Source organism: Echeneis naucrates, chromosome 17 (assembly GCF_900963305.1).
Source record: "Echeneis naucrates chromosome 17, fEcheNa1.1, whole genome shotgun sequence".
Taxonomy (NCBI): Eukaryota; Metazoa; Chordata; class Actinopteri; order Carangiformes; family Echeneidae; genus Echeneis; species Echeneis naucrates.
In genome coordinates this window covers 749,982-810,929 of record NC_042527.1, presented here as the reverse complement: position 1 = coordinate 810,929, position 60,948 = coordinate 749,982, and the positions used below count along the sequence as shown (strand labels likewise).

At 40.3% G+C, this 60,948-nt stretch overlaps 5 protein-coding genes across 7 annotated transcripts; 2 read left to right on the top strand and 3 right to left on the bottom strand.

Moving 5' to 3' along the window:
- Window positions 1-1,102: 1,102 nt before the first annotated feature.
- cryz (crystallin, zeta (quinone reductase)) lies at window positions 1,103-10,544 on the bottom strand. 2 transcript variants are annotated; one of them, XM_029524941.1, is made up of 8 exons: window positions 10,166-10,538; window positions 7,393-7,545; window positions 6,670-6,833; window positions 6,097-6,148; window positions 4,754-4,903; window positions 3,598-3,699; window positions 2,443-2,538; window positions 1,103-1,771 (listed from the first exon to the last, which is right to left on the bottom strand). In XM_029524941.1, the coding sequence occupies exons 1-8, from the start codon at window positions 10,268-10,270 to the stop codon at window positions 1,610-1,612; spliced, it is 984 nt and encodes a 327-aa protein (XP_029380801.1). In that variant the 5' UTR covers window positions 10,271-10,538; the 3' UTR covers window positions 1,103-1,609. The 2 variants fall into 2 exon arrangements, with proteins under 2 accessions (XP_029380801.1, XP_029380802.1); XM_029524942.1 differs by lacking the exon at window positions 3,598-3,699 and having other exon boundaries at window positions 10,166-10,544.
- On the top strand, window positions 10,371-21,108 carry dars2 (aspartyl-tRNA synthetase 2, mitochondrial). Its single transcript, XM_029524940.1, has 18 exons — window positions 10,371-10,603; window positions 10,642-10,892; window positions 12,050-12,149; window positions 12,255-12,321; window positions 12,480-12,581; window positions 12,870-12,965; window positions 13,065-13,188; window positions 14,147-14,193; window positions 14,469-14,575; window positions 15,350-15,419; window positions 15,808-15,987; window positions 18,282-18,386; window positions 18,498-18,560; window positions 18,819-18,971; window positions 19,184-19,402; window positions 19,844-19,954; window positions 20,054-20,129; window positions 20,508-21,108. The coding sequence occupies exons 2-18, from the start codon at window positions 10,748-10,750 to the stop codon at window positions 20,690-20,692; spliced, it is 1,950 nt and encodes a 649-aa protein (XP_029380800.1). The 5' UTR covers window positions 10,371-10,603; window positions 10,642-10,747; the 3' UTR covers window positions 20,693-21,108.
- Window positions 21,109-21,849: 741 nt separating this feature from the next.
- Window positions 21,850-34,528, top strand: bpnt2 (3'(2'), 5'-bisphosphate nucleotidase 2). Its single transcript, XM_029524851.1, has 8 exons — window positions 21,850-22,315; window positions 23,542-23,614; window positions 24,189-24,335; window positions 25,100-25,259; window positions 26,315-26,410; window positions 28,627-28,788; window positions 29,104-29,238; window positions 29,552-34,528. Exons 1-8 carry the CDS (start codon window positions 22,197-22,199, stop codon window positions 29,692-29,694), a joined length of 1,035 nt encoding a protein of 344 aa, XP_029380711.1. The 5' UTR covers window positions 21,850-22,196; the 3' UTR covers window positions 29,695-34,528.
- tmem70 (transmembrane protein 70) lies at window positions 34,387-38,761 on the bottom strand. The gene is made up of 3 exons (XM_029524852.1): window positions 38,551-38,761; window positions 35,847-35,946; window positions 34,387-35,004 (listed from the first exon to the last, which is right to left on the bottom strand). The coding sequence occupies exons 1-3, from the start codon at window positions 38,707-38,709 to the stop codon at window positions 34,559-34,561; spliced, it is 705 nt and encodes a 234-aa protein (XP_029380712.1). The 5' UTR covers window positions 38,710-38,761; the 3' UTR covers window positions 34,387-34,558.
- Window positions 38,762-47,017: 8,256 nt separating this feature from the next.
- On the bottom strand, window positions 47,018-56,942 carry cyp7a1 (cytochrome P450, family 7, subfamily A, polypeptide 1). Of its 2 annotated transcripts, none has more exons than XM_029525090.1 (8): window positions 56,821-56,942; window positions 54,479-54,719; window positions 54,135-54,344; window positions 53,751-53,945; window positions 53,403-53,602; window positions 48,585-48,715; window positions 48,235-48,413; window positions 47,018-48,117 (listed from the first exon to the last, which is right to left on the bottom strand). In XM_029525090.1, exons 1-8 carry the CDS (start codon window positions 56,847-56,849, stop codon window positions 47,815-47,817), a joined length of 1,488 nt encoding a protein of 495 aa, XP_029380950.1. In that variant the 5' UTR covers window positions 56,850-56,942; the 3' UTR covers window positions 47,018-47,814. The 2 variants fall into 2 exon arrangements, with proteins under 2 accessions (XP_029380950.1, XP_029380949.1); XM_029525089.1 differs by lacking the exon at window positions 56,821-56,942 and adding an exon at window positions 55,950-56,309.
- Window positions 56,943-60,948: the final 4,006 nt, after the last annotated feature.

Here is a 60,948-nt window from a genome sequence, read left to right as displayed (position 1 = left end):
GTTAAAGGAAGTTGGAGATCCTAGAGGGAACCAACACCTGCACAGGGAGAACATGTAAATTCCTTCTCAGAGAGGCCCCAGACTCGGGGATCAAACCCAGGACCTTGTAGCCATTTAATCCTCAGCACTTTGGATACCACTCCAGAGTCAGAGAACATGTCTACAGTTAGGAGATGATTCAACTGTGGTGCCAGTCCCTGTAAGTGAGTGTTCAATGACACACAGACCATCAGCTCCTAGGACCACTGACTAAGTAACTGCCCTTTTTATAACACACAGTCCTTCAAGTTATTTTTTCAGTTAACTGATGGTATCATTCATCTCCCCCCATCACTAAGATTGTGCTGAAGACAATTCAATTATTACAGCTGGAGAGAAAACAATACACAGCTGGCTATCAATCGCCTGATAAATCAATCTCCAATTTACTGTGAATTATTAGCCATTGTCAAATGAAAAACTGTTGCTCTGGCAGCCTTTTCTGGAGTGCGCACACACACACACACACACACACACACACACACACCCAAATGTGGTAATCTGTCAACTACTTTCCTTCCGTAAACATGGAACTATGCCAAAGGGAGCACTGAACTTAAGAGGAAGACTTTCCAGACATGCTGCTGAATTGTAGCTCTGCTGTAGTTTGTGAATATTCACACACCAAACAGTTTGATCATGATCATAACAAACATTAATCTAAGTGCTTACCTGTTGGTCAGGGACAAAAGCTCCACCCCCACTGAGGACCTGCTTCATTCACATATTAGTCCATGAATAACCCATCTGCTGTTGGGGAATTAGGAAAGCCAGCTCCATCATTGGCTTGATGCTTCAGCAGTGTAGCAGGTTCTGTGTAGACGTGTATGTCCAGCTTAGGTTGCCTGGCCTGGTTTGAGCATGCTCAGTGGAGCTGACTGTCACCCGAGAGGCACAGATGTCACATCTGACTCACTTCCCAGAAACAGGCCTTCACCTTTATTCCTCTCTCTCAGTTTGTTTCCTATGAAATAAAGTTTACCACATCTTGGTGGCTGTGAGCAGTTACTTATGTGTGAAACAAAATACATAAAGAATACATTTTTAGATGAATTTGATTTATTTCTTTAAGCCACAGAAAGAAGAGATATCAAATTCCGGGAGATTATGATTATATTGAGCCACCGAGGCACTGATCTTATAAAAACATAGCTGTGAGACATGCACAATGATAGTCAGTGATCAACTGACTCATCTTTAACACTGACTGAAAGCTGCAGTAACTAAAACTTTATCTGGTAAATTCGCCCTTTGACTGTAGGAGATCATTTATAGTAATGTCAAAGCCACAGTCTTCACCAACCTTGGCTACACAGAGAGATTTAGCATCTTGTTTAGCAACAATGAGCTGAAACAAATAAACCTGTGAATCTGCTGAAAACAAATGATTAAATGAAAGCATTGTTTCTGTTGGGTGTGCATCAACTTTACTGCTGTGCTCAATTTAAGAAATCAGGTTGAACATAATCGTGATACATTTTTTCCAGCAACACAAGCAATCCATTTAACCAAGAGTCCTCTCAGATGGAGCCCTGCTTGATGACCCATTACTTGTGATATGGGCATGGGATCACATAGTCAAGACTATTTTCCCAGCAGCCCCAGGGGACTCAATAATGTCATGGTGAGCCTGGGCAGCCTTGTCCAGGGGATACTGGGAGCCAACAGCTGGACGGAGCCAACCAGTCTCCATCCCTGTGTAGAGAAATGCAGCACACTCCCGTTTCTCCTCCTAACAGAGAAAGAATGAGGGGAGAGATTGATACAACCAGGATCAGTTTACCTTGTTTGTCAGTAGAATTATGTTATAATTATGTTGGTATATTTACTGTAAGCCTCAATATATTTTATTTACACCTTAATCTGTACTTGTTTCGTATCCGGCTCAACCCTAATGGATACCCTGACAAGTCGGTAGCTACAAAGCCTCATACAGACAGTGTAGTCAGTGTGATGCTCTGTGCATTCTGACACCTTTCTATCATAACCAGCATGATCTTCTTCAGCAATTTGAGCTCTAGTAGCTCTTCTGCTGCATCAGACCTCATGGCTCAGTCTTCACCTCCCATAACCATCAATGAACCATGATCCTATCTGTGGTTAAATGGTTTTGCCCTCCTTGGACAACTTTTGGTAGGTCCTGGTCTCTGTAGACCAGGATCATCCAACAGAATGTTGGAGATGCTTTGATTCAACCTCAACTTCACCTGCTGCCTAATATATCCCACCACTGACATGTGCCATGGTAACCTGGTGATAGTGTTTACTTCACCTGTAAGTGATCATGCTATGGCTAATCAGTGTGTGTCAGCTGTCACATCTTCATCCAGTGTGTGTAAACTAAATCAAATAAAATCATAAAGTGTGTGTAAAATATTTTTGTGTGATCTCACTGCTTCATACCGGTGTGGCAAAGAAAAGAACCACTCCTATGACGCTGCTCTCTTTAGCCATGACGTCTCTGGGGTTGATCTCTATCTGCCCCCGAGAGCCAACAGCCTACAGTGGAGCAGGAGGAACATTTGAGGTGAGGGAGAACCTGTTAAATGTTCAGAAATGATATACCTGCTACAGATATAACAATGTCACTAACGATGTAACTAAAATACTGTGGCAGTGACCCAGCTGAGATGCTATTACCAAATATCTATGAAAGTCAATCCATCCAATTTACACGGAATAAACAGGTAGTGAAAAGAATTTGGGTAACAGCAGTGCACTTCAATACTGTTTTAAAATGTTAAATCTCCATCATCACTCTAAGTGCTGTGGAAGCCTACAAAGCCTGGAGACATGAAAACATGATGCTGCAAGGACTGCATGGACTCAGTAAAGTAGCTGTGATATGTTTATATTCCCATATTTGGCAGAAACCGAGTATCTTCTCTTTCATTCACAAGATAATTTTTTATTTTTCCCCACATAGAAATACCTTGCTGTGGACTTGATACCAAGGTATTACCCTACTATGAGATTTTCATGCTGTTACACCGCTGATTAGTACTTACTACTAGCACTGTTTTTCCATTGTACATTTATAAATGATTCATTACTAGAGAGAATAATTACTAAAGAGAATTTTTCAATATGTGTCAATAAGTGTCATCCACAGTCCATAGCGCAATATTTTTATTCACACCATTGTGTAATTTGTGTAATTCTCAGTACAAATGTTCTTACTGGCTCCTCTTGTGAATATATTCTATACACTATTTCTTTTTACTTTATCTTTATTAAGCTATAATTGTATTTGCACTACAGAGTTGTCTCTAAATTTCGTTGTATATTGTGTGTATGATGACAATAAAAGCATTCTAATTCTAATTATGGCTAGCTTTATTGAATTTCATGAAATAAAGAAAGCAGAAGCACATTTTAAACTTAAAATACTGACAAATTTTGCAAAACAGAATGTAGCTATACATACATAAAATTGTTTTACTTGTGTGTCATAGTCAGCCTCGTGCCAGATAGCTGCTAAACACAGAGCTGGGAGCCAGCATAGTGACTCAACAGCAGTGTTAGAGCCACAGATCTGAAGACTGGAGACATACTGACCATAAGACGTCCTCCATAGGTCAACATCTGGAGGTCTTTACTCAGGTTGACATTTGACAGCATCTCCACAATCAAATCTACGCCTTTGCCACCTGTTGCATTCTGGAACAAACGCACACACACACAGTCCACATTTCTGTAGCAACCACTGCTCACTAGGTGTGCAAAGTAACATGGATAGATTATTCAAATATGCACCAATTATATGTCTTGGGCAGATGTGAAAAAGATTAGCATTTTTGCAGTAACATTCTTCCCAGGCAGCATGTAGATGTGCCAAAACGTAAACAAAAACATGCACCCAAATGCTCAAAACACCAGGTGAAGGTTTTACATATACATTTCCAACTTATGCTGACGATCTGAATGATTGTTTCAATATGTAATATTGTAATAATATTAATATGTAATATTGTATGTGGCTGATATATGATACGATACGTTTAAGATAACCCCTTATCATTTAAAGCCCATCCATGATGATATCTGGCAGACTTACCCTAATCCTAACCTAGAATTGTTGCTGCATACCCCCCCAACACTGTGTACATGCACCCCTGGCCTGAAGATAGATAGATAGATACTTTATTTATCCCAGACTGGGAAATTGCAGTGTAACAGCAGCATTACACATAGGGAATAAAATATATAACATGAATGCATCTGGGTGTTCAGTCAGTAGTTTGGCAGCAGTGGAGCTGATGACTTCACAGGCTACCGCTGCATCAGCTGACGGGGGAATGTAAAAAGTGATAACAATGGTGGACGTGAACTTCTGAATTGACCTAAACTGATTATTAATAGTTATCAAAACCTGTCCTGCTAGAGATAATGTGGCCTTAATAGTTTGACCATTATTCAATGCCTATCAGTATACTGTCAGGTCAGAGATCTCATGATGTCAGCACAGGAGACACAAATCAACATGTTTAAAACTGAGATGAATACACAGAAATTGTCAGACTTCTCTAACCCACTTGGGGGAAAGAACTTTGTCTCTACTCAGACTGGCTAAGTTGAACATGTTTATTCTTTGCACCAGGATATTCCATGAATTTCCACCACACCCTGTGGGCAGCATTTTCGCGATCAAGATTAAAAATTAGTACTTGTGTGTGTAAGTGTTTGTACAGGGTGTTGAACTGTGAATACCAACCATGATTTTATCTGTGTAGCCGTCCTCTCTGTGATTAAAGGCCATGTGAGCACCGTTGTTGAGAGCGAGGTTCATACCCCCTGGAGTCCCTGCTGTTCCAAAGACCCTGAGACCCAGAGCACGAGACAGTTGGCATGCTGCCACGCCAACCTACACATGCATGCATGCTTAAAAATTTTAGTATGGTAGTATAGTTTATATACAATCAAATAAAATAAATTTGTGGCATTTTTTTTGTGGAAAACAGAATAGGTTGCAATGCAAAAAAAAAAAAAAAATGTTGTGAGGGCATATTTCTTGAACTTTAACCAAAGATATTTGTAAAAATAAAAATTTATGATTGATGACCTTTTGGTTATAAATCATCCCTCTTTCCTTTAAAGTTTAAAACTTCTGCTTGCAAAGCCTTAGACACACCAGTGGGTCAAAAATTATCTGGTGAGGCAAATTTATATACACATATATACACACACATACATACATATATATATATATATATATATATATATAGTTTTTTTTTTTTTTTTTTTTTTTTTACATTCCCCCCCCCCCCACATCTCTGTAGCCGCTCACACCCCGGACACAACCTGTTTGAACCTCTCCCCTCTGGCAGGCGTTACAGAACACTGTACACCAAAAAAATCCAGACACAAGAACAGTTTCTTCCCAAAGGCCATCACAAAGCGTCAGTAACCGCCTGACCACAAAACAAATCACTCACTTGCACTTTATTTGTCTCACAATGTCATATTATGCCTGTACATATTTTTTTTCCATTCCTTAACTTATTGCTCTTGTTGTGTTATTGTTGTGTTCATAGTTCAAAGTTTCAAAGGGCAATAGACTATCAACTTACCTCCCAGTATCTCATAATTGAGGGTTTAATGGGCAGTGTAAACTGCTCTAGAGCCACGTCAAGCCCACCAATAGAAACTTTTCTCTCATCCATCAGCAAAGGCCCTGCCCATTAAGTGTAGTTGAACTTTTTACCTTGCAAACAGAGAGGACTGATTTATAAGCAAAATGATCATACATTTTTACTTGCAAACATTATTTTTGAATGAGGTTCAAGAAACCTGCTCTCAAAAAAGTTTTTTAATCTTTTTTTGGATTGCAACCTATTCTCTTTTGCTCTCATATCTCTTTATTGGTTGCAACCCTATTCTATTTGATTGAATAATAAAGATACAAACGTGACTCCATATTTTAGAGCTGAAACAAAAGTGATTTGCCTTTCTCTGGATAACCTGATTTATTCTTTGGCTTCTTTCAAATTCTTTTCTAGGAAGATATTAACTATGGAAACATTTGGATTATTTTTGGAGAATAAAACCAACTCTCACCCCCCCACTGGCTCCATGTATGAGGACTGTCTCGCCAGGCTTGGAGTGGCCTCTGCAAATTACAATCAGAGCAGATTAACATGTTTTCATATTGTTGGCCATTCAATAAATTGCCTATCTTTTGTGAAATGACTTTCTTATTTCACTGTTTCACGTGTTGTTGTAGCCCTTAGCAAATTTTTTTTGTATTTCTCTTCCCCTAATTGATCTACATAATTGATTATGGGCAAAACTGCAATTCTTTGCTAATTTCTAACAAAAAAAAAAAAAAAAAAACCCAAAACAAGACACATCATAAGACTTGAGTGCCTTTGCTGTTACTCTTGAATGGAGGGCACATTGATTTCCTTATCACGATAGTAAAAACCCTCCATGCTCAAATTGGGCGTGTCTTAAAAAGAACTAAAACCTAATATTCTCCTGAACATTATGAATATAATATAACAAAAAATAAAATAAATCAAAAGGAAGACTACATTTGTCAATAAATCTTAGTGTGGTCGTGTACGCTTATGCAGTTATTGAACTTGTACAGTAGAAGAGTTCACTTGAGTTCATGAGGCAAGGTCTCACTTGTGAACCAGAGCTCTGTAGGCAGTGAAGTACGGAATCCCGATGGCTGCCCCCTGTGTGAAATCTAAAGTATCAGGTAGCTTGTAGACACAGTCCTCAGCTGCTATGGTGTACTCAGCATAACCTCCAGACTCTATTCCTGTGGTGAAAACACGGTCCCCCGCCTGGAAAACACACGAAATGTTTACATCTCAGCTGGTGACAACAAGTTGACAATGAAATTTAAAATGTATAAAAATTACGTTTATTTGGTGGCCGGGGAGTCTGTGTTGCATCACAACACAAAACAATGACTTTACAGTAAAATTCATTTGTACACAGTCCAGGGGCCTAATTTATAACGATCGGATTGTTACTAAAAGTGTATGTACACCCAAAAGCCATGGGTCACTGTCATGATGAATTTATGTAGTCATTCCAATTTTTCTACCTATGAAGCTTCTTTGGTTGCTTTGGATTTCTATTGAGGATCATTTTGCTTGTCAGGTTGCTTAGAGGTGAACACATTGTGCCGTCAAACCTGTTTTTTGTAGATCACTTTTGTGTGGAAAGTGACGTAAGGCCCATTTTGTGCATACGCCACATTTATAAATGAGGCTCCAGCTTTTTATGTCCTCCTGTTGAGTCACAGGACATCTGCTTTACAAACCAAAACCAAAGTAGAATGTATCCACCATTCTTCCTGTTTTAATGTGCACACTATTGCATCCACTGTGCTTTTACCTTGACAGCCGTAACCCCTTCTCCAACAGTCTCAACCACACCGGCTACATCAGTGCCTGGAGTATAGGGTAGGGTGGGTTTACGTGCGTAGGTACCAGCACGGATGTAAGTCTCCACTGGGTTCACTCCACAGGCATGGACACGGATTAACACCTACAATGCAGATACATCATGAGGAGCCACAACATTATAGACAGATAATGTTATGTATGCATTATTTGTATGGTGATTTCACAAAGAGCAGAACAAATACAGATTTTATGACACTTTCCTACATGATCTCCCACATTTATTCAATAGAACTTAATACTCACACCAAGGCCTTTACTGCACTGAAGCTTTACTGACGTCCCTCACTTCAAAAGAGCTTTAGAGAAAAGTCCCTGATAAATGAGTAGATGTATATTCTTGTTTCTGTCACAATACTGGAAATTGCTGTTTTTCAAATACTTAAAAAGTAGACCATTTGTATCAGTTTCTTTTGATATTCCCTTGAGGTTCTATGGTGTCTTTTTTGTCTCAACTCTGGTGTATTATATCACAGCATCTTGTGCCAGACGATGATTATACACTGTGAAATGGTCATAATTACACAAAATCTTTATACCTATAGCCAGACATGTTAGAGACATTCATTCATTTAATTGTGTTCTACAGAAGAGGGAGAAGCTGCGAACCGGAGATTCCCTATGACCTCTTGTGTCAGTCTAAGTACAACACCTGACATTGTTTACTGTGCACTAATATGGCCGACATAACCTGTTCGAAAAGCATCAACATCCTGAATATGTTGAGTGTACTAAATCGGAGAAACAGGGCAAATAATTTTACACTTTTTAGATAAAGTGAGTGCCTCTCAGGGAACCATCACCTTATCGTGTTGAAGAGGGGCCAGACAAAGAATGGTTCAAAAGACCCAATGAAAGCTAGAGGAGGGAGGAATGTTACCATGCTTTGAGGAAGCCCAGAGCCTGGATGAACGGCCCGCCAGCGTGCGCCTGGGGGCCAGGTCTGCCATGGGGCCCGGTCGGGCTGAGTGCTGCTGTGTTGGAGTTTACCCCAGTGGACCAAAGGGTCACCCACCTACGCTTGAAGGCAGGAGGGTAAACTTTTACTTTGTCTGTGCATATGCACAGAAGAGCAGTTTGAAGAGAGTATTCAGCCTTCTTGGAGGACCTGGCTGCAACTACCACCACCAAAGGAGTGCTTCCTGCATCCCTGTGGTGGCTGGGGGCATTGAACCTGAATGGTCGGGAAACAAAGACCATCCAAGGTTGTGAACAGCAAGCATGGAATACTGTTGACTGAGGAGGTGATAACATGGTAGAAAGAGCACTTTGGGGAACTTTTGAAGCCAACTTATTCACCCTCTGCAATGGAGACAGGGCTGGAAGATGATGGGGAATCATTGTCAGTTTCCCTGGGTGAAGTCACTGAGGTAGTTAACTCCACAGTGGCAAAGCCCCAGGGGTTGATGAAATACCCACTGAAATTCTGAAGGCTCTGGGTGTTGAGGGGGCAGTGATGAAGGAGTTGCAGACTGGGGCGATGGCCCCTCTCTTCAAGAAGGGGAGCCAAAGGCTGTGTGCCAATTACAGCGGCAACACACTATTCAGCCTCCCTGGAAGTCTTTTCTAAGGTGCTGGAAAGGATGGTCTGTCCAACTGTTGAACCCCAGATTGAAGAAGAGCAATGCAAATGCCATCCTGGTTTTGGAACACCAGACCAGCTCTTTACTCTTGCAGGGATCCTTGAGGCGCCCTGGAAAAACAATCTCCCAGTCCTCATTTGAGGGCCATTGGATCCCAAAAAAAAAAGCTGTGTGCAGATACTTGGCAGTAAGTCGGACTTGTTTCCGGCGGGTGCAGGCCTCTGCTAAGGCTGTATCTTATCTCCATTTCTGTTATTAGAGTCATGGCTAAGTATGAAGGGGCAGGGCTGAGGATCTGCACCTCTAAATCTGAGGCCATGGTTCTCAGGAAGAAACCAATGGATTGCCAACTCCTGGTGGGTAATGAGTCCTTGCCCTGAGTGAAGGGGTTCAAGTATCTTGGGGTCTTGTTAGCAATTGAGGGAACTCTGGAGTGCAAGACTGACTGGGAAGCGGGTGTGTTGCTGCATTCCCTGTACCATACTGTAAAGTTGTCATGAAAAGGGAGCTGAGTCAGAAGGAAAAGCTCTCAATCTTTGTCCTGACCCTCACCTATGGTCATGAGTGATGGGTCATGAGTGACCGAAAGAACAAGATTGTGGAAACAAGTGGCCGAAATAGGGTTTCTCCACAGGGTGGCTGGGGTGTCCTCTAAGGGACACTGAGGATCTCAATCATTTGGGAGAGACTCGGAGTAGAGCCGCTGCTGCTCCTTTGTGTGTAAAGGAGCCAGTTGAGGTTGTTCAGGCATCTGATAAGGATGCCACCAGGGGCATCTATGGAGATGCTCCTTGGGGCAGACCCAGGACCAGGACTATGTCTGCTCACTGGCCTGGGAGCATCAAAAAGGTTAGGGTTAGGGCCTAACTAAATATTTCTGCCCCCAGTCCCCTCAGTCAGTTAATGTTGCCCTGCACAGAGAAAAATGGCTGATCTCAGGGGAGGAACAGATGGCCCGGTCTGCTACTGCTGTTGAATCATACCACTTGACCGACGCAGCAGAACAGTTTGGACTGTACATAACAACACAATAGGACAGATTTCTGTCTAAGATTGTACTGGAAGTTTACTCTCCGGTCCTCACAACACAGTAACTTCACGTGCTGCGATAATCTGTCTCACCTGTTTGTGTCGGGGCTGAGGGACAATCATGTCCGAGCAGAGCCTGAGGACCGACGGGCCCCCGAACTCCGTCACGCTGATGGCTCTCATCATCCTAGCCGCCATGTCTACAGGTTGTCGTCGTTTTAAAAGAATCGGAAATCCCCTTTTCAGACTTCCCCTGGACCAGGAAAAGTGCCCGCTCCGTCAGCGGCCATACCACGACCGGCCAGTGGGGGCGAGAAGCGCCGCAGGACTCGGATGTAGAGTCGGACCCGGATCCACTCCGTAGACAAACTCCGAAACGAAGCATTTATTAATGTGGAGAATCATTTCATCTGGTCTTGAAGGCGCCACCACAGAGCCTTAGCCCAGTCAAATCGATTGTGCAGCAGATCGATTACTTTGAACAACATGGCGGTACATCCGCTTCCGCCTCGTCAACTCTGACAAGAGTGGATGGCAGCGACCTGCGGAACCGAGGACCAGAAAAAGAGCCCCGGTCTTGGTCCCCGTCACGTTGAATGAAGGTGTCAGCGTGTGAGAGGAATCCCGCTGCCGTGAGCCACTTGACTGCAGGCCGGGTCTCGCCGCGGAGGAAGGATGGCAACAGCAGGCAGGCTTCTGCAGAACCTGGTCACCGGACTGAGGACTCACGTTGCGTCCTCCCGGAGCTCACTTCTTAACTCAACACAAGGACCTCGTCGGAGATACCTGAGCTTCCACAGGTCTGATGCGCCCCTCGCAGGTACTGATCAGGACTGTCTGTAAAGTCTGTAAAGTGTAAAGTTGGACATCATCATGCCTGAAACCAGGAGTGGTAGTTACATTTAGCAGGCTCAAACTGCTGAATGAAAGCTCATCGAAAGGTTCGCCTAGTCCAGAGGTTTTAAAATTGTGGATCGTGTAAAGGTGAGGGAAAATTCTCGTTCCTAACTGGATGACGATTGATTTGGCACAGTTACCTAAATATTATTTCCAGTATTTGACCCAATATATTTTGACCACCGAAAACCCTGCAGCTTTTGCTGTTGCTCACCTCCACAGCAGACTTCAGCCTTTACATCCATCACTACTTGCAATGAATTCATATCATAGTAATAATAATGATGGGGTCTAGAAAGTGTTAATACTCAACATTATGCAGAACCTTTAGATCCAGTGGGACTTGAAAGCCAATTACTGACTTGGCAAACATGTCCAGTTGCTAGTTTTATGTTTACACACCTTATATCACATATTATTATTACAGAGAGTTGCTGTTTGACTGCTTTACTGTTAACACCTTATTTAAATGTGCCACCTTGTCTTTTAAACACTAGAGACCAATCCTCAGTTAACCCCAGTGACTTCGCCGTCATTGGCTTCAGAAAACAATTGTGTGGGGGCCACATATTGTGGCCAATGAGATTACGAGCCTTGCAAGCCTTAATTCAGCCTGTTGCCCTGCCTCCACTTATATAATCCATGCTTATATCACTTTATACCTTTTATTCAATATTTTATACTGTCATAATAATAGATATTTATATCATGTCAATTTTAAAGTGAAATATCATTTTATTTTCAACAAAACCAGTTAAAGTTGTCTGTACAGATCTCAGGGTTTAAAATAATGAAATAGATTTGAACTAAGTTCAATTGGGAAGATGCTTTATTTGGTTTTAATGAATTTAGCAGGAATTAACACACATGTTTAAATTTTCTGAAACAATGAGAGCGTTTTCTTTCTGTTTCCAATTAATTAAATGGAATAGCTACAGGCCGAGTTTTCTGTAGTGTCTGGGTAGTTGGCTTTACCCTTTCTCACAGTCTTCTTGTTTATTTCTTCATCATTGTATACTAGTATATTTGTTTTCTGTGTTTCTACAAGTTTAAAGTATCTTTACTTTGCTTTGTTATCAGGTCCCAGCAGTTTTTCACTCAGGAGTCACACCTGTGGAGAACTGAGGTCACATCATGTAGGACACAGGGTCATTCTGTGTGGTTGGGCCCAGTACCTCAGGTATTATTAATGATGGACAACTTGCCACTGTCGTTGCTGGTTGTTTGACTTCCATTAAGTATCATGCAATTGTCTTTTTTAACAATATATTTTTGCTCCCAACAGACAAGATCTATTTGTCATCTTGCGAGATTTCAGTGGCTTGACACAAGTTTTAATTCCACAAGAGGAAGTAAGAGTGAACCACCCCATAAAGTAGTATCTGTATTTTACATATAAATGTATGTACATACTGTTTTGTTTTTTTTTTTTACAAAGAAAAAATAAGAAATAAACTATAACTTTATGTGATAAATTCAAATTATACCTTTTTTTTTTTTTCTGTTCCAGTCTGCAAGTCATTTGAAAGCGGTGCTGTCTGAACTCACAGCTGAGTCTGTTATTAAGGTCACAGGAACTGTCAGACGACGCCCAGCAGGACAAGAGAACAAGGTATGTTTTTATCTATAATTGTACATAAATATCAGATGCTCATACTGCTATGAGGATAGCCAGCACTGTTAAATAATAGAAAGGCATTTTTTGTATGGGAATAAAGGGAAATGCTGTGATTTATATGCTCAGAGGTTTCAATATTATCTTCAGAAAACACCTTTAATCATTTGAAGTATTCAAATTATTTTCTGCAGCGATGTTAGTTTATCATCTGACATTAAGTGGTTAGTACAGCAAAAGTCATCTATGAGTTCTCTTAATTTCTCATTCTGCTGCTTTTAACAGGAGATGCCAACAGGAGAAATAGAAGTCATCACTGAAGATGTGGAGGTTTTCAATGTGTGCTGCAAATTGCCTTTTGAGATTAAAGACTTTGTCAAAGTAAGTGGTTTATTTTTCATACATGGGCACCATTTGACAAATGCTGTGAAAAAATTACTCTCATCATGAGAAATTATGTTTATGTTTATGATTATATAGAAGTCTGAATCATTGCGGATGCAGTATCGTTACCTGGACCTGAGGTCCTCTCAGATGCAGAAGAACCTCAGACTCAGATCTCAGCTAGTGATGAAGATGAGAGAATACCTGTGCAATGTACAAGGTATGGAGAATATTATATTCATAAATATGTATATATTCACATCCACCACTAGCCTGCCTTGGGTAAAAAGTATCTATAGACTATATTGAAATATTGCAGATGTATAAAACCAGGATTTTATGCGCATTGTCTTTGTACATCCCAGTCAACTGGAAATTGAACACTCAAGATTTTGTATGTATTCTGTATTTTATTAGAAGGGGGAACGTTCAGCTTCCTGATAGCTAGGTGAATGAATTTATCTCTGAGTCTGCTGGTCCTGGCCCAGACACACTGAAGTCTCCTCCCTGATGGCAGCAGAGTGAGGAAGCTGTGTGATGGGTGGGTGGGATCACTCGCTATGTAGAGTGCTTTGCGGGTGAAATGTGTGTTGTAAATATCTTGGAGGGGTAGGGGGGGCACCAATGATCTTCCACGCAGTTTTTACTATGCGCTGGAGGGTCTTGTGGTAGGATGTGGTGCAGGCTCCATACCACACAGTGATGTTGCTGGTAAGGATGCTCTCATTGGTGCCTCTGTAGAAGGTGCACATGATGGGGGCTGGGGCTCCAGCTCTCATCAATTTTCAAGGAAAGTGGAAGGACTGTTGAGTGTTCTTGGCCAGTGATGCAGTGTTAGTAGACCTGGAGAAGTCCCCTGTGATGACGAACCAGAAGAAATGAAATGTGGATTAATCTAAGCCATTATGCAGCTAACCACTTTGATAATATCAGGGAAGTTGGAATATAATATCTGGCTTGATGCAAACAAATAAGATAAGGCAGTGATTATCATGGGCCAAAAATAAGCTTACTCTCTAAATCCTCATTCTCTTCTAAGTTTGGAATTAGCTGTGTTCTGTAATCAGCCTGAGTTTCTACTTTTTCATTATGATCCATTGAAGATTACATACACAAGATTATAGCATCAGCAACACAATCCAGTCCATCCATTTTCACAATGTATGCTTTCTTTGCAGGTTTTGTTGATGTGGAAACTCCCACTTTGTTCAAAAGAACACCAGGGGTAAGACTCAAGATCATTTGCAGTGGAAATATAGAAAGAAATAGCTTCTAACATGTATTCAAAACAAATAATCTTTCCTGACTTTTTCAGACTATCTAGTCTGAGACATTTTGTCAATGATCTTGGTTAGCTGCAGCCAGACCCAATGTGGTACTAATGTTGTGCTGTAAATCTTATTGTGAGATAAGGTGTATGTTTTTCAATTTTAAACAAAACACATAATAAGGTCCAATGTTTAACTGAGGTCCAGATTTTGTTCACTGTTTTTTGTCTAGGGAGCCAAAGAGTTTGTTGTTCCCTCCAGAGAACCTGGCCTGTTCTTTTCTTTGCCCCAGAGTCCACAGCAGTTTAAACAGCTACTCATGGTGGCTGGTATAGACAGGTCAGTACACAGATTTGCATGTTTTTCCACTAGTTGTCTGACTGATGAGTGCACTTTTACAGAAAGGCCTCAGCTCTTGAGGCAGCAGGGCAGCAGGTTATCAATAGGAACTGTACAAATGCAATCCATTTACCATTCACTGTATTGAACAACATAGGTTGCACATTGATGCCTGTGAGAGTTCCAATGTAGAAATTGATTACACAATGCATATGGTCACTTGAAGGCAGCATCACATGATGTCACATTATCTACAATGGGAATAAAGCAAATGGTAGCAACAACTGAATCACACAAAGTGACCAGAGTCAAATCAGACGAAAAAAATGTGAATGAATGTAAAAGAAAAAATTCTTTGGCTTGTCAACAACAGGGCTGCAGTCCCACTAATCAAAGGGGTTGAAGGAGAATACATTTTTTTATACTCATTGCTGTGCTGATATGTTAGCCTCAACTCAGATGGCAACATTTCTTAACAGGATAGGGTAAAAAAAAAACAAAAACCAGTGCCATTATTTATCAAAGGTAAGGTGTGAGAATTTTAAGAATAAACACTATTCGTCCCATGTCCCTGCTGGCATATACTTTCTAACTTGATTTGCAGTTCATCTTAGTAGCCACTGAACAAGTGCGAACAACTATCATACACTTCAAAAACACATTTCAGACTTTTGATGAAAGTTATGTCACTAGCTGCACTACTTGTACCATGGTCAGTGTTTTGATGCTTGTATTCACAAAGCATGTGTTTCTCCTCTGTTATGTCTGTTAAAGGTACTTCCAGGTGGCTCGGTGCTACAGAGATGAAGGCTCCAAACCAGATCGGCAGCCCGAGTTCACTCAGGTGAGACAGGGAAGGGATGGAATAGGACAGAATGACATTTTGAAATACTTCCTGTTATAAAATATTCCTTTTTTGAGGTTAAAGCTGTAGTGTTCAAATCCCATACATGGGTCCACAAATAAAAGTCTAAGTCTAAACCCTAACCACTGGATCACATTGAAAAACATAGATTACCAGAACTAAATCTTGAGACAAGTTTTTTGTTTTGTACTATATATTTTGTTCACCCAATTCACCACATTCATTAGCTACATGTAGGGATACATAGAGAAGGAGGGACTTTTTCTTTTGGTCTACATGCTGTTTACATCTGGTTTGTCCATCATTCAGGTGCTGGTTTACAGACTTCATCAGTATCATCTATGTGGTCTCCTCATTCTATCTACAGGTGGACATTGAGATGTCTTTTGTGGACCAAACAGGTATCATGTCCTTAGTGGAGGGTATGTTACAGCACTCCTGGCCTGCAGAGAAGGGCTCCATTAAGGTTCCTTTCCAAACCATGACATATGAGGTGGCCATGAGGGACTATGGCGTTGACAAACCAGACCTTAGGTTCAATATGAAGGTTGGTGATTGCGGTTTGTTGGGTTTTTTTCTGCTCAATGTCAGACAGGTGACTGTATATCAGATCATCTCTTGTGCATTCATGGGGCTCAGACAAACTGAGGTAGACTGTTGTATCTTGAATATAGGACTGTTCCCACTTGACATGAACTTTTTGAATTTCTTTTATTCTTTCCTAACATTTAGCTTGAACACAGTTACACATCCATCCATCCATCCATTCATTCATTAGTCTTCTACTGCTTATCCCTTTCTGGGTCGGGGGGGGGGGGCTGCTGGAGCCGATCCCAGCTCACATTGGGCGGGTGTGGGGTACACCCTGGACAGGTTGCCAGTCCATTGCAGGGCCAACACACAGAGACAAAGACAAAGAACCACTCTCACTCATACCTTTGACCAATTAACCTAAACATGAATGTCTTTGGGCAATGGGGGGAAATCCACGCAGGCTAACATGGTAAGGGCCCAGGAACCAAACCTGCCCCTGTGGAGCAACAGCACTAACCACTATGCCGCCATGCTACCCATCTCTAGATATTGTCACATTGTTAACATGCTCTGTAGTTCAGAGCAGATTGTTTTATATATTCTTTAAATTTTAATTTTGGGGCATTTTATTCCTTTATTTTAGTTAGTATTTAGGAGAGGCCAACAAGAAACAGAGAGGGGGGAGAGGACGACATACAGCAAAGGTCCATCTATCCATCTTCATCTGCTTATCCAGAGTCTGGTTGCGGGTACAACAAAGGTCTCTAGAGTCAAACCTGGGATACCCAGAACCACCAGAGAAATTCAGAATGGAATTCCAAATCTATCTAATGTACAAAAGCCATCTGCCTCGACCGATTGGGTTGAGAGTGGGAGAGAGAGAGCAGTGGGTGGTGGGGGGGGGTATAGGCAGGAACATGTTGCTGCATGAAGTTCATGGAGTTGAGCTGTAGTACAGAATTCATGAAGATATGGGACCAGCAGGTGTTGCAGGAACATGGGATGGCGATGAGTCACCACCTGCAGGATGAGGACAGGGAGAGAGAGGAGAGGAACTGGGAGAGACAGAGACTTTGGCAGAACATGGTTAGGAAATGCAGTATAAATGCTTAGAACTGGGTGAAACTGTGTTTTTTAAGAAGGATGGTTCTTATCAGCCCATGCAAGGGGGGAGGAAAGGAGAGCGAACGAGAGGGAGGGAGAGAGAAAGAGGGAGAGGGGGAGAGAGGGTGACAGGGAGAGACAGACAGACAGAGAGAGAGAGAGAGAGAAGCTCAGTCCTTCCCCCAGCAGCATAGCTAAAGAGTAGAGGACTTTAACTTTTTAACTATAAGCTCTGTCATACAGGAAAGTTTTAAGCCTGGTCTTGAAAATTGCTAAAGAGTCCGCCCCCCGGACCGATACTGGAAGTTGGTTCCATAGAAGAGGAGCCTGATAACTGAACGATCTGTCTCCAGATTTACTCTTGGAGACCCTTTCCCATTGTAATTTCTTCTGTTTAAAAAAAAAACCCTACTTCACCTAATTCTAATATTTAATAGTACACATAGGTTGCAATCACTGTATGTTTTCTGTATGATTTTCTTGCATCTCTCCCCCCTTGCTCACTCTCTCTGTATCTCTTTTTCTGCTTCTGCCTCTCTCTTTGCCCCCCCTTGCCTCGCTCAACCCAACCAGTTGGGGCAGATGGCTGCCCTCCCTGAGCCTGGCTCTGCCTGAGGTTTCTGCCTTTGAAAAGAAAGTTTTTTTTCCTTGCCACTATTGCCAAGTGCTTGCTCGTGGGGGGATCCTTTGGGTCTCTTTAACAACTCAAAGAGTTTGGTCTAGACCTGCCCTACGTGTAAAAAGCCTTGCTGTTCATTTGTTATGATTTGGCACTATATAAATACATTTGATTTGATCTAATGGTAAACAAAGTGTTACATAATGAACATTTTACTGTTTCTGCAGAAAAGAAAATTAGCTTTAGTTAATGTCTGATATGGTCTGTTTGTCTAAAATATTTACTATGAGCTAATTGTTGTTCTTGGATCAGTCTGAGCTGGAATTTTGGAGAGTCAAAACACCAATCACCAGCAACAATGGTGCTGCCAGAATGAAATACATTCAGTATTAAAGAGGCTAATGCCACTGTTAGTGTTATTCATTTCCATTTAGTAAGTGAAAGCTTGGAACCACCAATTGATTCTTCAAACTGATTAAAATATTCATTGGTAATTGTCATTTGTCACTTTATTGTGCAGATGTATGGTGATATTTTTTCAACAGTGTCTGAATCCCTGTATTTTTTCTTCTCTCTCTGTTCAGTTGATCGACATCACTGAGATTTTCACTGTGGAAGTTGAATTCCTTAGATCAGCACTCAGCCAACCAGGAGGCTCCATTCAAGCCATTTGTGTCCCCAGTGGAGCGGTGAGAGAAAACACTTCCTGTGGCTGAAAATGTTTCACACTGAACAGAAAGTGGATTGCTTGTTAAAATTAGGATATGTCATATTTATGATTTTATTCTGTTTGATGACAGAAACTTTTTACCAGGAAAGATTTGGAAGAACTCAAACAAACAGCCAATACTCAGTTTGGACAGGTAGACCTCTTTCCTCTTTCTTTCATTCCAGTCATGTAGATGTTGAGATATTTAAGTCTGATGTAAAATGATCAATCCATACCATGCTGCTACAACCTGCTAAAATTGGTAATGCACATGAAAGTGATGTGTGCACGCTGTGGAGAAGAAGCTATGCTATACAACTTTTGAAGCTTTACATTTTACAGGTGCAATAATATTGTGTCCATCCCCGGTGTCTCCCCATTGGTTTCTTTTCTTCTTCTGCTTTGTCCCAAGGAGTTGAGCGTGATCCTGTTCAAAGAAGATGGGACTTTGAAATCTGCCCTGAAAAAGCTGCTGTGTTCCTCTTCTGCAGAGGAGCTGCTTAACAGAACACAAGCCAAACCTGGTGACCTGCTGCTGATGGCCGCTGGTCCCCTCCACACTGTGGTAACAGAATCCACATCTAACTTAGAGAGGGATAAGCAGAAAAAGATGGACCTGGAAATAAACCCAAGGAGAAAATATTCTAGGAAGTTAATATGCCACCTGTGCCAGTGCTGCTCAGTTAATGAGCTTTTTGTCAACCAACATAATATACATCTCTCTTCCCATGTCTGTCATGCTTCTTCTGTGTTCCTACACCTCTATACTGCTCTCAGCGCCCATTGCTGGGTAAACTTCGCCTGCGCTGTGCAGAGCTCCTGGAGTCTTGTGGTGTTTCATTAAGAGACCCATCAGCCTTCCACTTCTTGTGGGTGGTGGACTTCCCCCTCTTCTTGCCAAAAGAAGATGAGCCTGAGCAGCTGGAGTCAGCCCATCATCCATTTACTGCTGCACTGCTAGAGGATGCACATTTACTCTACACAGAGCCACACAAGGTAGTCATGGAGATTCTCTCTCAAGCTGCCTTAATGTCTTTTGAATCGCTACTCACTGACAACAGCCAGAGCAGTATCCAAAATGTTTTTGAGATATCTATGACAGATAGCACAATAACGCTGTAAGGGAATTTCTGCAGATATAGCACAATCATTTGGACACAAGAATGAACTAATTTGATTTTTGTGGTCAAAGGATAAGTGCACTGTAACAATGTGTTCTGATTGGTTGATTTGTAGCTGTAGTTTAATTTAATAGTTTTGAAATTGTTTATTTATTTGCTGTATTCTGATTGGTCAGTTTTAACTTGTTTTTTACTAATTTGGTGTGCTGCAAAGAGTCATAAAACTGCAAAACTGTAATTCTATTTAAATTGAATGTACTAATTATTGTTCATGTTGCTCTTGTAAGGACTCAAGCTGTGTATTTTTTTTCCCCAGGTGAGGGGTCAGCACTATGACCTGGTGTTGAATGGCTGTGAGATTGGAGGAGGGTCCATCCGCATCCACAAAGCCTCAGAGCAGCTTCATGTCCTGAAGAATATCCTCAAGGTAAGCCATTTTACATCCTGACAGTATTCAGTTCACCTTTGAAAGTGGTTTGAATCAGTTGCTGATCACTCATAACTAATTTTAATGTCTCTACTGTAGGAGGATCCCAGTCTGCTCTCCCACCTACTGGAGGCTCTGGACTCAGGGGCACCACCACATGGAGGCATTGCTTTGGGTAACTCAAATAAAAAAAACACTCAGCTGAATTCTCACAGCCTGTAGAGCTTAATGTCTGTGTCAGCATTATCTTTGCAGCGGTTCAGAGTTTTCCACTGTTGCTAGGCAGAGTAACTCGTACCTATCAAAAATGCCATATGGATAAAAAAAAAATGGAAATGGAAACCAAGGATGAGTGTGAAAATACTACACATTCTACAACCTATACAGTTTGCTGGATCTGGATAATGTCAACCAACAATGTGGCTGTAACAAATCATAAAAATGAAACAAATCTTATTCATATCTCTATCTCTCTTATATGTCATTCACTCAAAAAAAGACATCAATGAAAAAAACAGTACACTGAGCAGAGCAAACACTTTTTCTTTTCTAGGTTTGGACCGGCTTACATCCATCATTGTTGGGGCTGACAGCATTCGTGATGTCATTGCCTTCCCCAAATCATTCCGGGGTCGTGACATCATGAGCCGGGCCCCCGACACGGTATCTGAGGAGGAGCTGAAGCCTTACCACATCTCTGTCAGATGGCCGACAGAGGGAGGAGAAGAGGGGAAGTGAAGATTTTAATAATGAGGAGAATTGCAGATGTCTTCCCAAATCAATTCAATCCCGAGAACAGAGCAAAGAGGGTGGTGCGGAGACAGAGGTGAGCAGTCTACTGGCAATCTGTGAAAACTGAAATGGCCAGAGACAAGGAAGGGGAAAACAAGGAGGTCATGTGGCTGATTTCCTTGCGGGTTCTTTGAAATAGAACGCAAAACAGAACATGTTGGACCACCAACAAGACAAACACTTCATATAACTGTTCAAAATGTTTCCTTGAACAGGCAGACTCCAATAACTCCAATTACTGTAAAAAAAAAAACAACAAAAAAAAAACAAAAAAAAAACTTGATTTTGTTTTGCTTTATTTAATATGCAGATGTACATGTTTCAGAGCATATTTAATAAGAAATAAACATTGTGGAAACGCAGGTGTGTATGATATTTATTGAGCCCAAAAACCAAGTGTCAGTCCTCTGTGGTGTCATCGATTGGTTTGGGGCTGCGGTTTTGAAGCATTCGGTTTGGAGATCAGCATCTTGGTTTTATGAAACCAGAATAAACTATATTTGGAGGAGAAGGTGGAGCTGAGGAGGAGTGAGGGCTGGGTATAACATGAATGGTTCTGTCTGTCAATCAGTAGACACATCCTTATTCATACTCTATGGTCTATGTTCCTTCATATGGGACCAGAGTGAAAAAGTGTTTTCAGGAAAATTTATAGTAAATTTTATGCAACAACTTATGATGTTCAGTTGAGCATTAGTGTCCACAAATACTGTTAGAACCCCTCTACTATAATTTTTATGTATTTAAAAAAGAAAATATCAAAGAAATTCATATATGTCAGGTACAATACAATTTCTGAAGAAACAGCAGTGCTTTTTTCACAACTTATTACTGCCTTGCTTTTATTATTATTATTATTATTATTATTATTATTATTATATGAAGAGACAGTGGAAGGAATGTAAACTGTAGTGGAAATCTTAAAAACAGAGGAAGGGAGATTTATATGTATGTGTCTCAGTCTATTTATCGTGTGTGTGTGTTAAATAAGGTGGGGGGGGGGGGGGGGGAATACAAAGGCAAGCGTGAAGCCAAACAGTTTCTGACGTCACTGATGATGACCCGGAAGAAGAGGCAGCAGCCTGTGACCTCTGTGCCGTGTACGTAGGGAGGAAAGATGTCGGAACAGAGGTTTGATTGTTCTACTTTCCTTCGGCAGTAGTTCAAACATCTTGACAACTTCAGGTGTGACCGAGCCGGAAACGGAATGTCTTTACCGACAAAACGACAGTGTTTTAGTGGTTGAAGTCGTCGGTGTGGTTTGTGACATAAAACTGGCTCCTTTCAGCTCTTCGCTGTGTCACAGCAGAAAATTTATCAGAAAACCAAGCGCCAGGTGTGAAGCAGCCAGCTAGCTGGTGTCGGTGTCAGCCACGTCAGCTAGCGCACATTCTTACAGGCACCAGGTTTTGTCTTCTCAGTGTCCAGCCTCAAGGACTTTTCTCCGGCCATGGCTCCGATGGGTATTCGGCTGTCACCGCTCGGTGTGGCGGTGTTTTGCCTTCTGGGACTCGGCGTCATCTACCATCTGTATGCCGGGGTCATCTCCAGTCGCCTGACGGCTTTCAGGTCAGACTTCAGGCGTCACCTTACACGTTGTAACTCATCATCTGTGCTTGCAGACGACGCTTCTGAAAACAAGCTAAAGTGCTGACTATACATCTGGTTCCCTGCATGGCCCTTCTGATGGTGCTGTCTGTTGTTTCACTGCTCTAAAACAGGTCAGGATCGATCGATAATGCAGATATCAAATTGTATCCATGTGAAGCTGTTTCTTATAAACCAGCTATTTACCAGCTGATATTGGTTTATTTAAGGTGTCTCCCTGACTGAGCTTAATTTCTGTGCCTCGAGGTCCCAGTTCAGATGTTGTCTTGAAAAGTGAATACCTGGTGATTCTTACCTGAAACAATTTTAAGTAAATAATATTTATCATCTGATGAGCATGGCATATGTCAGTGGTGGGATATATTTGGCCGCAGGTGGACATTTAGTACTGAAGTTGATGCTGAAGCTGGAAAAATGGTCAAATGTGAAAAAGTGAGAGATTTTTACGAGAACCAAACTATGATGGGGAGGGACGGAACAAGTTTTGACAGTCTCTGAGAAAACTTTCTCTTTTAAGGGATCCCCTAAGAATCCAGTCCAGACTCCATGGGGCCATCCTCAGGCTATGATGCCATTTTCTGAGAGACTTGATTGGCCAGAGGGTGGTGGAGCTTTCATAATCAGTGTTCTCAATCTGCAACATAACCTGCTCTGGATCAGGTTAACCTTTCAGCAGAAGTTGCTGCATTCATATATCTAGATAAGAAGTGATACAAAAATCCAGGATTTTATCTGAACTCACCTTCAGTAAGTCCTCTATCTTCCTCTTGACTTAAAAAATGCTACCTACTGTCACCATGGGAACTGGGATTTTGGAATGTCATAAAAAGCATTTTGTGATCATAGCGTATATCTGTCCAAGGATCAAAGTGTCAGTAAAATTGCCTGGTTGCATTTGTGGTACTTACTATTTTGTTTTGTTGTGATCATTCTAGATGAAACTGAAATGTTTTTTTTTTTTTTTTAAATCTCTCTGTTAAAATATCTAAGATTCCCATTGTGTGTGTTAAAAGTGGTCTGTGTGGAGGCATTGAATGTCTGATATGACAATGGTTTGATTGTAAAAGCATAAACACAGGATACATGCTTGTGGGGCAGTTTCAAAAGCTTGCCTTGTCATTAACCTTGTTACAATCAGGACTGTCTTTAGTCTAACACATTTCTTTTGTTCCTCTTTATCCATGCAGACAGAGAAGGAAAGTGGATCTGAGGGACTTACTGGCTGTCTCAGTGGAGGCTGCTGTTCTCGGTGGCAGAGAGGTAAAAACATTGTGTATCTTTTACTGCTCAATGATCACGGATTAAGAAAACTCTCTCAATATGACAGTGACCTTTGAAACCATTCTTGCAAAAAAAAAAAAAAAGTTTACCCAGTGGGCATCTACCTTCTTTCTCACACATAATCCTAGATGAGAACATCCAGGATGTATTCATTTACATTTTTAGGTGTGACTTGTGAATATTCAAGACTGTAAAGTTTAAAATGACCCACTGCTTTAGATTTTTTTTTCCTCCTTCCCATCCTCTCCAACAGCTAGACATGTACCGTAATTTACAGATTATAAGACGCTACTTCTTTCACACACGTTGTCAATAGATCTGGTGTAAAGGCAAAATCTTTCTGTGTAAAATAATTCCTGCCATATGCCCTTTTCTCCCATGTTTCCAACACCTGCAGCTTATAAATAAGTGCAGGCTATATATGTACAAAACAGTTTTTCTCTCTAAATTTAGCAGGTGCAGCTTGTATTCAGGTGCGCTGTATAGTCTGGAAATTACTGTAGGTGTCATTCAACTGAATCTACAGCATGTGGATTGTGGTTTTTCTCCACAGGTGAAGAAGGTGCATGATGAAGATAATTTGAAGGAGCGATCAAAGGGAAAGACAAAGGAGGGAGCCAATGAACTTCTGACTCAGGGAGACCTGCAGTCTCACAGAAAGATGTATAACCTCATCAAGAACTCCTTCCCCAATGTTTTGGTGAGCACAACCACTCTGTATATTATGTTTCTGGTATTCTCCGCATAGAATATCACAGAATACAGGTTTTCCCAGTGCAAATGTAACTCCCCAATACCCTCTCCAGTGAGCCCAGGTGTTAGACTTTAATGTGTCAATGTGACGTTTTTTATGAGGCAATACATCACTAAAGAAATAACCAATTATTAATGTCATTAATGCCATGGCTGCATATTTTTACCTTGGAACTCATTGGTCACCATATAAAATGGGTTTACATATAAAATTATATGGACTGCTACTCATCCCAGACTGCTGAATCACAAACAAAGCGTTAGAGTCCTGCCTGGGTTCAATTTTGGAACTCTGAAAGGTGCACATGTTGATTCAGGATTCAATTTCAGTTTGGATTTTTGGGCTGGGGAAAATTCCAGGATGTAGCAAGGCGCTGCACAACTCAAGTAGTTTGTGAATTAGACTTGTGTTACATCCATTCAGAGATGTTGCAATACAAGCAGAGATCAAACTATGCACACAGGCTCAGCTATGAAACATAGCAGACTGGGCGCAAACTAATTTTGGGTCCTTGCTAACCTTTAGAGTATGTGTTACTGCTGCTGTGCTCATCTTGTTCCACATAACATGCCTATCCATTTTTAACTGGACTTTTTGGTCTGTAACTGGCTTTCATTATCAATTGCACAAAAATGTGACTGAATGTGGATATCTTTGTGTCATTAGGAAATCTGTTGTTGTACGTGTACATGTTGTGTCTTTGTTTTCAGGTAAACAGTGAGGAACATGACAACATGGTGGATAAGGCAGCAACCTGGAGCAGAGACATCCCAGCTGACATACTTGAGAAGATAGAGGGGGGCAAGGATGTTCCTGTTGAGAGTGTCACAGTGTGGATTGATCCTCTAGATGCAACACAGGAATATACAGGTGTGTGTATCTCTAAAGAGTCACATTCTTAAATATTTTAATATGTCTGTGTTTCAAACAGAGCTGTCAAACTGTTTTATTGCGAAGTTTCCATAGTTAATCTAATGTTTAAAATTCTATTATTTAGCATTTCTCAACTGTTTTTAAATCCATATTAATAATTTAAAATAGTTGTCAGAAATTAAATTAATGCAAAGAAAATTTTTTCATGAACTTGCCTTTTAGATTTATTTAAAATCAAAACAAATGTAATGAGCCTGAATTACTGCGTGGTCTTGAGGTAGAAGACATAAATTTTTTGCAACGAGTCTGGGCCATTTTTTGTCGCACAAGTTTCTTGTGTTTTTTCTAAATGAACTTTCCACATTGAGTACTATGCAGAAGGGCATACACAAAATGTACAGCACATTATAAAGTGCATATAAAAAAAAAAAAAAAAAAAAAAATATATATATATATATATATATATATATATATATATATATATATATATATATATATATATATATATATATATATTATATAACGTGAACCATTCAGAAGCCTATGGATCGCCTAGTATGCACCCTTAAGAAGCAGGAGGCTGATGACAGCTAGATAACATTTGAAGGCAGTGTTGATGGGACAGAACAGCATCAAGCGATTAATGCAATATAAAAAATGATGTTAATCGTAGCCTTTTAATCAATCAAAAGTGCATTAATGTTCAGATCCCTAGTTTTAAACTCTCGAATAGACAAACCCAGCAGTTGGAAGATAGAGTAATTTGATAGAGTAATTTTATAATGTATTATTAAGTTTGACTTTTGTAAATAATTTTCAGTTTGATATTTTATCCTATCTGATAATCCCATCTTTTATATGAAGTTAGTAGTGTAATTAACTTTTGTCCGTAACAACTAATATAACCCTGCAGTTTTAATTTTAATTGCTAAGTAAATCACCACTGAATTCAATTGAGAAGTTGATACCTGAATATTCTGCATTCAGCTTTGCTTAAAGGAGCAGGACACCAGCCAGCACCCCCTTCACTCATCTCCTCTCTTTCTCCACAGAAAACCTTATAAAGTTTGTGACCACCATGGTATGTGTGGCTGTTGATGGTAAACCAATCATTGGGGTCATACACCAGCCTTTCACTGAGTTCACTGGTGAGTATGTGGGCCTTTTTTTTTTTTTACTGCTTTGACTTTTATATATTAAAAAAAATAAGCATTCACTTTACATGGGTAGTTTGTGGCTTTTTTTGAATTTTGAATAGAAAAAAACACAAAAAGACATTGGTGACTTCTTAATATTGTAAGATCGAATTTATTTTCCGCCTCATAATTTTAAAACTAGAAAATTCCAGGGAAAATTTGAAATGCTATGGGGGCCTGTCGCCCGGACGAGCAACCCACGTACCATCTTTCTGCTTTCAAAAGTCACCCCGATCGCATTTCGGTTTGGAGAACTGATTGCATCAGATTCAATTGTTTGCCAGATAAGACTATGACCTTGAGGAATGAGAATATGTCTGTGTGCGTCTGTATATCAGTCTGTGTGTGCGTCTGTATATCAGTCTGTGTGTGTCCTGCAGTCTAACACAAATGTCAGTAGTAACAGCTGATCAGCAATCTGATGACATCACTGACTGCAGCTGTGTGTCTGAACTTGGATTGCATCATCCTTCTGAGAAAGCCCATTAGAAAACAGGTTCATTTCTGTCAGCGAGCCTCTCACTTTGAGACTATTTGTGACAAAATGGTAATTCCTATCAGAAAACCGAGCAGACGCTGAGTGCCACAACAAGTGTCTGAAGCTGTGTGTTTATTTTGGTGTTTCTAGGATGTAAAATGTGGACACGGGAGCAATTTAAAAACACATGAAAATGTGAACTCCTCTCCCTCCAGGCAGAGAAAAATACATGGGGAGTAATAGGAGAGAGGAGGGGTGAGCATGTCTTTTAGAGGGGCACAGTTCAAATTTGGTTTGTCTGACAGTTTCAAGAGAGGACAAGAATCTCTACTACTTTGGAGAAAATGAGGCGTATACCTTAAACTATGTGCCCGTGAGGGCAATTTAAAAATAGATTTTTAGAGAACCCTCAGCTCACTGACACACTCTAACTTAAGTGTCCTCCACTGTAAGCCACCAACATTCCGTGCAATACACACATATGGGAAACTAAAACTTTCAGCAGAAATGAGGTGAGAGGAGCATGACACTTGATCTGTGATTGTGTAGTCAGCGTAGTAGCTATCATAAAGCCTGTTGTCACCAACAGAGTTCAAAGTGTTGTGACTCGTTTAAACTTTGAATGGAGTTTCTGTGACAAAGTATGACTAAGCAGTGAGGCTCCAAAGAGGGGTGGGTTTGATCCACAGCAACAGCTGCATACAGACCTGCGCTGAGAGAGCTGCGGTTGCCACGGTGATTTGAGAATTCGCTCTGCTCAGAGCTCAGACTCCCCAAAAGTCTCCGAAAAGTGGCTTTTGACCACGTCCCGCTCTACTGAAATTGTGAGCAAACCGTAGCTTCGGTCTGAAAAGCGAAAACACCGTGAGAGACAGAAGAGCCTGCAGATTCCGACAGTCTTTATTTGAATCAACGCACAGTACGAAGACAAAGTGAGATTGTTTGCACCGAGATTGAGGAAAAGGTTAATTTACATTATGTTCAATTGGGGCAGAAACAGGGGTTGCTGTCGATCTGGGCCCCCCCGTTTAAATTTGGTGAGGAGCCCACCTCTCAAAATTAAATCAAAGTCACCTCTCTTTGAGGAAAAAGTTATTCGGACTGCTCATTTGAGCGCTTGTAGTTTGAAAAGTGTACTGTTTAGGAGAAAATGGTTTGATATTCTGGGAAAAGCACAAGATTTTCTCCGTTTTAAAGTTTGAATGACATTTCTACGTGCAGGTATGAGAGAGCTAGGTGACTGAGAAAATAGGTGAATTTTTGTGGGGATTTTTTTTTGGTTCCAATGCATTTCCTTTCGGCCAGTTTTCTGGGAATAACTTTGGGAAAAATCTGAATCGCGACACTAAAAGACTTAGCACACTATTCCCGATCGATCCACATGTTTTGATATATACATTTTTGGGCTTTTTTCAATGCTGCGGGCCGCATTAATTGCCAAAAAATGATGGAATAATAAATAAATATATAATAAGTATGGAGAAGATTGGAGAAGTAGTGCCTCTGTGCTGAAGCCTGTGGCACTAAATAAATAGATCATAAATTCTGCTTACTGTGCATTTATTTTATTCTTATTAAAGCTTATTTTATTCTTATTATTAGTTCAAATTCTGATGATACAAAAATTATATTAAAACAGTATGCATTGAAGATGAACTAACCCCCCCTTTCTTTTGTCTCTCTTCCCCAGCCTGGGCATTTGTAGATCAGGGCTCAAATATGCGTCCACGGTCATCCTATAATGTTAATCCTCCAAATGTAATTGTGTCGCGTTCACACTCTGGAAAAGTTAAAAGTTATATTCATGGAGCCTTTGGAAACAGCACATCGATCACAGAGGCAGGTGGAGCAGGTGAGTAGAGAATCTGTGTTAATGTATGTTTTAAACATTAAATTAATACCAGTCTTCCTTTAGTAAAATTCAGCTGTTCAAAGAAAAGGGGCCCATTGTATCATAGTTTTTTTTACAGTTGTTGCTTATAAGCAGCAAACCTACAAAAATGTTTATGTGAAATGTAATTTTACTTGTCCCAAAATAGAGGAGGTCAGATGCCTTTGTATTTTTAATTTTAAAGCAAGTCTCAATTGTAATTAAAGAAAGTTAAGGTATGAAAGTGCTCAATCCACAGAGAATGAATCCACCCCCCCACCCCCCAATCTCTCTCAGGGTATAAGGTTCTTTCACTTTTGGAGATGCCTACACGTGAGGCAGGCTCTATAGACCAGGCAGATGTTTACGTCCACATCACCTACATTAAGAAATGGGACATCTGTGCTGGTGCAGCTGTACTAAATGCGCTAGGTAATGTAACAGCTTCTTTTTTTTTTCTTTTTTTTTTTCACCATTTGTTGAACATTTCAGTTTCATATTCTGATTAGATTTTTGTGTTTATTAAATTTCCATTTATAGGCAAACTCAGCTGTGAGAGTTTCACTATTTAAAAAGCTTATCATGAAATTCTACATTAAATTTTTGTAGTCTGATCTTCTGTTCAAACTAAAGTAGTGTTAATGTTGCACCTCCTCACTCAGTAAACAACATAGTGAGAAGCTGATAGGGAAAATGTGACTGTGCAGTGCATTGTACTAATGACAGGTAATCGTTATGATTGTAGGAGGCCATTTGACGACCCTAAAGGGAGAGGACATCGATTTTAGTGGGATGCCAGTTAACAAAGGAGGACTGGTGGCCAGTGTGGGTGTGGATCATAAGGCCATACTGGAGAAACTAGCAAGTTGGGACCCTGAAAAGCACTGAAAGACACAAACACAGAGCCAGTGGTCAGGTTGTGAGAGGACAACATATGGTGTTCCTTTTCTGCAACTAAGAGTGGTTTCTCAACTTCACCAAATCTGCACAATTTAATCATTGCAAGACACCAAACATCTACCTTGAGGTTGGAATTGAGCCACTGTCACTGTCAAGTTCCACTGGGCAAGACTGGAACCAATATCGCTGCAATTGGAAACTTCTGTGGCTGATTTAATGGCTCTAACTACCCACTCCCCAACACGCATGCTTATTTGCAGCTGAAGAAATGACATCCTCCTCTTCTTGTGCATATACACAGAAACATGCTAACAGTGAACACTGGACAATAGTTGTCATCCCTTCCTTCATTATCAGAGGACAACACGATGACTCAAATGTGAAATGTTAAAGGAGCACAGTACTGAACATCACAACAAGTGATGTAACAATATTTTCTTTTATAATTTTAAGAGCCTACTTTTATCAACAAAGCATAGGCCATTTGGTCCAGTGATAACCTCTCGTTATTTAGGACTAGAAAGAAACCTTACCTCACATAGAACCAGGTGGAAAACAGTTATTGTTATGAAGTTTTGGCCCCTATGAACCCAGTGTTAATTAGCACCAGTTCACTACACACTGTCCTTAAATCATCTGTTCTTCTGAGGTAGCACTGAGACAGAGCATCTTAGCTTTGGATTTAGAAAGTAAATAGAAACAATGGCAAACTTAGTCTTGTTCACCTTGTAGATTCAAGTGAAATGCTGGACCATGTCTGGAGTACTATATTTTAAAAGAGCTATGGCCACATTGCAATTGCTTATATATTGCCTTCTCTCTAAAAATTAAAAGAAAAAAAATTGTGGTAGTGTTTTTAAGAAGGTGAACTGCTATAGTTAGAAGTTAGTATTTCCCAAATCATGAAGAAAAAACAGGGTAGATCAGGTTTACTAAGTTACAAATTTTGCTTAAATTTGTTGTAAGCAAACAGCCTTATGCAAAAAACTGCTTTATTACTAATTAATAATGATTCAATGGGAAAATGATTTTTTTAGGGGAAGGAAATGTTCAAAGAAAAGCTGTGATAAAAGGATTTTGTTTTTTTTTTTTTTTGTTTTTTTTTTCTGACCGTCTCCCCCTTTCCTTTCCCTAGCACTTGTTTGGTTGAATGTGTAAAAATATCACCATGCAGTGAACATTAATATTCTAGGCCTGTTCCTCATAGTGACAGAAAATATATTTAAAAAAAATTATTAAAAGCAACATGATTGGTTAATCAGTTTAGAAGCCTGAAATTAGGAACACATTTATTAATGTCTTAAAGACCTGGGTTTACTGCTGAAAACTGACATGGACTTCTACAACATGAACTTCATTTTATGATTTTAATAGTTCCCCCTCATAATGTACACGGTCATTGTACTATCGCTGCTGCAGGGTCTGGATGTATGTGAGCAAAATGCAGTTGGCCCTTTTAAAACTTTGTCCTGATTGTTTTAAAGCCTCTGCGCTTGATGACAGAAAAAGACCGTAGCATGGTTAAGTTTGTGGAAGATGAGTATAAAATGATTGTAAGGGAGTTTGGTTTTGTGGCAGTTTTTTCCATGTATCCTCTACCAATGTAATGTCTGGCATGGAGAAGGGTGCTCATGTTAGTTGTGTAGCTGTTATGTGGCCCATTGTTGTCTTGTCAGCATCTCAACTTATTCATTCAACCATGCTCTACAGGAAAACTGAAATACTGCAGGTCACTGCAGGTGGAGCATATTCTCTGCACTAGCTCCCACTGCACCATCTTTAATTAATGTAGCTCCTGTCTTATTTACAGTTAAGGTGATTGTAACCTCTGCGTTACAAAGTATGGATTAGGAGAGGAATAACCTGTATGCTTGAGTATGGACTTTTCTGTGCACAAAACAAATCTAGCTGATGGAGATCACAAAATACTTATTTGACTAAGTCATAAACCTGTGCTGTTGGACAGACTTGGTAAACCCAAAAAAATGCAGTGGAGGGGGAAGTGCAAATATCTGATGGAGTCTTCTGGGTAGGTCGGGCGTATTGGGGGAGTCCGAGTGGACCATCCATGTCGAGATTGGGAGTTGGGGCCTTAAAGTCACCTCTACAGTGGCCTGTAGATGTTGGATGATGGGAGATCAGGATGCTGTTTTTCATAGTTTTGTTCCAATAGTCAGTACACACAGCTCAGGATGGAGGAAGTTCAACCTCAGGAGTTCTTATGCTCCCTCTGGATAGTGGGTGAGTTACTGAAGTAGCTGAGGCATCCTGTTCATGAGTGAGGTTCAATTCAATTCAGTCCTTTATTGTCATTGTCATAATGACTATTAACCTGATCCTAGTGAGTTATAAATAGCACGATCCTGTTCATTAATGAGTTTAAAAAGTAATTAGAAGTTAATAGACAATCTGGTGAATGGGGTAGTTGGAAAAGCACCAAATGTACCAGCCACTCGCTATCCCATTCCTGATCTATGGGGAGGGTCAGAAAGATTGACTGGAGTAGGCTGTTCCTATACATCCAAAGGAGGAAGTTGAGGTGGTGAGGATGCCTCCTGGGCATGTCTGAATGGGAAGAGAGCTCTTAAGCAACTACATATCCTACCTGGTATTGAAGCGTCTTGGGAATGTAATAGCAAGTGTTGCTGGAGAGAGGGATGTTTAAAATTCCTTGCTTAACCTGCTGCCACCTTGAGCCAACCCCAGATATGCAGAGAAGAAGCATGGATAAATGGAATTCATTGAGTTGTGACACAATGTTGGGCTGATCAAAACACATTGTCTGGTACAGTGTAAGTGATGTTTTGCAGATTCTCATTATGCCATTATGCAAACATTGCATTGCGTGATAACTTCTATGAGGACTAGAAACAGCAAGGTGAAAGAAAGGCTGCATGGCTGACGATGCTTAAGTCTTAGCTCAACTTGAATTTTGAGATATTTAATCAGCCTGAATATCACCATTCGGATTTTCTTTGTTGTCCTTCTAAAACTTAGAAATCCTCTAAATTTTGATTCATTAGCTTGGCTTCTCAGTGAGTTAAAAGCAGACAATTGCATTTTTATACTTTTTAAAGTGGATGACAGTGTTGCCTCACAACAGACCACAGTAAAACAGTCAATTGTATTTCAGTGGTATTTTGTCACAAGTGAATTAAAACCACATCTCGGGAAATAGGTCATGGCTCATGTTGGCAACTCTGTGGAGTTAAACTCACTAAACATTTGTGCTACTGACTCATTCATTGTGCATTCATTACAAGTGGTAAAATGTATTTGTGCAAAAATAACCCCATGGTGCTATTCCTAGACTGTGCTCTGTGTTAAGGTAAATGTGTGCCTGCATGGTTTGCAAAATTTCTCATTCACAGAAAAATGTCACTGTAGGACCACTGTACTGCTTGTCATAAGTTTGTCAGTGTGTTTTAAATGTTTCAGCCAATATTTGAATGATCTTGTTAAATATGAAGTTACCCCCATATCCATAATGTTGTATGTAATCTACTATAGATGGAAATGTCAAATTAAGAGTTAAATGCTCGTACAACACTTCCTGCTGCAGACTGAAGCCATCAGTGGGTTAAAGGTTCATCTGTATAATGTGTTGACTTTAATTTTAAAACAGATCAATTCAAAGAAGCATGAGAGAACAGTGATCACTCTCAAAGATGCAGCTTTTCCACTTGTTCCTATTTGAGCTTGGACTTGGGTTGGCAGGTTTGAGTGTCTTTAACAATATTGATGGATGACAGTGTTGGCCAGAACACTACACTGAACTGACCCTGTTACTCTGTTGGTAGTGTCATATATGAAAGGCCTTTTACATTAATTTAAGAAAAAGACCAATGTCCATTGGAGCTGAATCTGTGCACAGAACCTGTTCTATCAGCTTTCTTGCTAGTTGACCAGCTCCCTGCAGTTCTAAGACAACTTTGTCCAGGACGCTGTCAGCACTTAGCTAGAATGTAGTTTGCAGTTTTATTCCTTTTTGTGCTTGGATATGCTACTTACATGCCTTGAGCTTTTCAGTCAAGCAACGCTTTGGTTAATTTAAGTTCAATCTAGAGATACTAAGTTTGAAGTAATTAAATTGCGTTAGTTGTCATCTTAATGTCATCTCTTGGTCTCTCTTTGTATGTGGAGACTTCTGATGGTCCAATTTACAGAGATTAACAGTTTTTAATCAAAATCGCCCAATGAGGCAAAATTGGCAATTTCCTGAGAAGAAAACCCAAAGAATCGAATCCATCCCAACAGCTGGCTAAGAGTAGAAATAACTAAGGATCAGTTCTGTGTTACCCTGTCTGTCAGTTGGCCTGATAGCAGTGTTTTAACTAGCTGATTTGCCTCTTATCCTCCTTCAGCTGTGAATTTCCATTTAAACATCAGTGTGCATAATGTTGAAGGCTGTCTATTTTTTTTTTTCTTTTAAAGCAAGCAAGTGAAATTAGTTGACAAGTCAAATGAAAGTAAACAATTTAGAACATCAGAAAGGTAGAGTAATTTAGGAATGAAGAACTATGTTTGTGTTCAGTTTGTCTACAAATTTGGTACAAGCTTTCACAGGTGAATTGATTTGATTTTGGTGGTCAATCGTCAACAAGGTCACTGTGACCTCAAAACACAATTTCAGCCTCTTGAACACAATCCATGAAGAATGCTTTGACACCAACAACCACGTGGCCACCAAAACGAAACTAAGTCATAATTTATTTTCCTGATGCATCTAATAAACATTCACAAAAACAAATGTTGAGAATTTTTTTCATTTGCAAAGTGTTCTGTTGTTTAGTGCTGTTCTGAATTGTGGATAGAATTAATATGCCAACACCATATTCATCCTGTTAGTCTTTCAGCTCTTAGTGGGACTGTCCAAGTCATCTGTGCTGAAGCTAAAGGGTTTATCGTAGCCCATGAGATGATTGTAGTCCTGAGGGACTGTGAACAGGTCTGGGTTTACCAGCAGACCCATGTTGTTGACGTAGAAGGTGGTGAACATCTTGCTGATTGCTGGGATCTTGACCTGGCTCTGGTGGAACACGTTCCTTTTTTCCATGAGGAAGACATTGCAGGTGACAGCAGTGTAGGTGTCGCTGTCTGGGTTGTGATACAGACGGATGACGTAGCCTTTGGTGATGAGGTGAAGGAGGACGGGGGTCAGGAAGGTGAAGAAGCCAATGACACCACAAAAAGCTGCTTGCATGGCAAAGCTGTGGACTCCTAGTCCTGTCTTCAGCAGTATCTGTGGCATGAGGAAGAGGCTCGCCCCGCTGGTGCTGTATGAGAACATCTTCACCCCTTAAAGGAAAGATTTAGAAAACAGTTTTGTGTGTTATTGAGGCTAACATTGTTAGATTAAATAACTGAGAAAGAACCTAAAAAAAAAAAAATTAAATATAGACTAAAATAAAACAAAATACAAGAAGCATAAATAATGATTTGCATTAAAAATCATTAGAACATAAAGTGCAAATGAAAGATGAACATTTCAAGTGCTTTGAAAAAGCTCAATCATAAGTGCGTTGGTAGTTTGTTCCAGTTGTGTGGAGCATTATACCTAAATGCTGCTTCAAGGGTTAAATTTTATTTCTTTTATTTATTTTATTTAAAATAAAATTAGAATTAAGAGCCATTTCTGTACTGTGGTGAAGTCGGAGGCAGGATTGAAATTTGTCAAAAATTCTCTAAAATAAGTTCACTCCAGATAACTGATATATGTTCAGAGAAATGTAAAAATGATTTGCCTGAGCATCTTGGAGGTCTCTAAATTATCAGCCCCCCCCCAAAAAAAAAAAAAATAAAATAAATAATGAAAAAAAAAAAAAAAAAGTCACCTTTCTTGGCAGATCGACCCTTGGTCATAAAACCGAATTTGGTTGATGCTGTCTCATTGAAAATAATTACTACATTTGGTCAGCCATGTTTCACAGAGAAGAAGTAAAAAGTAGTAAAAAAAACAAATCTAGGCCACTGGTCATAATATTGTCATTAACTAACAGTGATTTGTTGGCTAGTAATCTGATATTGGCGTGTTATAGTCAGTAACTAATTGAACCCTTTTTATTTCTCACTAGTTTAACCATTTTATGTTACCTGTCATTATAGGGACTGAGAAACCAAAAAAAAAAAAAAGGACTCACCTCTGACAGCAGTTCCCAGGCTGCCGGTGTAAATGAGGTTCCCATCCTCAGAGTGCGTCTGTGCTGAGAGGAAACGGGACAATGGACAAGGGGACTGGATCTACTCAAAGAAACAAAATAACTCACAATGAAGCTGGCTTTGGTAGCTCCCTGTTAGACACATCTGATGCTGTGTGTGCGTTTTCTCAAACCAGATTGGCAACTCCAGCACGCACACACAAGCTGTGTGTTAGCTGCTGCCAGTTTACCTTCCTGTATAGAGGTTGCAGGATATCTGAATGTTTTATCTCTTCAGTTCAAATGACTAGATGGTCTTTAGATTTACTGCAGTTACTGCACTGATTTGACTTCACAAACCTTGGGCCTGCATCACGAAGCTGGATTAACATGCCTGGGATCTCTTTTCACTATCTGGCTCCACTTTGAATAAGGCAATCCTGATAAACGGTTATGAACTTGCTAACTGAATGCAGGGTTTTCTATCAAGATCAGTGCACATTCACAAAAAAGGGGCAGGGTTTGCTGCATATGACCAATGGGATCAAGGAGAAGACATTGAACTGCATATTTCACAATGAAGGAGCAAAGTAAATTAAAAAAAATATGAAGACATCAATAATTAATGCAAATAGTAACCGATGCATCTGCCAAAAGCCACAGACCTGTGATGGCACAGAGACTGCGTATTGTATCAACATGCGTCCACTGATAGAGAATCATCTCCAGACAGGGTCCAAAACTAACACTCACCACTTACAGGCAGATTTTGACTCTGATTGGTAAATTTTTAAGACCACTCGCCACTTTGGCTCAGTTTTTTTTTTTTTTTTAACCAGTGAAAAATGTATTTTTTGTCACTGGAGAACAATGTTGATATTGGCTGCTTCTCTGGCAGAGTAATGTACATGTCAGGCCAAGACGATCTTTGGTCACGTAAGTGCGTCAGTCATGCCGTCATTCACATCACGTGGGTGTGTATAGTGAGGAGTTACTTTACCATGTGTGATTTCATATTGGAATCAATTTGTGGGAAATACTGCACAGAACAAGGCCTGGCTTCTACCTAATCAATACTTGGTTACAAAATAAGTTAAAGAAATCTCTTAAACTCATTCACAAGTTCTATTCAGCTAAAAACTATATCAAAAAAGACTTAAAAAGGAAATCAATGAGAATTGTAGTTTCTGTGATGAACACCCTGAAACCGTTGTTCACTTATTTTGGTATTGTCCTGTTGTTAAAAGATTCTGACAGAGCTTATGTGATTTTTGTTTGTGATTATATTGATACTGACTTTGTTTTCCCTTGTTTGGTCACTTAAAAATGATAATGCACAGGGACAAAAAAAACAAAAAACAAAAAACACACCCACATACATGATTCATTTTGTTCTTATAATGGCCAAATGTAATATTCATCAATGTAAGTTCACAAATAGAACTGACTGCTTACACTATGTTAAATATATTTTTGTAGCTGTCGTTACACTGTGTATCCCCAGCAATGTCCCGTACTGTTCATGAAATAGTACTTTCTTCACAAAAAAAAAAAAAAAGCCTGTTGTTGTTCCTGTACCCACTCGTTCCTCGTAGAATAAGTAGTAAGAAGAAAAAGAAGAACGTAGAAAGAATTATTCTGTAATGATGCTTGCCAGAAATTGCAAACACTAAACCAAAAGAATCTGCTAAGGCTGATAGGCTGATATCTTAACGACCGAGGTTAACATTGCTACTGCTACTATGTATTAAAATATTGATCAAGAATCGCATAGACCCAAATTAAATATTAAATAATGCTGATAGAAAATGACAAATAAGAGTGAAAGAGTTAGTTATAGACCCTGTCTCCAAAATAGTGTAGATAATAAAAACGGAGAAGAAAAGCCCTTCATGATGAAGCACTCTGTTATTCTTAATGCCAATGTTCGCTGAAGACTAGCTAAACCGTTACCGAGATGCTGTGTTTCTTCTTTTTTTTTTTTTTTTGTACACATCCCTTGGCATTACCATCGTCCTGCCATTTTGATTTTGATGGCCTTTTGGGGTGCTTTAACATACCACACAACTCATGAAATATAGAATGCATGTGAAGACTGCATGAAATTTAGATATTTCACTGGTTACAGAAATGCACGTTAAAAAGGGATCGATGAAATGCACAAAAATTGAGCCCCTCTCTCAGGATTGACGTACAACAGCAAAAACTGGTACATGTGTATCATGATGAGCTCCAACAGGAGGTCAGCCATTTTGAAATGTCCACACCTCTTCTACTATAAGAAATTCCACCTACAGTTTTCATGACTTCATATTCACTCAGTATATCTCAAGACCATGAAGATGTGAAACTATCAAAATCTTTTTTGTGCTTTGTACCTGATTATAAAATGTTGCTATAAAAAGGGAACTCTTCATAGTCCAATCAGGCCTAAATTCACCACACATGATCAGAATCTTGCCCTGAACACACCTATGTATCAATATGTTGTTAGACAGAGCGCCACCAACTGGACACAATAAGTCACTGAAGGATCACGCCTCAAAGATGAACGAGCTTAAGGACGGAAGTCTTTTTTGTCCATTGTCCCTGCAGGGTGTTTTCTCCACAAAACAAAATACACTGGGCAGAAACAGAGCTAATAAACATGTTATTTTACAGAAATGATGAGGCGGTGTGTGTCTGTCGTGAGTCCGGGGTCACGTACCTTGTAATGCGGGTGGAGGGTCGACCTTCTGACGAGCTGCGGCTGTTTGACACACAGGCCGGGGAGCCGACCGCTGTGATGCGCTGCTGTAATGTGGATTGAAAGAAAGGGCTGGAAAACAGCACAGGGTCGTAATCTCGAAAGATTTACAGTAAACATTGCTGGCGACCGCAAAGGACTCGCTGATTTAACGTAACACACGATACTTCCGCTTCCGCCGCTTCTTCTTCTTCTTCGAGGTTCAGTCAGCGCATTACTGCCTCCAAGTGCCAGTCCGTCTGACCACCGCTGAACGAACAAATATGGCATGAACTCCAGAATTAACCAGTTTTCACATCTGCATACTTTCTAATGTTAAAACATAAGTAAAGGACATGCATAAAATCAAAGTAATAAAATCACATAAAATCATGAAGTTTATATGATTAAAAGAATATTCAGCAGCCTGAGTAAGTTTCATGCATAAGTGTATGATAATGCTGTATGCTGCTTTAACTTCCACTGGCAGTTTGTTCCACTTGTTAGCACCATAAAAGCCAAATCCTGCTTCTCTGTGTTTAGTCAGGACTCTGGTCTGGACTAGCTGACCTGAGTCCATGGATCTAAAAGTTCTGCTAGGTTCATATTCTCTAACCATATCAAACATGTATTCTGGTCCCAAACCGTTCTGTGACTGTAAACTATCAGTAGGGTTTGAAAATCTATTATGTGAATAACTAGGAAGTGTAGGAGGAGTAGGAGGAAGTGTAAACATTTTAAAACTGGTGTAATGTGCTCTGATATCTTTTTTCTGCTTAAAACTGTAGCAGCAGTGTTCTGGAAGAGCTGCAGCTGTTTAATATTCTTTTTGGGGAATCTGGTCAGAAGACCATTACAGTAATTGAGGGTATTGGAGGGGCAGCACGGCAGTGTAGTGGTTGCGGGTTTGGTTCCCAGCCTGGGTCCTTTCTGTGCGGAGATGAGTGAGTGAGCGAGTCTATTGGAGATGAACAAATGGATGAGCTTCTCCTGATTTTTTATCTTTAAAGTTTTCATTCTGTTGATGTTTTTGAGTTAGTAGTCCAGCCTATATCTACAGCTGCCCATTGTGATCACGACACAAGTGGGGATTAAATCTTAAATGGTCACAAGTTTGCATCAGTGCAACAAATTGTACAATTTGGGCTTAACAGAGTTTCTCCCACTTATCACAACTACAGGTGAAACTCAAAATATTAGAATATCGTGCAAAAGCTCATTCAAGTCAGCAATTCAACTTCAAATGTGAAACTAACATGTGATATAAACTCAGTCTATGCAAAGTGAGATATGTCAAGGCTTTATTTGTTATAATCTTCATGATCATGGCTTACAATTTTAGAAAACCCTAAATTCCAAATCTCAGAAAATTTGAATATTTGGAAAAGGTTCAAGACTATAGGCTCAAAGTGTCACACGCTCATCAGCTAATTGATCCAAAATACCTGTGAAGGGTACCTGAGTCTTTAAATGGCTTCTCAGTCTGGTTGAATAGAATTCACAATCATGGGGAAGACTGCTGACCTGACAGTTGTGCAGAAAAAAACCACTGAAACCCTCCACAACTAACCCTAACCGAGGCTGCAGTTAGTACATCAAGAGCCACCACACAGACCGATCCTGCAAATGGGCTTCAAATGTCGTATTCCTCTTATCAATCCACTCCTGAACAAACAACGTCAGAAGCATTTTACCTGGGCTAAAGACAAAAAGAACTGGTCTGTTGCTCAGTGGTCCAAAGTCCTCTTTTCCAATGAGAGCAAATTTTGCATCTCATTTGGAAACCAAGGTCCCAGAGTCTGGAGGAAAAATGGAGATGCACACAATCCAAGATGCATGAAGTTCAGTGTGAAGTTTCCTCAGTCTGTGTTGGTTTGGGGAGCCATGTCATCTACTGGTGTTGGTCCACTGTGCTTTATTGAGTCCAGAGTCAACGCAGCTGTCTATCAGGAGATTTTAGAACACTTCATGGTTCCTTCAGAAGACAAGCTTTATGGAGATGCTGACTTCATGTTCCAACAGGATATGGCACCAGCCCACACTGTCAAAAGTACCAAAACCTGGTTAAATAACCATCAGATAACGGTGCTTGATTGGCCAGCAAAGTCGCCAGACCTAAATCCCATAGAGAATTTATGGGGCATTGACAAGAGAAAGATGAGAGACATGAGACCGAACAGTGTAGCAGAGCTGAAGGCTGCTATCAAAGCATCCTGGTCTTCCATAACACCTGAGCAGTGCCACAGGCTGATAGCATCCATGCCACGCCGCACTGAGGCAGTAATTCATGCAAAAGGGGCCCAAACCAAGTACTAAGTACATATGCAAGATTCCACCTTTCAGAGGGCCAATAATTCTCTGTTTAAAATCCCCTTTCTATTAATTGTATGTGATATTCTAATTTTTTGAGGTTTTCATAAGTTGTAAGCCATAATCATCAAAATTATATCAAATGAAGGCTTGAAATGTCTTGAGTTGCATGTTATGAACCTACGTCATTACATTAATTTCACCTTGTAAATCTAATTGCTGGAATTAACAAATCTTTGCACGATATAATTAATTTTTTTGTTTCACCTGTATGACTGTAGCCCTGGTTTGGCCATGCTGTCAGAGAGAAGAGGCTGCAGATCCAGTCATCCAGCAGAGGGCAGCACAGGACTGTAAAAATTAGATTAAACTTTATTGTCATTGTGCAGAGTACAGGTACGCCTACGTAAACCTATGAAATGCAGTTAGCATCTAACCAGAAGTGCAAAAGAATAGTATTATTTACATAGAAGTGCAGGTATAAGTGCATACAACATTATATGATGTATATGCATATGCTGTATTTTACAATGTGTACAATATTGTTGACAGTGAGGTGTGTGTGTGTGTTCAACTTTATAATAAATACATTCTTTTAGATTAATTATTTTCTACATGTAGTTGAGGTTGACGGAGTAGAAGGCAGAGTGTATATGTAGGTGCTGTATCGTGAGTATGTACAAAAGGCTGTATGTACATTATAAATAAATAAATAATAGTAATGGGCAGCGGGAGAGAAAGAGTCAGTGCAAAATAAACAGTGCAAACACTGATATAAAAGTACAGGAACAGTGCAGTGATGAGTGCAATAATGCTTAGAACTGTGGTGTGGAGTTCAGCAGGGTCACAGCCTTATGAAAGAAGTTGCTCCTGAGCCTGCTCATGTGACAGTGGAGGCTCCTGTAACGCCTGCTGGATGAGAGGAGGGTAAAGAGTCTATAGCTGGGGTGTGATGCATCCTTGATGATGCTTTTTGTCCTGCCCACACAGCAATTCTTGTAGATGTTCTCTGTTCTCCGTTCTTTGTACCTGAAGTCCACGATCATCTCCTTGGTCTTCTGGGTATTAAAGCCCAAGATATTGTTGGCACACTAAGCAGCCAGCTGCTGGACCTTGTCCCTGCAGGCCATCTTGTCATCTCCTCTGATCAGGCCTACCACCGTGGTGTCATCTGCAAACTTGACTATGGTGTTGGAATCATGTGCAGGAATTCAATCATGGGTGAAGAGAGAGTACAGAAGGGGGCTCAGCATACAGCCTTGGAGCACGCCAGTGCGCAGGGTGATGGTAGAAGAGAATAGGTGCTCGAACTTCACAAATTGGGGTCTGTTAGTCAGAAAGTCCAAAGTCCAATTGCTGAGCGATGTGCTAATAAGAAGCTGGCTAAGCTTGAAGATCAGCTGTTCGTAAAGACCTCAGCCAGGGGCCCTGCAAAGACTATGAACACACAGCCAGGTATTCTGTCTGGGTCAGCTGCCTTTCGTACATTCACCCTGCTCAGGGTGGCACGAATATCAGAGCTGGAAAGTGAGAGGCAGTTCACCAGGTGAGGGGTCCTGGTGAATTTCGCTTTGAGTGCAAACAAATTTTGGTCCAACAGAAAATGGGTTTTGATAACATGTGCAATGAAAGGGAATGACTGCATAGTAGTGAGCAATAATTAGAACAATATCTTAACGCTAACTTAGCTCAGCTGTTGTCTCTCCTCTTCAACACCAGTTTAAATTTTCCAGGAAGACTTAATGCAGAATCTGAAATATGGTAAGTGAGTGATGTGATGAGTTATTCCATCAAGTTCAAATGTCTACAATTTTGTCAGTTTTAACTTTTAGACAATCTTGTCTCCTAAAATGGGATATTTACATACTTTGTTTGGCCATATACATTTCAATAAAACAACAATTGCCTCTTCAGACTATGTTCAGTAAAAGATTTGTCTCCATGGAATGTTTTTTTTTTTTTTTTTTTTTTAATTTTTGTGTCACATATATGTGGTGAGCGAGTGATTACAATGGTTGGCGACTATCAGAAATCTTTATCCCAGAATGCAGTTTAATAAATCAGCCTTGACTATTTCACACTTACAACTAGACACCACAAGACAAACACTTCAATTGTGTTGTAGCAAGTGTGGACAGATGCTCAGAAGGCAAGGCCTTTTATTTTCTCTTAGATTCATTTTGGATTTTATGTATTGGGTTGGACTTGAGTTTTTTCCATTTTCTGCATTTGACCAGAAGGAACCTTTCAGCCCCTGTAGCTGAAAAGTTGTCTGTGGAGGCTTTTTCAGTTCAAACACATATTTCTGAATTGCATGTTTGCCCTCACACACTATTTATACAGAGTTTACTGCGAAGGAAGGGGGCATTGGCTGCATGTTGTCAAGTTATGTCACCTACATATACACACACATACACGCTGGCAGGAGACAAGGGTTCTATTGAAATAAAGTGCTTTATTAGCCATGACTTCCTTCCACTCCTCTGACACCTTGACCTTAATGGCACAATAACATGTTTTTGATATAACTGCTCACATTTGAGCTCATAAAGTCAGATGTGGGCAATCTGTTATTATTTTCAGCACACATCAAAGCCCCAAAAAGTTTATACAATGATGTAGCAGCAGAATTTCTATATCAAAGAAGAGTAATTTCTGTGCTGAGTCAGATAGTTTTGGTTAACCTGGAGTAACCTCTCATCAAGTTACCTCAGGTCAGTGTCTGTATGCTATCAGTATTTATGCTTGTCATGCTTTGTTGATTGCACAGCCAAAGCTGTTAATGTGTAAAGACACACAACTTATCATGACTTTTGGTGAACTACAAGCCGATGATGTCTTTTGTGGAAGTTAAGAAATCATTCTTGTATCTATTCCACTGTTACTGAGATGTGGTTTTCCAAGTTAAGGCTGGGTTATTTTTTCTTTTTTTTTCTTTTTGTCCACTTGGGGACCAACGAAGGATCTGACTCACTGTCATAATATCCAATCCTCCAACTTTAAATTTACACAAAGACCTCGATTGACTGAATTTCATAGATATCTGGTGTATTTAGCATGCAAACCTGCTAATGTCTTGTTTCACAAGTCCAGGCTAGCTGGACTTGTGAAACAAGACAGTATGTGAGTCAGTGTTGCGTCCAGTCTGCCCTTAGTCCTAAATAACAGAATGAACGATTTCCTCTAAAGGTTGAAGTAATGCTACACCCCCAGATTTGCAGTGCAACTTTACACTCCAGTTGTTGGTCAGTAAAAAGCTAATAAGTGCTAGACTTTACTGTAATCCCGTTCTTCCATCCAAAGGAGTGGGCATAAACCCCGCTATCCTCCCCCTGTTTAAAACACCTCAATAATTCAAATAATTACTGTAACAAGTGATTGTTCTCATGCACAATGAGTCAAAATGATCTTTTTAGCAAAATTATGCATGGAAAGGAATCTTTTGTCTTTATGAGGGAAGGCTCACTATACTTGAATTTGAAACCCCCTGCTTTTTTGTGTATAAGTGGCAACTACACCATCTTTCTTACTGACCATACTATGATTTAAAAACGAGTAAATAATTGTTAGATTAATTTAATCCCTGAATTGTTAATTTGATGCACTTTGTGATTTGTGATTGGACTACATAAAAAATACAGAGACCGGTGTCATCCATTTTCCCACTTCACTGTGGTGTATGACTGCCGCCATCCCATTCACTGTGGAGACAGCAGTTTGTGCCCGGACTCTCACGGTTACTGACAGTTGTGCAAGCTGAAGACTAAATTACTCCAATGAGCGCATATTAGTTTTTCCTTGCCACTTTCACCAAGTGCTTGCTCATCGGGGATCTGTTGGGTCTCTAAATCATTTTATAAAGAGTTTGGTCTAGACCTGCTCTATATGTAAAGTGCCTTGATGTAACTGTTATGATTTGGCGCTATACAAATAAATCTGATTTGATTTTATATTGTACAACTACACTTTATATCAACTAGTAAAACACGTTTTAGGATTTACATAAATTTGCAATAAGAATGTTGTCTATGCTGACAAGGTGTTTCACCTTCTATAATAAAGAGGTAAGAGGGCACAGATAGAGGCATGCAGCCTCATTTTTTGATTCCTATACAGTTATGAGCAGCACTGGCAGAATGTTTTTCCACAGCATCATTGTGTATTCAAATCTACAATAATTGATGTATTACCAACATAAACACTAACTTTTCAACTCTTTAGAGTAGGGCACAGAGCAACACAATTAGTCTTTTGGAGTTCTGTTCTTTTTTTCTGGTTAATACTCTTCATTTGTCATAAATCACATAAGAAATACCTGGTTCTTTAACTGCTAAGTGCTCCTTCATATTCAGCAGCTGCAGCTGGTGTCAAAGTTCAAAGTCATGGTGAGCACATGTCTGGTAGTTTACCAAGAGGAGTACCAGGAATGCTGATGTCATCACAGCCATTGACCAGAATTTTGTGATAAACGTGAAAGGTCAGTGTGACAGTAAAAAAAACAAACAAAAAAGTCGGGGAGGGGGGTGCTGATCAAGCAGGGACCTGCCCTGGTATCAGCCATCAGTTTGTGTGCTCCTGTTTTGAAGCCTAGTTTTTGTCAAACCAGTAGGAACCATTTTTGGAGAAGGTGGAGCTGAGCACAGTCCATCAATCGGTTAGTAGCCATGGTCTAGTTCATCCCCTGCTTAATGATCTATTTTCCTCTAAATAGGACAATAATTTAAAAAATGAACATTGTGAGGCATTGAGGACTTGAATACAGAGACTCAGACCATACACTCGTCAGGAAAACGTTGAACTTGCTAATAAATCAAGTAAAAAGTAGAGCCATTTTCTTCAATTCAACCTGGCTTCTTTTTACCTTTTACCAGAGGACTCTCCCTAGTCATCTGATAGATTGAAGCGTTAAGATAGATAGATAGATAGATAGATAGATAGATACTTTATTTATCCCAGACTGGGAAATTGCAATTTTTGCAAATTCCTGCAGAATTCCAGATTCCAGAAATCCAAATTCCAGAAAGAGTGGAGTAGTAGACTTTAACTTTTTAACTATCAGCTCTGTCATACAGGAAAGTTTTAAGCCTGGTCTTGAAAATTACTAAAGAGTCCGCCCCCCCCGGACCGATGCTGGGAGTTGGTTCCATAGAAGAGGAGCCTGATAACTGATTTACTCCAGATTTACTCTTGGAGACTCTAGGAACCACAAGTAAACCTCCATCTAGATTAGAGTGGCCTACTAGGACAGTAAGGAACTATGAGCTCTCTGAGATATGATGGAGCTTGGCCATTAAGAGCTTTATATGTTAAAAGAAGGATTTTAAATTCTACTATATTTTACTGGCAGCCAATGAAGAGCAGCTAACACGGGAGAGATGTGATCTCTTTTCCTAGTTCCTGTTAATATTCATGCAGCAGCGTTCTGAATCAACTGAAGGCCTTTTAGAGATTTGTTTGGGCATCCAGATAGTAATGAGTTACAGTAGTCCAGCCTAGAAGTTACAAATGCATGGACTAGTTTTTCTACTACAGTTCTTTCCACAGTCCAAAGACATGCATGGCTATGTTAATTGCTTACTCTAAATCTTCTGTAGGTCTGAGTGTGAGTGCTTGTTTGACACTGTCTGTCTCTGTGTGTTGGCCCTGCGGCGGACTCGCGACCTGTCCAGAGAACCCCCACGACCCGGAAATGGAAAAGGGGTAGAACATGGATGGATGGATGTCATACCTCCAATTATCCCTTTTGTTAATGGCTCTGTTGCACCTTTCAGGCGATACATAATAACTCTATGCTCATGAATGCAATTTATGGTTTCTGGTCAGCAGGTATAGGCCATATAAAAGGCATCATAGCCAACATTCAGACGCATATTCTATGGCACTAGCATCTGGGAGAGAGACGGCCAAAGTGAGCAAAGTTCAAGGTCTATTTATCTCTACCTATCTCCTACTACAGGCTGAAGGTGAAGTCAGTGAATGATAAGGAAACCCATTGATTAAAAACGTTAGTCCTAGCTTCCCTCAGAACTTGCACCTTCAGCATAAAAGAACTGATATGAAGGCATCCAATGAGTGATGACAGAAGAGAGACCATGAGACATGTTACGTTCACATTTACTTGGAGATGCTCTTATCCAGATAGATTTACAATGATACTATGTAACAAATACAGAGATTGAAAAAGAATGCCCTTCATGGCAAATCTTTGTCAATGACAGTCAATGCTAATATTTCAAAATTGCTGTATTTCACATAAACTCAATATCTCCAGAGCTCACTGAAGAATAGTATTGTTTTTGCCTGTTTAGCACAAGTTTTTCATTCTTTGTCTGACTGATGAGATCATCTCACTTGTCAGGCTTGCATTTGGTGTTATTATATTTTGGTATAAGAATACTTTAAACATTCAATAGAGATTTTAATCATGACTACCAGGCTGAACACTGAGGTGAAATACTTTAGATCTCTATATCTATATCTATATCTATATCTATAATTTCTGCAGATTGAATTCCAGAGTCTACAATTTAGTACCATGATGTAGCAATGCATAGTGAAATCTGTTGGAGCCAAGGGCTGTCTGCAAGTTAAAAAGAATCAGTTAGCTGTGATGAAAAACATCAGGTTTTTAGTAAATAACCCAAATATGCTTTTGAATATTTGGGTTATTTGCTTCAATGGTATAAGACACAAGATAAATTTATGTGATTCATAGTTTGTGCTATATTGTAGTTTTCCACAGGAACTAAAGATGCTGTTTAGCTCTTGATGCCAGAACTGGTCTAACAGAGCTTTGACACTTCAGCAGCAAATCTAAGCAACAAAAATTTATAGTTTATTCTATTTACATATGCAGCAAGGTATCATCATTTACACTGTTAAATATGTACTATGTACAGTATGTACTTGAATCAGTCTGTCTGACAGAGACAGAGCTTAGATGCCTGCTTTTAGTTTGTACCTAAAATCCACATCATAGGTAGGCTGGAGGATTCCTAATCCAGCACGTGACTGGTCAAGAGGTGGAACTTTGATAGCGGGGTCCAGTAGCTCCATATCAAAGTAGGACAGTACCAGACTGAGGAATTGCTTGATCTCATACACTGCAAAAAATCTGCCAGGACATTTGGTGACCCCAGAACCAAAGGGCATGTAGAAATAACGTAAGCGTCGTCCGTTGTGGTAAAAGGTGCTTTTTTCCTGACCCATCTCATCCAGGAAACGGTCATACTTATACTCCTATAGGGAGAAGTAGAAGAGATGGGGAGAATAAAGACTGTCAGTTTTCCAAAGAGCAACACAGGTTGTTTCTGAAAGAAAATGTTTCTCAGTCATTAAATATTCAAGGTGTCTTACAAAGGGATCCTCATAGATCTCTGGGTCGTAGTGTAGCATTGGTGGGTACAGAGCAATGACATCATCTTTCCTGATACGGTAAGCTTCTTGGTTGTCAAGGTGAAGCAGGAAGTCTTCCTTGGCAACACGCACATTCATGGAAGCACTGGAAAGGCGCATGGCTTCTTTTATGATGCTGTCTATAAACAGAAAGGCAAAAAAAAAAAAAAAAACCCCAACCCCAAAAGGTTAATTTCTTTGCTATTTTTAAAGGAATCATACATACCCATATTCCGAGCTGCTTGGTGTTGTCTGCACCAAGGCATCGAGGCAGGACTAGATAACAATTGTTGTGAAACTGGATTTCTTACCTAAAACGGGCATGTTGTCCAGCTGTTCTCTGCTGAGTTTAAGGGTGGGGTCATTGGCATCGACAATCAGACCTGAATCTTTCACAATTTTTTGCACTTCTTCATGAGCTGCTTTCAGAGCATCTGGACTCCTAAACACAAATACAGGAGCCTGTTAGTCACATTATTTGCATAAAGATGAAGGATCTGTTTTCATTTCAACATGCAGTAACAGAAACTCTAATTTCATTGCTGCAATTTAACCTGTCTTTGGTAGTTTGTGTTGGGGGTTGTCAAACTGAACATGCCTCCTTAAACTACAGGAGAGTGCAGGTGGCTGAAGTGATATCAGGTCTTAATTATTATAAATTAACAAAAAAATTAAAGTTGCTTGAGCTGCAAAACAATATTTTTCATGTATTTAAAATTAAAATTATAAATTCTACCCCTCATTATAGCAAAGAAAAATAAATTAAAATAACAATGTTTATTATGTGGTTGTAAATCCTCTGCATTTCATTACTAACTGAAACAGGTCTGTGACACAAACCTTTTACAGATAGTAAAGCTCTGTGTTTGCTCTTTAAATTCCTTCAATGTTTCAGTTCAATAACGCAGACTGCAATTGCCAGTCTATGACTCACAGAACAGACTCATTGCCATAAATCTTAGGAGCTGAATCATTCATGCATTCATTCATTCATCTTGTACTGCTTTATCTGTTTCCAGATAAAGCGGTAGGTAGCAGGGCCAATCCCAGCTCACACTGAGTGAGGGTGGCGTACACACTGGAGAGGTTGCCAGTCCATCACAGGGCCAACACACAGAGACAGACATAGACCAACAACCACTCACACTCTCACTCATATCTAGGGGTAATTTAGATTCACCATTTAACCTAAACATGATTGTCTTTGTGTTTGGACGGTGGGAGGAAACCGGAGTACCCGTGGGAAACCCACACAGACATGGGGAGAACATGCAAACTCTGCACAGAAAGATCCCAGGCCAGGAACCGAACCTGCGACCTTCTTGTTGTGGGGCAACATTGTTATTAATGAATGAGGCTCGAGCCTCATTCATTAACAACGGAAAGGAAGTGATCAAGTTATTCAGATGGATGTTGAGCCACTTAAAGAGAAACATTGTTCTGTGTAGAATGCAAAGAAGTAGAAGGAAAAAGAGAGAGTTCAGATGTTGCTGACTTGTATTCTGATTGTGTTCCTGTCTTAAATAAAACTCCAGTTTTACTAGCCAATTGTCTCTCCTCATTGAGTCTTGCCACAACAGTAAATTTGGGACAGGAAAAAAAAAGCCTGTTTGAGTAATATCTTGATATAAAGTTCCAAATCTAATTAAAAATTGTTTTGAAAAGTAAATAATTAGCAGCCCTTTTTGCTTAAAATTGAAACGTTTGAACTTAGCTTTACAAAAACAAAAACCACCTGACTTCTGTTACAACCCTCAGCTTTTTAGCTAAAGACATGAAATGTCAAATTTTCTGACTTATGGCTAGTTGGCAGCAGCTGGAAGCACTCGTGCATGTAGTTGCTCTTTACATATCATCTGTGAAAGCTACGAAGACTTAGCAGCTGGTAAACCGGTATCTCAGTATTTATTTATTTATTTATTTTTAGATCTAAACTATAGTCAGAGTTATATGATCCTAGTAGAAGATCAATGAAAAGAAGAGAAAATGGAAAGACTAGTAAGCTTTTACATTAGGAATTGGCTCGGTGTTCCGAGATGTTTAAGCACTGTAGCACTGTATGGGAAAAGCATACTTTAGCTCCCAGTATCTAGTCTAGTGGAGGAGTTTAAATGTACTAAGGTTAGGACAGAGCTCCTGTTATCTGGGAGTAAAGATGTGGTAGTTAGTACGATGGTTCCAAACCCAACCAAGGGGAGAAATTGAATCCAACAATGGCAGTGCAGGAAGAGAAAACAACTCTTAGGCATACAGAGATTGTGGATAATGTACAGATAGGCCGGGGAGGCTTGGGGTTTGGCCCAGGCAAACCGGTGTGGAGTAGAGCAGGTCCCAAAGAGAAGAGGAAGCTAGTTGTGGAGCAGGTTTGCAGACAGGAGGAAATATCAAGGCGTGCGAGGGCAGTGGCTCAGGCTAAGCAGGGACAGTGGTTGAACTGGGAAGGTGTAGAGAAGAAAAAGCTTAGTTGGAAAGAGCTGTGGAGTATGGAGGAGAGTAGTATTAGGTTTTTGATAGGGGCAACATATGATGTATTGCCAACTCCCCAGAACCTAAAACTCTGGGTAAATGGAGACCTGGTATGTTTGTTGTATTCAGGTGCTGCAACTCTAAAGCACATCTTGTCCGGTTGTAAGGTTAGTCTCTCACAAGGCTGATATACGTGGCGACATAACCAGGTTTTAAAAAGCTTAGCTGCAGTCATTGAAGATATACGGAGGCAGGCAATTCTAGGAGGATCTAAGACAAAGAGAGTGGCAATTCAGTTTGTTCAGGAAGGAGGGAAAGTTAATAAGATAACAAGGAGGCAAGGCAGCTTAGAGGATGCCAGTGACCGGGAGATGCAGGTGGATTTAGGAGGAAAGCTTGTTGTTCCTCAGGAAATAGCCTGCACAAAGCTAAGGCCTGATATAATTTTGTGGTCGAGGAGTAGAATGAGAGTATATTTCATAGAGCTGACTGTGCCGTGGGATGATTCAGTTGAAGAAGCATATGAAAGGAAAAAGCTCAGGTATGCAGATCTAGGTAAGGATGCTGAGCAGCGAGGATGGAAGGTTAGGATTTGTCCAGTGGAAGTAGGATGTAGAGGGTTTGTAGCCAGATCTGTTGTTGCTTTGTTGAGGGAGTTAGGAGGAAGGGGACAGAGGGTGAGGAAAATAGTCAAAGAAATGTCAGCTGAGGCCGTAAGATCCAGTCAGTGGATTTGGATTAGAAGAAGTAATAGTAGCCGGGGGTCCAGCAGGGGGAGCTCTTAACATAGACAGACTCTAGGGAGAAGCAGAGGAACAAATCCAGGAAGCGGAAGTGTATTTAAGTGGAGGGTGCGGCCTGTTTGAACCTCTTTGAGGCCATGTGGTTAGTCCAGGTGAGTTGGCCTGTATTGGTTTGATTTGGTTTGATTATAGGACTGTTCAGGTGAATTTGTGTGCTGAATCTGCTAGTGTAGCTTGTCCTCCACCTCCTGCACCCTCTATACTTTCATGCCCCCTCCCAGGCACGTCGCCAGACACTTTTTACCAGGGCACATGCCCCGGTAAACATGCTTTGTGCCCCTCTGTAAAATTCCCAATGAAATTTGTTTAATGAGTCTTTTTTTCATCACAGACTAATATCCGTACCCCTGCACTATGACTGATGCGTCTAGGAGTAGTGGACAGCTCATGTGACAGTGTCCAGCCTAATCACTTCAAAGAGTAAAGAGGTTGCGTTGCATGTGCAGGCGCTGGGTGTGTCTATGCTGTATAATCACTGAATGGAATGGGTGACACCTAGCGAGAAATTTAAATACAAACACTGCTATTGCGATGCTGTCACTGTGTGTGGACTGCACTCCTTCAGGCATGGACATAGGAAAGTTCTTAAAAAACAGGGGCCATTAGGATGGAGAAGCAACAGGGTGGAGAAAAAATGGAAATGAGATGAAGAGAGGTAGAATAAGTTGTTTTTGCTCGTGCACTGTGCCAGATGTACTCTGTCGGCTGGGAAATTTATCAGGCTGTTTTTATCTTTAGATTTAGGTATTGAGGCTTGATAATAAAGCAGGCCTACAAACAGACATACTTCCTCCTGGCTTTTAACATCAAACTGGAACAATGAACAAAATGACCTATACCAGATTATAATAAAATTATTCTGCAGTATTATACAGTATATATACCAAAATGTGAGTGAAAATAGGAATAATGTGCATTCATGGTGGTATTGGCACGAGTGAACACACAATGAAACAGGAAAACTCCCCTCAAGGGTATCGTGTGTGTGTGTGTATGTGTGTGTGTGTGTGTGTCCCATCCCTACTTTTACCTCCACTTCTTCTATTTCTCCCCCCTACCCGAACCAGGGTCTGTATCCCATCCCTACTTTCACTGGTGCAGTTGGTGAGAGGTCAGAGTAGTTGACAGTAGTGCTATTTGAGATAGTTGTCTTTGTGTTAGGAGCGGTGATGGCTGGCATTGGGGGGGTGAGTCTGGGATGCCAGTGATCACTGTTTAGCCTCCTGGAGGTGTTGTGGGTCTAACTAGATCAAACACTGCTGAAAGGAGGTTCCCACCTGATGACCCCAAAGACATGTTAGCTATCACTGCTCACTGGGCTAGTTAGATATTATCTGTAGGGCACATAGAGCAGGGGAAAGTTTGCTGTTAGGGAGTTAGTCACTGAGTCTGGTCCTTTTTATTTTTTTTTTTGGTAGCACAAGTTTCTTGTGTTTACTCTGAATTGCAGTCTGAACGTTCTCATCATTATTGTAGCCTTTACATGGACTGTGTGCGTTTACAACAGTGGCTGTAGACATTCTAGATATTAGCCTTGTTTGTACTTTTATATGTAATTACTGAATATTATGAAAAAGGGGTCACTCCTCACTACAGAGCTCCGAGCTCAATGTGACTAACTGCTTTTTGCTGCAAAATGAGTAATTAACAAAGACCAAGATGCCAAAGTCTCCTAGTGTTATTCTCACCAGAAGAGTTTTGTGGTGTTTTTTTTTTTTTTTTCCCTCTAGGCCAGTACTCAAACTTTCTCTTGGTCTCAGTACTTAGCCCAAGCTTTCCACTGAGAAAAATTAAGTATATCTCATCTCATCTTTCCAGAGACCACCTAAGATACACAATGCGATAGACCTGTCTTCATACCTGATCATGTAAAAGAGACTCCAGAACGTAGCAGGCAGGGTGTTGGCTTGTGAAGCCCAAAGCAGAGCGACATGCGTTCTTGCCTTGCTCAAGTCATTGAAAGTAGATAAGGAATCATTCAGGATCATCCTCATGGAGATCAGATCAGACATGTTCTCCCTCTTGGACAAGTTGTCAGCATGCATGGTTTTTGCCAGGTTCTATACATTTGAAAGAATGAATATAAAAAGAAATGTATACCCATTTTTGTGCAAAATGGCTTGAAATGGGAGCACAGATGTACTGTGGCATCAGGACAGGGCAGTCATTGTTGTCATCCTTTGATAGTAGTAGGAAAAGCCCACTAACCTCTCTGGCACTGTAGGCACTCTTGAAGACGTGGATGGGCAGACCAGCCACCAATGCTGGGAAGATCTTGTCAAACTCTTTGAAGTTCTCCAAAGCGTTGAAAATCAAGGCTTTCTGGGCCGCCTGCCTAGCCTGACTCTTATCTTCACCAAACTCTTTGCCAAACAGCGTCAGGTAGCCAGACTCAAACATCACCTGGAGGACAGTAGGGCAAACAAAACCTGTTAATACTTACAGGTCCAAACGTTGGACATGGAGAGTATGGAAATTCAAAACCTAAAGAGTGACTGTACATCTTGTCATGAAGATTTGAAACATCTGTACTGAACTTTAGGGCCAATAGAAACCCTCCAGTGTTTCCAACTCCATTGTCCCTTTACTGACCTTGTAGCAGAAAGCAAAGATGCCATCCACCTCCCAGTGGTCCTTGCTGGGACTGAGTGTGTCTGACCTCAGCATGACATCCTGGAGGTGGCCCATCATGGTCTCTATCAGGGAGGGCAGAGCCTCACCCTGCAGGGTCTTCAGAAAGGTTTGGTGGAGGTTCTCTGTGGTGTGGCCGTGGCGAGGGTCAAAGCTGTCATGGCCAAATGCCTGGTAATTAAAGGAAGAAGAGGTTCAGGTCCGCTGAAGGACTCGCTAATAGCATGAACTAGTAAAAAAAAAACAAACAAAAAAAAAAAACCTTGATGCAATGCAGAAAAAACTAAATCACATGTATCCCATACCTTGACAGATGTAGCAAAGTGGAACTTTCTCCAATCCAGGTGCCTCCCCTGTCTGATGACTGAATGGTATGAGAAGGGATCACACAGGAAATGAATGTACTGGCCTGCGATCTTGCAGGTAAAAATATGGCCGTACTTCTTCTGACGGCTGTGGAGGAACTGAAGGGGGTTGGCTCCGAACTGTAAGGCACAACCCAGGTACGGTATGAAGCCATTTTCAACTGCCGGCTCACCAGGTTGCCTGTGGTCAAAGTGTTTTTTTTTTATATTAGGGCTCTTTTGTTTTTGTATGGATACAGAGGATTGTAGTGAGGGTATACTGTAAACTGGTACTAGGACAATTATTTCTTAGTGAATCAAACATCATCATAGGGTTTATGATTTTATTTTTGCTCTTTACAGTTCAGTAATGTGATTGGTCAGTATTTTGGCTAATTACTCTGATGCTCTGAAGTGAACCTTTTCAAAAGCTGATTGTTTAACCAAGGTTGAACCTGAAGTTACCTCAATAATGCCAAATCTTGTTTCATCATGTGAGCCCTGGCCATAAAGGCAACAATAAACAGGCAATACAAATATCAGTGAACACAGGTCCAGCTAATAGTCAAGAACTAAGTTGATTTTAAGCAACAGTTTAGGAAGAATCACATTTACCTAGAAAATTTTGAAAATTCACTTTAACCATTTTCTCTGATAGTTCCAGCTCCTTATTCAACTCCACCATATTAGTTATCATTCCTGTTCAAGTCAGTGAACCAATGTCTGCAGCACAATATTAATACAGACCTAATATATAAAAACCAGTGGACTGACAAGATGCTTAATGGGCTGAAGCATACTGTGTGCATGAAAGATGGGGAAAAAAATCTATCTACCTTTTTTAGATATTAGTCGTGTTTATTCATAAAGAGCAGATCATTTTAATGTAATCAAAGGTCAAAGTCAAAAGGTAACCCTGTGGCCTCCTCTTCCTTTCCCCTTAATTAAACTCCCAGAATATGTTCTACTGCATTCTCTCACACCAATGAAATCAGTTCCTGTGATACTGAACCAAGTTCCTCCAAGCAAAAAAATGCACAGTTTCCAAAACAATACAAAGCACCTTACAGTCTTATTGTGGAAGTCTTGACTCACTCGTGCTGCACATTCCCATGCAAAATACCTATTCAGCTACATGTTCATTCCAAATGCACATGGCCTACGATAACTCAACACTGTCAGTCAATGTTTGTGAATCAGCAGCATTCCATCCCAATACCCTCATTGTAAATTGATGTATGCATTTGAAAAACACTCCCAGTCACAGGTTATAGAAGTTAACACATGAATAATGCAGTGGTTTTTTTTTTTTTTTGTGCCATCAACAGGAACATCTATTTCAGCCAAATCCAATTAATGCTGAACACTCTAGTCTCAGGTGAGTCACAAAGGAGGTTGAATGGTAAGAAAAGCACACTCTGTCCAGTCCTACCTGCGTCGTATCCCGACAGCAAGCCAGAGAAAGCAGCAGAATCCAACCACTACTGCCCAGATCAGTGCGATGCTGATAATCATGATGATGATATGGATGATGACGAAGACTGATCCAAAACAGCAGGAGGCTCAGTAACAGCCACTAATGTTCTTACAGGTCACACTGACAGGGCCTGTGAGTACTGCTACATTAAAGTCAACTGCTTGCACAGAGCGTGGTGCAAGGTGTGTGATGAGGTTTTCCAATGACAGGAAAGTGGCACCGCGTGTTACAGCAAGTTATACAAAAACCTGTGTGTGTGCGTGTGTGTGTGTGTGTGTGTGTGTGTGTGTGTGTGTGTGTGCGCGTGTGTGTGTATTTGTGTTTGTCAGTAAGCTGTGGTTCAACTTACTGTGATGACAGGCAGCATGTGGGAGGTTTTTATACTTGCCTCTTGCTCTAGGATGGGCCAGAGGGAGGTAATTTTTTCCTTTTATTGTGTAACAGATTGATCATTATTACCCTTGCAGCCACAAAGATATAGTGTGGTGGTTATCGGATTAGAAAGGAGGAAGGAAGAGAAGAGGATTGTTTTGTTTAGTTTTTTTTGCTTGCTGAAAATAACATTTATACAATCTGGTGGTTAATGTCTAAAACCTGCAACTAAGCTTTTTAGAACCCATCGCATTTAAAAAAAAAATGTTATTCACATAATTTCAAATTGACAAATGCATCTGTTTGAATATGCATGAACCATATAGATTTTTTTAAGAATAACAGAAAGACTTGATTCCTGTGTCTATATTAAGAAACATTTCCAAAGAATGTCATCTAAATACTGCAAATTTTACTTCAGAGCCCCAAAGACATAAAAGTTCTGTTATCTCACCAGGACTTCTCTTGGAAATAGGATTCCATTCATTCTGTGTGCGTGTGAGCAAGAGAGAGAGTCTATATGAGATGGCCTTGACTGGAGTCCATTGACAGTTCTACCTGAAGGGTATCCAGGTTGGTAAATAGATTCAAGGTCTTTGCTGTGTTACTACTGTGTATTTGTATGTGTGTGTCTGCGTGAACAGAAATGAACATTATTATTGCACAAAATGGGGCTAGTGCCACCTGTTGAGGCTTGCCCTTGTGAAGGTGGATACGAATCAAGTTCATCAAGACAGGCAACACTAAATACTTCAATGGCTTTATCGATTAGAGTGGTGATGAATCATCTACCCCTCCATTAATGAAGACTGTAACAATACGCTGGAAATATAGACAATCTAAGTCAATTGGTAACTCTAAAATGAGTGTGAATGTGAGTGGTTGTTGGTCTCTGTCTGTCTCTGTATGTTGGCCCTGTAATGGCGACCTGTCCAGGGTGTACCACCCAGTTCTCACCCAGTGTGAGCTGGGATTGGTTCCAGCATCCACTGTGAGCTGGAAACAGATAAGCGGTTGAAGATGAATGAAAGAATAAACATTGAAATTAGAAATATTAGAAATATGTATAGTGGGATGTGGTTATCAGCATTAAACACTGTGTGCTTAAAAGTCTTGCCATGAGCAATCCAGTCGCTATGCTGACTCAGAATTCCAAAGTGACAAGATAGTTTTACTTGGCTGCAGCTTACTGCTAAAGACATGTTGAAAGAGTAAATATCTAGAGGTGCTGTTGCACAACCAATTGACTTTGCCAACTCTTCTTAGTTATATATTCATATTACTATAAAATTCTATATTACATTATAGAAAGGGCTATATCTGTTGAGGCCTGGCGGCAAGTTAAGGTCAGGGTTGAAAAGTTTTCAAGGCCCACATGCAGCCGAAGACAGTGCGCTGGTACTTTTCACATGTTTTATTAAACAAGAGGCTTACAGGTGGACGAGGTAGCCAGCTGCAAATCAAAAATCCACATATGATGATAGAAACTAAAGCATATAGAAACACCAGGAGACACACAAGGAGACTTAAAAAAGCAATCTTAAATAAGTAAGGACAGATTAACAAACACAACCAGAGGTAAGTTCTACTGACACAGCAGAAACACATCATGGCGGAACACACAATTACAGTGACTGAAAAACTCCACAAAGACAGGAAGTAAAACAGATGATATACATACAGAGTACCATGTTCCAAATTATAATAGGATATACACCATTCACAGTCCAAAAAAATTCATAGCAAATGATGACAATCTTCATTAAAATAGTCATAGACAAGTTTTGCGCTTGAACTTACTATGAAGTAGGTGGATTGCACGTTGAAAGGACAATGAACAATGACATGCAGTGATAAGTTGTCAAAAGTTATCATCATATAATCCTACCTTCTACCAGTTATGAAACCTTGCATTAAAATAAAGGCTTGCATGGCACAGATGAAGGGAAATTGACTATTTGCAATAGAAAAAAGAATACCACATTTCTCCAGACAACAGCTGAAGAACTGTAACCATTGAGACCAAACAAAACAACAAAAAGTCAGTTGTCAGAGGGGGCACTGAGACAGATTCACAATTTGATTGGCTTTGATTCAACCAGCCAACAAACTTCCTTATAATTGTAATTCTTATACCTGATTGTTTTGCTTTACATAATGACTGAGATGACAGTTTCTAGTTCTAATTTTCTCTTCTTTTTGTTTGTAAGTGGCATGATATGATAAGCAAACTCTGTGACAGTGACAGACATTAATTACTCGTACTGATGACTGAGCTGAGGTCGCAGGTGTCTAGTTGCCAGGGGTCATATCTGCATGCTCATTCTTCCAGTGAATTGATGTCAGGCCTCTATCAAACCTGTTAGTTTGTATGTGCGCACAAAACCTGCTAACCTGCTGTTAGCTCTTGCCAAAAACAGTTAGAGCAGGAAGAAACAACAACCTGTCACCACGAATGGACTCAGTGGTTCTTCAGTTCATATAGTGTCAGGTGTTTTCCTTTCTGTCATATGTCTCTCATATTTGAAAGACAATAATATTGCCATCAATTTGACAAAAAATGTACTGTAAATACAAACAATTCAAGAAAAGAGATTCCAAGTGACTTTAGTGATTGACTTTTTCATCTGAGTGCCAGCTGGAGTCATCACTGTTTAGAGTTATGATTATTCTTTATTTATTTAGACTATAAAGACCAGCAAAAGTCTGGGTGTCAGACTCCAGACTACACTTTCATGGACTGGGCTTTTATGGTCTTCAAGGATGTCTCCTTATCAGTAATTGTTCTCTGTTGGAAACACTTACAGACCAGTATTTGCTGACATTGTTATCAGGTCATGGTTAATCAAAGAAAATCCTTGGAAACAAATGCGTCCACCATAAAATTTTGGCCATTGATGAATTCATGTGATGATTCATCATGCCAGATTCAAAAGACAGCAGAGAGTGCAGATTTATGTACTATTATGTTAATTAGAATCAACAAGTTGGTCCCACCTGTTGCACACCATTATTATTAATTGTACTAGTATTCATTCAATAATTAATTGTCTAGGTTAACGACAGTTACTGTCAAGAAAAAAAAAAAAAAAAGTTACCAGTGGGTGTGTATTTCACGACTTGATAAATTTTTTAGCTGTGTTATAAATGCTGATATAAGTGATATGCGTTGTCTTGAAATCCAGCTGAACTGACTGGGTCAAGGTCAAGGTTTAGGGTGATGAGAAGTTAGCATATTACTTAGTTACTTTGTTTCTTATCATATTGTACCTTTGTACCTTGTAACAGATAGAATGTAAGATACAAACCTAAGAAAATGTCATTAAGGGCAAAATTCATCTATCCATCTTCTACTGCTTTTCCATTTCCAGGGGCTGCTGGAGCCAATGCTAGCTAACATTCCGGGGCGAGGATGGGCTACACCCTGGACAGGCTGCCAGTCCATCACAGGGCCAACAGACAAAGGCAAACACTCACACTAGGACAATTTAGAGTCACCAGTCAAGCTAGACATGCATGTCATAGGATGGTGGGAGGCAACCGGAGTACCCAGAGGAAACCCAGGTAGAACATGCAAACTCTGCACAGAAAGCCCCCAGGCCAGGAACTGAACCTGCAACCTTATCATTGTGGGGTGACACCACTAACCACTTTGCTGCCCTAAGGGCAAAATTATGCTTTTTTTTTTTTTTTTTTTTAATGTTTAAAATGAAATATTGTTTAACATTTTTTGGCAGGATAAGCTTGAGATGAACATTCTCGTTTTAATGGGGTACCTGCACACAAATCCACACATAAGCAGAACACAGGACAGCCACCAAGTAGGTGTCAAATTATATACATTAATCTTCTGTTTCCGGGTAGTGGGGGGGGGGGGGGCTGGAACCAATCAATGGGGCACACCCTGGACAGGTCGTCAGTCCATCACACAGAGACAAACAACGCACAATTATCCACCAGTTAACCCAAACATGCATGTCTTTTGGAATACATTAAGTGCTGTGAAGTATTTGCCCCCTTACTTATTTTTTTTTTGCACCTTTGTCACTCTTCTTTGCAGAATTGTTTTAAATCAGCCACATTAGAGTTTTTCCGAGCATGAACCGCCTTTTTAAGGTCATACCACAGCATATCAATTGGGTTCAGGTCTGGACTTTGACTAGACCACTCCAAAACCCTCACTTTTTTTTTTTTTTTTAAAGCCATTCAGAAGTGGACTTGCTGGTGTGCTTGGGATCATTGTCCTGCTGCAGAACCCAAGTGCACTTCAGCTTGAGGTGACGACATTCTCCTTCAGGATTTGTTGGTAGAGAGCAGAGTTCATGGTTCCTTAAATCACAACAAGTCATCAAGGTCCTGAAGCAGCAAAGCAGCCCCAAACCATGACACTACCACCCGCATGTTTCACTGTTGGCATGATGTTCTTTTTAATCAAATGCTGTGTTAATTTTACACTAGATGTAACAGTATGCTCTCCTTCCAAAAAGTTTAACTTTGGTTTAAGTATTTTCCCAAAAGCTTTGGGGATCATCAAGATATTTTTTGGCAAAAGTGAGACAAACCTTAATGTTCTTTTGTCAGC

Bases quoted from the DNA above. Each gene is read 5' to 3' on its own strand.
- cryz (XM_029524941.1), bottom strand. From the start codon at position 10,270: ATGGCGGCTAGGATGATGAGAGCCATCAGCGTGACGGAGTTCGGGGGC. The intron at 4,904-6,096 runs GTGAGAGTTGGT...ATGCATGTGTAG, and splicing joins TACATGGAGCCAGTGGGGGG to GTTGGCGTGGCAGCATGCCA. The intron at 2,539-3,597 runs GTCAGTATGTCT...GCTCCACTGTAG, and splicing joins CCTATGGAGGACGTCTTATG to GCTGTTGGCTCTCGGGGGCA.
- dars2 (XM_029524940.1), top strand. From the start codon at position 10,748: ATGGCAACAGCAGGCAGGCTTCTGCAGAACCTGGTCACCGGACTGAGG. The intron at 10,893-12,049 runs GTACTGATCAGG...CTTTGTTATCAG, and splicing joins GTCTGATGCGCCCCTCGCAG to GTCCCAGCAGTTTTTCACTC. The intron at 12,322-12,479 runs GTAAGAGTGAAC...TTTCTGTTCCAG, and splicing joins TTTTAATTCCACAAGAGGAA to TCTGCAAGTCATTTGAAAGC.
- bpnt2 (XM_029524851.1), top strand. From the start codon at position 22,197: ATGGCTCCGATGGGTATTCGGCTGTCACCGCTCGGTGTGGCGGTGTTT. The intron at 26,411-28,626 runs GTGAGTATGTGG...TCTCTTCCCCAG, and splicing joins GCCTTTCACTGAGTTCACTG to CCTGGGCATTTGTAGATCAG. The intron at 29,239-29,551 runs GTAATGTAACAG...TTATGATTGTAG, and splicing joins AGCTGTACTAAATGCGCTAG to GAGGCCATTTGACGACCCTA.
- tmem70 (XM_029524852.1), bottom strand. From the start codon at position 38,709: ATGTTTACTGTAAATCTTTCGAGATTACGACCCTGTGCTGTTTTCCAG. The intron at 35,947-38,550 runs GTACGTGACCCC...TTCTTTGAGTAG, and splicing joins CCCTCCACCCGCATTACAAG to ATCCAGTCCCCTTGTCCATT. The intron at 35,005-35,846 runs GTGAGTCCTTTT...CTTTCCTTTAAG, and splicing joins CCTGGGAACTGCTGTCAGAG to GGGTGAAGATGTTCTCATAC.
- cyp7a1 (XM_029525089.1), bottom strand. From the start codon at position 56,032: ATGATTATCAGCATCGCACTGATCTGGGCAGTAGTGGTTGGATTCTGC. The intron at 48,716-53,402 runs GTATGAAGACAG...ATTTGTGTTTAG, and splicing joins AGTCTCTTTTACATGATCAG to GAGTCCAGATGCTCTGAAAG. The intron at 48,118-48,234 runs GTAAGACACCTT...TTCTCCCTATAG, and splicing joins AGATCTATGAGGATCCCTTT to GAGTATAAGTATGACCGTTT.